Raw genomic sequence first — 64,470 nt, 5'->3', positions numbered from 1 at the left:
CCGAGAAATGCATTTTTGGAGTCGGCTCGGGGCAAGTTTTTGGGCTTTATAGTGTCGAACAGGGGGATCGAGATCAACCCCGATAAAATCAAATCCATCGAGGAGATCACCGTGGTAAACAATATAAAGTCGTGCAACGGCTGACCGGACTGATAACTGCCTTAGTCCGATTTATCTCGAGGTCATCAGATCGGAGCCATCATTTCTTTTCCCTACTCAAGAAGAAGAACAACTTCGCATGGACTCCGGAGCATCAACAAGCCTTGGAAGAATTAAAGCGGTACCTCTCGAGCCCACTCTTGCTTCATACTCCGAAGGAGGATAAAACACTCTACTTGTATTTAGCCTTGTTCGAGATAGTGGTAAGTGGCGTTCGAGAAAAGCAAGGTACGCAATTCCCTGTCTATTATGTAAGTCGGACCCTAGGAGATACTGAAACTAGGTATCCGCATTTAGAAAAGTTAACTCTTGCATTAATAAGCGTATCTAGGAAATTAAAACCATATTTTCAATGCCATCCTATATGTGTATTGATTACGTACCCACTTCGAAATGTCTTGCATAAGCCCGAATTATCGGGCAGATTGGCCAAATGGGGCATCGAACTTGGAGGGTATGATATATAATATCAGCCTCGAACGGCTATCAAGTCTCAAATTTTGGTATATTTCGGGGCCGATTTCGCACCTTCCCTCGCACCTGAAGTAGAAAAGGAACTCTTGCTAAAAACGGGTACATCATCAGGGGTATGGACCCTCTTCACAGACAGTGCCTCGAATGTGAAAGGATCCGAGCTCAGCATCATTTTAAAACTACCTACGGGCAGTGTCATTAGGCAGTCTATCAAAACTTCTAAATTGACCAACAGTGAGGCCGAGTATGAGTCCATGATTACAAGTCTCGAACTAGCCAAGGGCCTTGGAGCAGAGGTCATCGAGGCAAAGTGTAACTCCCTTTTGGTAGTAAATCAAGTAAACGAGAGCTTCGAGGTTCGAGACGATCGAATGCAGAGGTACTTAGACAAACTTCAAGTGACATTGCACCGCTTCAAGAAATGGACACTAGACCACATACCTCGAGAATAGAATAGTGAGGCCAACGCGCTTGCAAACTTGGGGTCATCGGTTGAAGAAGATGATATCGTCTCGGGGACTGTCGTCCAAATATCGAGGTCGGTGGTCGAAGAAGGCCATGTAGAAATTAATTCAACAAGTTTAACATGGCATTAGAGGAATAAGTACATTGACTACTTTAAACATGAGAAGCTCCCCACGGACCCAAAAGAGTCGAGAAGACTTCGAGCCAAAGTAGCTCGATTTTCACTCAATGAAAATGGAACGTTGTATAGAAGAACCTTCGATGGAACACTAGCAGTGTGCTTGGGACCTGGGATACCGATTATGTATTATGAGAGATCCACGGGGGCACTTGTGGGAACCATTTTAGTGCTGACTCTTTGGTTCACAAGGTGGTCAGAGCGGGGTATTATTGGGATAGCATGGAGAAGGATACCAAGGAGTTCGTTCGAAAGTGTGATAAATGCCAAAGATTTGCACCAATAATCCATCAACCCGGTGAATAACTCCATTCGGTCATATCTCCATGGCCATTCATAAAATGGGGAATGGACATCGTCGGCCCCATTCCAACAGCGCCAAGTAAAGCTAAATTTATCTTGTTTATGACTAACTACTTCTCAAAATGGGTAGAAGCGCAGGCCTTCGAGAAGATAAGAGAAAAAGAAGTCATCGACTTCAAATGGGACCACATCATATGTCGGTTTGGGATACCTGCCAAAATAGTATGTGACAATGGGAAACAATTCATCAGCAGTAAAGTGACAAAATTCCTCGAGGACTATAAAATCAAAAGGATTCTATCAGCGCCTTACCACCCAAGTGCATGGTTAGGCTGAGTCCACAAACAAAACTATCATTCGCTAGTATACGGTTCTGAGGCCCTCATACCCGTTGAGGTTGGAGAACCCAGCGCTAGGTTTCGACATGTATTAGAAGAGTCAAATCACGAGGCCATGAATGTTAGCCTCGAGTTATTAGATGAAAAGCGAGAGGCAACGCTCATTCGGATGGTCGCGCAGAAGCAAAGGATCGAAAGATACTACAATAAAAGGACCAACCTTCAGCATTTTGAAATCGGAGACTTAGTTCTGTGAAAAGTTACCCTCAATACTCGAGACTTTAATGAAGGGAAATTGGGCCCGAACTGGGAAGGACCGTACCGAGTCCTCGGAGTTGTTGGTAAAGGTTTTTACAAATTTAGCACAATGAAAGGCCAACAACTGTCGAACAATTAGAACATATCATTCCTCAAACGATACTACTACTAAGGTTTGAGTTTATCCCTTTTGTCCATTTAAATTTAAAACTAACTCACTACAGATTTTCGATCGAAGCAATCAAAGGCATCATTTTCTACACGAAGGCCTTAGGTTTTAAGCATGCATTGCACTCTTTTTTTCCTTAGATCAGATTTTGTCCCAAATGGGTTTTACCGGCAAAGAGGCAACAATTATGTGCTACCTAAGGAAAACTCAACAGTATCCAAGACTTCTTTTCAATCAACCTCGAATACTAGGGGCATCACCCTCGGAGGTTATATTTTTGAGAAAAATACTTCACGTCTAAGAAGGCCTCTATAGGAGAATTTTGTAATGGGTCAAATGGTCAAATAAACCGTGTCCATATAGAATAGTCGAGCCCCAACGGCAAAATATGTACGTATGCATCAACTATTTGAAGCATTCTGGTTATATCAAAAATATTTTGTATCTCAAAAAAGTTTACTATCATACGAGCTCTACACTTATAATCCTACGCGAAGCAGCTCAAGGGCCAAAGCACCCCGAAATACTCGGGGACTGTCACTGATAGTCAATACATCCGTATCATCGAAAACTCGGACTCATATGACCTCAAAGAGGCACCCCCTCGAAACAAAGGCCAAGGCCAATATACTCGGGGACTAACTTTTCGAACAAGTTCAGAAATTTAACGGGAAACAAGTCCAAGTGACAAACCCGAAAGCTATGGCCATACTAAAGACTACGGTCACATAAAGTCTGCGACGAAAATAATGTGATTCGGAGATATCCGACTTCCGCTATAAATTAAAGGCCCTCAAACATTGAAAAACCAGTTAAGTCAGGCTACCCCCGGCAAAAGCAAAATATAGAGGGCTTCGATAAATTCAGCCCCCCAAAAAATCTAAGGGCTTCGATAAATTCAACCCTCGAATAATCCAAAGGCTTCGATAACACCAACTTTCGGAAAAAACTCGAGAGGTATTCAATTATGTCTACACAAACAAATAACTAATAATGTTCTGATACGTTGAATCTTCGAAAAACTAACGAGTACAAAAACACATGCTAAGGCATAACTAAAATTTCACTAAGTCTTTTAGCCAAAATGGGGGAAAAATTATAGCCGTTTTAGAGGCCGAAGCGGCCCAACTTAAGAGCCTAAAAGCCAATTTGAAGAGCCTAAGGGCCGATGTATAAGAGCCTAAGGGCCAACTTAAAAAACTTAAAGGTCAAAACATATAAAGATCGATCCCTCGATTCAGACTCAAGAATTCTGACATCCCGAGCGCACATCAAATCAATTTAAACTTTGCTCGAGGAGTAATAAAACCTTAAGGGGTATGATGATGATCAATAAAAATCCTAAGGGTTAACTCGTTTTGAGTCTGAACCAATACTCAAGCTAATTATTTGAATTAGCGAAATTTTCTACAAACGGGGACAAAATAAAATTCAACACGAGTCGAGGATAGAGCAAAAAGATACTTTATATTCATAAGGGAGATTTACAAAACATATTTACAACGCCCACAAGGGGCCCTTGCACAAAAGAAAAAATAAAGAAAGAAAGCCTAATCTATTTTCGGGGTCACACCCCTAGGAGCATCATCTTCAGAAACTGCATCTTCAGCGGCTCTATCTTCGGGATTCTCCTCTCCTTCGGGAACATCTTCTTCACTTTCCTCGTCCCCAAAGCCACTCACATAATCCTCGTCATCGGAGGAGACAAGAAACCTAGCATCGGTTTCCTACGCATTTGCCTTGGCTATCTCCCCGGCGAGGTTAAACCCTCGGGCATAAATTTCTTCGAGAGTCTCCCTCCGGGTTTGGCACTTAGCTAATTCATTGCTCTGTTTTCCCCTATCGGAGGCCTCCCTCAACTCAGCTTGAATGGTCGTGGCTTCCCTCAAGTATATGGCAATGGATTTATCAGCCGCAACTTTCGTCTTCTCAGCTTAGGCCTTAGCCTGTACAGCTTCAATCTTAGCCTGTGCAGCTTCGGCCCGGGCTTTAGCTAGCTCGTCCTCCAACTCCTCAATTTTCCTGGCTTGAGCCAGACCCTTCACTTTAATGCCTCGGAGCTGAGTTTTAGCCGAGGCCAGTTGGGCCGTAACAGTTTCCTTATCGGCAGCAAGTTGATCCATGTTCTTCTTCCACTGATGACAATCAGCTCGAACTTGATCTACCTCGCCCCGGAGCTACTCAATCATATCTAGCTTTTGCTACAACTTATATATCGAAGTGTTAGCCTTCGAAGTAGGGCCAAGAATGCCGTACTCTATTAAAATCATAGTTACCTGCTCATCTAGCTCGGACTTGCTTTTTTGAGCTTTGGCCAACGCGGTTCAGAGGTCCTTAAGTTCCTATTCCTTCTGGATACAGAGGAGCCTCATGGCCTTCTCTTCTCCCAAAACTTTCTTGAGCTCGACCTCATATTGGCTCAGCTCAACTCTAAACTTTATGATAGCCTGTAAGTGAAATGGAGACATATCAGTCAAAAGAAAAAGAAGGAAGAAAAAATTACAATAAAAAGGGCAAGTCCTTACCTGGGAAAGGAGATGTTGAGCCTCTTTGAAAATGGTGGATGCATAATTAAGGTCATTGGCATCCTCAATCCCATCATAGCAACCCTCAAAGGGAACGTCCTCGACGACCTTGTTCGGATCGGGCATACGCAGAGCGTTGGCTTCTTCGATTGCCCCTCGGAATAAATTGGCAATGAAAGGGAGTGACCTATTGTCGCGGCCCCGAGCTCTTCACTCGGGACATTCTTATTAGCATTGGGGGTCTCAGCATTTATCCTCTCCGATATAGTTGTTGAAGACGGAGGGACAATCTCAACCTCCGGGGACATAGGGGCCTTGCCCGCTTCTTCCTTCGGGGTCTTCTCACCACGGGATGAGGTTTCCAGTTCGGAAGGCTTGGTGGCCTCGATTGGCTTCCTGGTTCGATCACCAGCGCCGACTCTTCATCATCATTTTCTTCATCATCTGGGGAATCACGAGCAGAATCTGCGTCCGTTTGAGAAAATCTTTTCTGCAACCTTCGAGCGGGGTTTTCTTGTCTTGAGGGTCTTCGGGCTTCGAAACCCTTTTCCTTTTGTTATCCTTCCCGGACTTCGGATTTGAAGGCTTGGTCTTTTCCCCAAGCGGAGCCGACCTCTTATCGGATGCATCGCCATGGCCTACATTGGTAAGCGTGAGTAAATTAAACGCTGCCAATATATGAAAAGTGTTTGAAACTGTTGAAAAGCATTTATCGTGGTTCTTGGCCTCCCACTGGCACTTCGATATTCACGCCACTTGCGCTCATCGTAAGAAGAAGTGGCAGCTAACTTTCGAACCCAATCTTTGAGGTCGGGCACCGCTGTGGGTGCCCAAGCATTGGCTGCCAAAAGAAGGATAAAAGCGTTATGAAAAATGGAAGCAGAATATGAATAGATACTGGGAATACGAACTCCACTTAAGGTTAAAGTTCCACCTCTCTAGGAAAGATATTTTATCCCCAGGGATGATGTCTGAAGTTCTTACTCTAACAAATCGACTCATCCAACCCTGATATTTGGGTCTGTCAGTACTAGAAAAGAAGGATTTCATTGTTTGGAGCTGCAGCTTGATGAGCCCTCGAAATAACTAGGGCCGATACAATCGAACCAAGTGGTTGAGGGTGAATTCCAAACCCTCGGCCTTTTCGGTAAAGTACCGCAACATGATTGCGATACGCCAAAAAGAGGGGTGAATCTGACCGAGGGTAACTTCGTATGTTTTGCAAAAGTTGATCACCACCGGATCGAGGAGGCCCAGTGCGAAGGGGTAAGTGTAAACACTCAAAAAATCCTCCACATAGTTAGTAATGCTTTCATCAGGGCTCGAGATCTAAACGTCGACCTCATATCCCTAGCCACAGTCCTTCTTTACATCCTTGATAAGATTCTTCGTTATCAAGTTGATATATCGAGATGCGTGCTCGCATAGGCCAGGGACATCGGGAGGATTCTCAATGCTAAAATCCTTCTTAATAATGCAAGGATCGGGGGTGATTTCTTCAAGTGTTGGCGGCACCACCGGTTTGGCCGGTCGGGAGGTAGAAGAAGATGATGCTTTGTCCTTTTTAGGGACCGTTTTGGAAATTTTGGCCATGGTTATAAGCTAAAGAATACGGGTTGCGCAGGGATGTGGTGTTTCTGGCAAGAACTTGGCCTTTTCCGGTGCTTGAAGAGGTGAAGGAAATGGGTGATTAGAGAAAGAGATGAAGATGGGAAAGGGGTGAAAAAAGAATAAAGTTCTTTACTTAGAGGAATCGCCTCATATTTATAGAAGGGCAACGATGGTTCGACAATATTAGTAGCCGATCAATACTGGCCTGCATTCAATGTTTTTGGGGAAGTGGACCGACGGAACATTTCGGTCATTTCGAATGCTTGTATCACGGGGATAACATCATCACTAAGGACTTCGAAAATTCAAATCGTTTCATATTATTTCATTCTAAGAAATGCGGGGACTATCTGTGTACGGTCGAAATCGGAGAGCTCGATTTCGAAGGCTTGATCATACCTCGAGCTCGAGTTCGGGAAGCTCGAAGTAAGAGTCGAGTCTGGACTGGATGTGCGCACCTCGAGAAGCAAATCAGAGATCCGTCATGATCTGCCTCGAGGGCAGTACAATTTCGATGACACTCAAGAAAGGCAGAAATTTCTCAAGGACACGTGGATCAGAGCATAAATTATGGGATAAGATTTGTACGAAATAGTACAAGTCCGTACTAGGTTGTTATACATCTGTACCAATAGAATTCTTTACCATAATTGGAAATGTACCATATTAGGGTTTTCCCTTCCTATATAAAGAGGACCCCAATCATTTGTAAATATCATCTCATTCACTGTAATAGAACATTCTACTCTATTTTTCTCGTTTACTATGCTCCACAATTGTTCTTCAGCTTTATTATTTTTACTTTATTGTTCATACTTTATTGTTCTTAACTCATCTCGAGACCCCTGAGATAATCGAGCTCGAGGTTCTTATTGCTCCAACAACACTGGTTTGGTTCATCAGTTCTTCTTACTTAAACCTAGTATTACTTGTATATTCACTAGTATTGGAATAAATCACATATCTTTAAATCACAAAATCATATTTAATTGTTACTCATATTTTTCAAGGTAAAATTATTTGAAATGGAATAATTTTATTCTAAAAATTGCACCAATTGGAATAAAATATAGTTAAAACAAAAAAAAAGCTCAAATCATAAACTATTTGAAGCGGGATTTTGTTTCCTATATTGCCTAACAAAAAGGGAAGTTCGGTGCTCAAAGTATTATGCGTTCACGCACGATCGGGGAAAGGGTCGGGCAACTTACCTGATGCAAGCATTAATGACCAATTTTACGAAAAAGAGTAAAAATAACTTAACTATTTGAGATGAGATGCCAATAGTTTTTTGGTCCAATTATGCCTTTGCATTAGTGACTTTTTGAGTCACATGACTGGTGACGATAGCACTCCTAAAAAAATAGATGGAGGACAAAATTTTCAATTTTGTTATAAATAGAGTTTTATTTAAGGTGAATGTTTATATTTTAGAGAGATTTTGGGGATTCTACTTGGTGACTGAGTTACTCTTTTCCTATAAATAGACGGGTCCTATTCCATTGTAATTCATCTCAAATCAATAAGAATTTTCTTTCTCTACTTTTCTCTGCAATACTCTTTTTTTCTTTTATTATTTTATAACACGTTATTAGCACGAGACTCTAACCAATTGAGTAGAAGCTTTGGGATTGAGCATGATGATTGTCAATTGTTCCATGAACTTCCTTCATGATTAAATACAAGCAAAGGCGATAAATTTTGATTGTAACTCTAACGGAGTTTGAAAGAAATTATACCACCCAAAGTGATAAAATATTTATGCCTTGCCATGATCAAATTCATGTATGATTGTGGACAAAGAATTGAAAATTCGTCCCCTTGAATTTGCTTCATTCTCATTCCCTTAAGAGAATGTGATAGCAATATGTGATAAGTCTGAAAGAAGACAAAATTATTACTATGAATGTATTAATGAATGTGGACGTGGCAATAGACGAAATTATAATCGTCATCATTGTGGTAATAAGAACAATAAGGATTCTCAAAATAATCCTTCACTTTGTGAAAGTAATGTTTGCCATCGATTTAACATGAAATTTTATAAAGCAAATATAAGTGATTATGGTCCATTCATGGTGTGAATGTGACAACATCTGATTTATGAATACATATTCATTTTTTGGAAGAATATGAACGTGCTAGCGATATATACCACATTCATCTCTAGAAGGAGGTTTGAGAGGAACTAAGAATATAATGTCATTAGTATGGCATAAATGGGCATTGGTCACGTACTTATTGTACGCCAAAATATTTTGGCAATGTGGTTATTAAAAGATAATGGTTATGCAAGAAACAAATCTTGCATATAATTTTGACCATAACCATAATGGTATAGCTTTCTCTTTAAAAGAGATATTCACCATATGGATGTTGATGAATATGTGGTAGTACCAAATTAATTGAGAGCTCTGGAAGAGCCAATTATTATTGTTTTGGAGGAATAAAATTTGATTATCAATAAGACGTTATGTTGTAGTAAGTCTTAAAGAAACTTAATTGAGTTTCTAAAGTATTCGTGAAAGCGATTGGTTATATTGAGATGATAAATAAAGGAAAGATTTAATATCTTCTATTACCGCAACTTGTAGCGAATAATATATATGTAAAAAGTTACCCGCTTTATTCTCCAGTTTGTACTACACAAACAAAAGAAAGCCACAATAAATTAGAAGTTTACTGATATAAAAACTCATATCATAATAAACTTAGAGTTTATTCATAATTGCACACGTCATGGTGTAAACTTGAAGTTTATCAATATTGATAATTTATTCGGTTGGCATAATTGGTTTAGCCATGCTAATTTAAGTATGATGTGCAAAAATAAAAAAGAATTCACATGGGTAAATATTAAAGAACTAGAAAGTTCTTTATGAATTCTCTTATGTTGGTTATTCTTATTAAGTAATAGACCAACTAAAATTGGGATTGGATCCCATGAATGCTGGAAATATCAAAAGTGAATATGAGCCTATTCACCTGCCATGTATACTACATAAAATGCATCTATAAAATGGTTACATGTGCGATTATTATTAACCCGCAACCTGCAGTGTTTTTGAGGTATCTTGCTCAGTAATTTAATTTCGAGCATAATTTCCATATTTTCTATTCAAGATAGTTTATCTTGATAAGTTGGTTTACATCACAGTTAGTTTAGCAAAATAATTATTAAGTGGCTCCACTTAATAGCTAAACTATTGCTTATGAGAACAAAGTTATGTGTATCAGTTTGATATACGTTATAACGAAAGTATATTACATTCTCCCATCACAAGTGGTTTGGGGTCAGAAACCAAATAATTTCATCTTATTATTATTTATGTGCGGTGTATATTTTGATTAATACCATAACGCACAAATGTGGGTTTTCAAAGTTGAGGAAGCAAGTTAGTTTTTCTAACATGAGGGGGAGGCATGATACAACATTTGAGAAAAAGTTATGTGGAATGAATTATTATTTGTACATCTAGGTCCTTGAATAAGATAATATGAACTTGAAGTTCATAAAAAGATAATTCATCTGCAATATATTGCAAAACATGATAGAAACATTTGCTGACCTAAAGAAAGTAACTATATTCTCATTGCAAATGCTCCTATTAAGTCTTAGAAGGACAAAGTATATGGTACGCTTAAAGCGTATAGACAAATCGGTTTCAAATAAAATTCTTGATAAAGAAGATGAGCAAATGATCAAAATGATCATAATAAGGAGGCAAGTGATCTAGAAGATCAATGACATAACACTTCATAAAATTTCAGGAGAGATTCAGGTACCTGAATATATGAATGAAGAGATTTCTATGTTATGTCTTTATGAAAAATAAGGAGATTGGAATTGATATATAATGTTTGTCGACGACATCTATGATAGCACTAAGTATAGATGAGGATCTTAAGTCTGTCGAATAAAGACACAAAATATTGGCCAAATGGAAGAGACACAATTCGAACAGAGTTGGTTTCATATGAAGGATATATAGTTTTGGACACGTAGTTCAAACACTTGAAAGTATAAAGTCAATAGAGTGTGCAATCACTTTTATCTATCTCGTATATCTAGCATGACAGTAAAACTTGATATGCATCTAAAGTCTACTTATATGGCTTATATGACTTAACTTATATGACAATCCTTGAAAGATTTAAACCGCTTAAAGCATATACAATTCTTGGCCCTGAAATACTACATCCTAAGTATAATTTATGCACATATATATCTTGCTATAATTACAAGCATGATAATGTGATAGCGATGGTTTTCAAGGTGCAACATATTCATTGGAGTTAATATGACCATTTTTATTCATCAAATCTCTGCCGAGCCAACCTTCAAGAAGCTAGTGCATAAGATTGGGATGCGAATGATCAAAGATATGAATTGATGCTCTCATGAGGGGGATTTAATACGCGTTGTACTCTTTTTCTCTTACAAGGTTTTGTCCCACTGTGTTTTCTTTGCAAGGTTTTTAACGAGGCAACCAAAAAACGTATTTCTAAACAAGTGTACTCTTTTTCCTTCTCTAGAATTTTTTTCCCACTGGATTTTATTTTATTTAAGGTTTTAACGAGGCACATTATCTGTTGAATAGACATTCAAAGTGAAGTGTTATAAATATTGTTTTATTTAAGGTGAATATATATATTTTGGAGAGATTTTAGAGATTTTACTTGGTGGCTAAGCCACTCTTTCCCTATAAAGGGGTCCTATTCCATTGTAATTCATCTCAAATAACTAAAATTTTTCTTTCTCTACTCTTCTCTACAATACTCTATTCTTCTTTTATTGTTTTATAATAAATTTTCCATAATTAAGGCAAATTTGACCTTTTTTCCCTTGTAATAATGTTTAGAGTATGAGTAATTGACTATTTAAACTTGTGAAGAATTTAGGCATACAGAGTTATGTGATCAAGCGTCTCCCCACGTCTACGGATAAACCACGTCAGTTCCCCTGCTAGTCCACAAACTGCATTACCATTTTCATTTCCCACCATTTCTTTCTCTTTTCCTCCCAAACACTCAAACTTGAATTTTCTCACTAATTTTTTCTCTTGTTCTTCGTTCGACGCTAATGTCGTTGAAGCTCCAGCATCAGTATCCTCCTTGCTCTAGGTAATTTTTACTGTTTGTATTTACCTCAGTTTTCTATAGCTGTTTATTATCATCATATGCTAATAATTGAAATACTCGCTGAATCATAGTATAATTCATGACCGATTTGCTTGATAAAAGAATAATGAGGATTTAATTGATTTTGCAGCTGAAAAATGGTTTTGATAGCTATTGTAGTGCTTAAACAAATAAAGCTGGATTTGTAAATCACTCTGTAGGAATTTTTATGCTAAACCTAAATTGTTATGAAGATTGTGGCTACGAAGTGCTCCGTTCAGCCAGAAATTTCTGGCAGGAATTATGAACCAAAATTCATCAATTTTACTTCCTGCCTTGCTGTACAGTTGGATGCAGGGGCGGATGCAACTTTGTAGTTCACGTGAACCTAATACTTTCGAAGCGGAGTATAAATTTGTGTATAAATTCAATAAAATTGCAATAAATAGTATATATGAATCCATAAGTTTAAAAATAAATTGGATTCAATGCCAAGAACCTTAAAGCTCGAACCCATAGGGTTTAAATCCTAAATCCGCTTCTGGTTGGGATGATGAAAACTTACTATTTGTGATGGTGATGCTGTGCTGGAGGATTGTTTTGAGTCACTTGATATGATAGGGGCTAATTTTTAAGGGCCTTTGTGTGTGAATATTAGGGAAGTATATCATTGTAAAGCAGACATTTGAGATTGAAAACATTTCCTCTTTCATTTGGTTATAGGAATACTTGGATCTGTTACTCACTCCAATTATGAGCTAATAACGAGCTTAGGAATAAGCAAAGGTGATTCATAACAGTCTACTAATAAGCACCACATTTCAGATTTTAAGGCTTTGTTTCAATGGCAAAGGTAGTACAACGGTGAATTTGTGCTAGGCACATATCACGGGCTTGAATCCTGATCGGTGAACCAAGTTTGTTATTTAAGTGGAGTAGAATAGAGGGCATGATGCATTATCTACCGAGTTTCGAAGTTGGAAACTATGGATTTCTCGGTTATCAAGAAAAAAGAAAGAAAAGAAAGTCAACTAGTAAGCACCACACCATGACGTGGATTGTTCTTCACTTCATCCCCAAAACCTTCACATCTGCCATTCCTAATTTGGATTGTGGCTAGTATTTACTAGCTACTTGTGGCACTTCCCTGCATTAATATTTCTGGAAATAGTAATGTTGAAATTGTGACATCTTGAATGACGGAATTAATGTTGGAGTTTCAGCCGTTTATCCAGAATGGCATCTTGACTGGTAATGTCCTGACACTGACAAAGACATCTGATGATTAATACATTGATCTGGAAATTGAAGATTCATACACTGATCTGAAAGACTGTGTCGTAAATAGATACAAAGGATTACTGATCACTGATTTAGTACATGTCTAGCAGAGAAAGTCCTTGTCTAGTTAATCATTATTATACTACTTAAATTTGAGTTTCCACAATATCTTAGATCCATTGGATCTTTCAATATTAATTTCTTCTTAAAGTTACATTAACTTTTGGCTGATTGTGCTCTTTTATTTCAGTTCTTCTAGTCCACGGCCTTCAGTTAAAGCAGTGAGAAACTATTATTTCAACAGGAAAGTAGTAGGCTTGAATCACCTGATATATAATCAATGCAATACAAGGAGAAGATGCAAAACAAAACTTTATTTGTTACAGGGTGAAAATCGTGATCTTAACCACACATCACCCGATTCTAGGAAACATAGGATTACTCCTCGAACATCAAGAATACTACACCTATTGCCTTTTGCTTCTGCTGAGGATGGGGTGTCAGTTAATGGCAGTTCCGGACCATCTACTAGCAGTGATATGGAGGAAATGAGACTAAAACTAGATCAATCTATGCAAGGTGAAGAGATCGGTTCTGGACTTGTCCAGTCACTGCATGATGCTGCTAGAGTAATTGAGCTGGGAATTAGACAACAAGGCTCATTATCCAGGGTATCGTGGTTTTCAACTGCCTGGTTGGGCGGTGATAGAACTGCGTGGATCAAGGTGTTATCTTATCAGGTTGGTAACTTTATACTCTTCATTTTTCTACTGCTTGCTCATTTTGTTAGTGTTTAGATGCATAGGGCACTGTGCTACCAGTACTTGAGTCATTAATATAAATGCACAAGAAGTAAATACTCTCATGTCATTCTTTAGGTTTCGTATGTGTGAAAAATTAAGTAATGATAGTTGTAGATCTATGCAAGTTTGGGTATGCATTGCTAGCTTGCTAAGAGTGTTAGAAAAAAGAATTAGTGGTGAATATTATGCTTATCGTTTTTACTGTTCTCTTTTTTCTTTTCTTTTTTTGAAAGTAAAGAAAGACTCCATTCTACTAAAATCTCAATTTGTTCTTTCCCCCTAACAATCCTTTAATAGTGAAGATTCTAATAGACACTTTAAAAATACTTTCCATGGAATTTTGGTTTCTGCGCTGTCGAAAGTTTATAATTCTGTTCATTATCAGTAGTTTTATGTTGAGATTTCATTTTTGCACTTTATGATGTTATTTTCCAATGTGGTTTCATTGTATCCTTTTTTCAGGCATCTGTATATTCTTTACTGCAAGCAGCAAATGAGATTTCATCTCGAGGAGATGAAAGAGATAATGATATCAACATTTTCACGCAGAGAAGGTAATTCATTGTACTTTCTTTAATGGAATAGGTAAAAACTCTGTACCAAGAATGAGAAGCATAACCTTCTGCTTGTCGCATCTTACTAGTGATATATGGTTGATGATTTTGACTACATATAGGTTATAGGATGTATTTGGTGCATTGAAAAATAGTTTTCCGATTTTTCTGCATTTGGTCACTTTAAATTGTGAAAAATGTCTTTTCAAGTTAGGTATTTTCCAACAAAAGAAGGAAAATTACTTCGGTCACGTAAGGACGGAAGTCTTTTTCCTTTACAAATATCTCAACTCTCACTTCATATCAGTTGTTCCGATCACCATTTTTGCATTGTTGTCAGCCTTTAATTCTCAAATATATCAATAGAACACTGTCATCTTACCCTATTCTTCTACTATTATCATATGCCATTTTTTTTATGTCCAACTAAATACTAGAAATGGTCCAGAATAAATTCCTAAGGTATAGCATTTTCTATGGATAACATTTTGATGAAAAACATTTTCCTTCATAAAAGGCACCCCCATTTTTCTTATTTGCTTGCAAGGTAGAACTATTAACACGGAAGTATTAACATGCGTTGTTGGAACTCTAGACATCGCTAAAGATTTGATTTACAAGAAAGTTAATATTTATCCTAAAAACATTGTCATACTTTCCCCTTTTAGTTTTCTGAAACTGTTGTTCATTTTCAGTAATTGGAACCCTTTTCATGTCAGTATTTTGTACATGCTTATACTCTCTCCATTTTTTGGGAGCATGGGGTTTAAGAAAGAAAGAAATACTTTTTGCATATAAGCTAAATATGTGTAACATATCTAGAGTACCATTAAAATATTGTCGTTTTCAACATGCCCTGTCATTCCTATAAGAGCATGTCATTAAGGATAAAATAGGAATGTTAAAGTTAAAAAGTTTCCAAATATAAAAAGGAGCCAAGTTTTGGAACAGAGCAAAAAGATTAGAGTATCATGTAAAATAGAACTGAGTAATATAGTACTTCAATAGCTGTTCTTTTCAGAATTTTTATTTTTTAATAAAGCAACCTGTAGCTCCATCTTCAGACTGGTCTTTGAAGTACTATACAATTTAAATCTGCTCATAAATTCCATGTGTGATCAGACTATTAGAACGAGGATACTTGAAGCAGCCTTGAATTTGTAACGGGACAGAAGATGTAGTGAAGAATGATTTGGAGAGTAGAATAAAACAGAATTTGGGTGGATCAATCTGATATTTTTTTTAATAAGCCCTAAGAAAGGAAGATTTTTTTGAAAGAATAAGTGGAGAAGGATAGAGGGGCTAGCCATTATCCACCGAGTTTCGGACTAGTACAACCTTGTTGGAAACTGAATTGAGAATGGCGTTCTAAATAGTCCTGAAAGAGTAGGCTAAGGCTAAAGAAGCATCATGGAGGGAAAAAATGTTGATGCCTTTAGCTTATTGAGAAGACATGATCGTGTATTCATTTCCAGGAAATGGCAAACACAGAGCAAAGATATAGGCATATAGCATCGCTGATAGATCAATAGTGAATCGGAATGATTTGAGGACTTTGGGGAGATAAATTGTGAGAATGACGAGAGAAAAATCTATTTTTAACAATGATACAATGAGCCCTATATATAATACGTATTCTACTCCTAGTACATATGGGACTAGGACATATTTTACCCGTACTATCTAACACTCCCCCTCAAGCCGGTGCATACAAATCATATGTACCAAACTTATTACATATGTAACTAATATGAGGACTAGTTAGGGACTTGGTGAAAATATATGCAAGCTGATCATTCGACTTCACTACGAGTCATGCCAAACTCCTGGATAACTGTGCTTAACTTACCAAACTAGACTCGAAAAGACTGCTCTAGACCATAAAGTGGCCGGCAAGCGACATACAAACCTTGCTTTTCTATTCCTTTCATACAAGACCACTAGACTCCCCTGAGCAGCAAAACCAGGTGGTTGCTAATAAACAGAAGTTGGCCAAAAAGTCGTCGGAGAAATTTGAAAATAGTGAGACTAAGCAAATTCTGCACTACAAAATAGGTTCTAAAACACCACCACAAAATAGATGCTTTTCTGGAAATCACTGTTCATGCCGGAAAATCACTGTTCATGCCGGAAAAAGTGCATGTTGCTCGCCGGAAAATTTCAAAATTCTCGGAATCTGTAGGAAATTGTACTGGTGGACTCGGAATCACCCCACAAAACAACTATCCTAAAGAAAATTTTGAAAATTTTGGCTGGAAAGTGCTCCACGTGCCGGTGCATGTGTCAGAAGCGCTCGCCGGAACCCTAGTTCTGGCGGCGCGTAAGGGACTTTCTGCCGGAGCAATTGACTGAGGTTTTGTAGCCTGGCTTTTCCGAACAAGATGGTAGTGTTGGTTTTTGCACAACACTTACCGATGAGGAGATAACGCAAATCAATCTTGAGTCGTCAATCGGAAAGACACACGATGATTGACTTTTCTGTTTCGATGGGACTGAGATTTTTGGAGTTGGGTCGCACAAGTGTTTCAGATCTGATGGTGGTACTGGTATATGCACAGTACCACTGTAGCAGTGATGAACCTAAGACGAAGTTGCCGGAAAATTGCACGGCGACGAGATCTTTCTTCCCGGATATCGTTAGAATGACGCACAACGATAATTTCTCACTAACGCTTCGATATCATGTGAAAATGTTGGGGAGAAAAATGTATTCTATAACAGTGATATAATGAGCCCTATATATAATACATTTTCTACTCCTATTACATATGGGACTAGGACATATTCTACTCCTACTATCTAACATAAACTATGGACTTCTCAATTTAGTAATTTCTGGGTTTTCGTAGCAGAACAGTGGCTGGTCAGAAATCCTTTTCTCAGAACTAAAGGTTGAAAGTATTATGAAAAACTGCTCCCAATAAAGCTTCCACGACTAGGTTAATTTATAGTGACTTTCTTCCAGAATGTTGAGCCACTGTAAGAACACCTTCTGAGAGCTGTCAATCATTTTTATCAGACGGGCACTTAACAAGGTGTAGTGCTTCTTTTATTGCTTTAATTATAAAGGAAGATGCAGTGAATTTAAAGGATTTCAGACCTATAAAACCTTTGTGTGTAGGTTGAAAGTTGTATTGGCAAGCTAATTTTTGATTGCCAAAACGCGTTTTAGCTTGACTACCTACCTCGCAGTGTCCCGCCTCCCCCTGAATGATTGGTGCGACAGTTAGCATCCTTAGACAAAAGAGTGGTCTTTTAGGACACTGATGTTGCTTCCTGTCATGACCCAAACTCAGAAGGCCGTGATTGGCACCTAGTGAGCACCTACCCACCAAGTGGACCTGCATTCGTGATAAGTAAGCATGTTCCATGCACAATCATAATTTACCAAGTAAATGTAGTTCATGTCATAGTAGTGGAACAGTACGAATAAACGATCAGCTTCATCGCGAGTCTTGCCAAACTCTTGAATAACTATGCTATATTTACTAAACCATGTTGGGTTGACTGCTTCAAACAATAATCTGATCGACGTAACCAGCATAGAAGGCCAACAGAATAGTTTGGCCAACATAGTATTTTTTTTTTGATTGATATTTTGGCCAACGTAGTATTTTGATGACAATATCTTCTCTTTTCGTATGTCGCTGGTGAATGTGAAGCGAGTAATTGCTCATTAGATGTCTTAGACCAGGTGATAAATAAGATATACGAGGGAAATAATTGAGAATTTGGGACGTGTTTAAATATCTGACACCTATATCCTTTATACCTCGTGATATACTACTATCGTTACGTTTCTCAATGTGGTACACTTCTAGCAATTTCACTTCCTAGCAACATGGAAGTCTAGTCTATTTTCGATCTATTAATAGTAGGATCTTGATTGCTATTTTGTCGACTTCCACTGATAACGTTGATGGTAGTCATTCCTGCTACTTAAGAACTCAGCTTTTCTCATATCAGTTGACTGGCATCGGCATCTATATCTACGTTATGCCACACCTGATTCCAATCTTGACAAATAAATTGTCCTACCGTAGGAGCGGGAATTCCAAATAACCTAATCTGGACATGTTTTAAGTTCCTTCTCCTCAGGATGACAACTGTCTGCTGGTAGCCCAGCAGTTCAGTAACAGTCTCTGATTTCCGGTGCCACTTCGTTCAGTCTCCGAGAATGAGGGGATTCTAAGAGAAATTGCTTGTCATTTAGCTCGTACACCTGAATCCTATTTTTGTTTTTTTATCTTTCCCGAGTTTGTCCGCATCTCCTTATATTATCCCTTGATCAAGTATTCAAGTTTCATCCTTTGCTCTATAGCAGAAGAGGATATTCAGTGCTATGAGTTCTTGTGTTACTTGTGCATTGTTTATTATCTAGCATTGGCCCTAGGATAAGATGATTGTTGACACTTACCTCCCACAGCTATATAAATGAATGCTATGTATTGCTGAATTGGGGTTCTGGTATATGTCAGTGAGTGCATTTAGCTGAATTTAGCTACAGCATAATGCATAGTGCTTATATTAAGCTAGATAGAAATGAAGGATGTTCTCCCATTGCTTTTTGGTGTGGAACTGCACGCTCTTTTAAATATACCACATGTAACTGTGCATACCATGTGCCTTATAAAAGTTGAACATAATTGCCAATTTCTTTGTCTCTGAAGTATAAACGATCATTTGATTGTGAACTTTTGGCCCCAAGGACAAGTAGACTCCGTTCTTTATTTTTTTTTTATTGTGTTGGTTCCTCCTCTTCAATTTTTTGGTTTGGTTGATGTGAACAACTTCATTTCCCTCTCTAGTGCCATTTGATTTGAAACATATTATTCTGATGTGATTTTTGCATCAATGAAGTTTATCGAGGCAATCTGCTCCTTTGGAGAGCGTGATTAGAGATAGTTTATTAGCCAAGCAACCTGAAGCTTATGATTGGTTTTGGTCTGAGCAAATTCCAGCAGTGGTTACCACCTTTGTGAATTACTTTGAGAAGGATCAGCGATTTGCTGCTGCTACTACAGTGTATGTACTGACTGAAAGAACCATGAATACATTGATATTCTGCATATATATATATATATACACATATATACATATATATATGTGTGTGTGTGTGTGTGTATTAATTGATGCTTAATTAGGTTCCTCTCTGTTCAGGACCAGAAAGCAAACATCTTTGTCCCCTGGAAATGCAAGTGCTGTATCACTCCTTATGCTTGCACTCAGTTGCATTGCAGCGGTTATGAAACTTGGTGCTGCAAAACTGTCGTGTACACAATTTTCGTCTCTTATTCCAGACACACTTGGAAGATTGATGAACATGCTTGTCGAATTTATTCCTCTCCGACAGGCTTATCAGTCCGTGAAGCCTATTGGTCTGCGTAGAGAATTTCTTGTTCATTTTGGTCCCAGAGCTGCAGTATGTAGAGTACAAAACGATTCAGGAACTGACGAGGTTATATTCTGGGTGAGTCTTGTCCAAAAGCAGCTTCAGCGAGCTATAGATCGAGAGAGAATATGGTCCAGACTCACCACAAGTGAGAGTATCGAGGTTAGAACAAAGCTCTTCTTCTTATGTGACACCTCGCTCGAATTTCTTTCAAAGAGGTGACTCATGGATATTTACCTGAGTTCATTTATAAGTTAGAACAAGCGAAATAGTAAGTTTCCATGCGCTACAAGTTGCTTTTTCTATAGATATACATTCCATCGATTTTAGACTTGGTAGAGAACTTCTGTTGTTGTTGTTGTTATTATTATTATTATTGTTGTTGTTGTTGTTGTTACTACTACTATATATATATATTTGCTTGCACTTTTATTTTATTTCGATAATGATGAAGATATGAGTTGAGCTAAATGAAAGGAATGAGGATTCATATTGCCGACCCCAACTTGTTTGGGACTGAGGCGTAGTTGTTGTTGTTGTTTTTGTATACATTCCATTGATTTAGAAGTCTAATGTTACTCACTATAAGTTTTCTTTTGTAGTTAGTACTGTTAAAGAAGGATGTAAATTGATGCTAAAAAATGGGTTGGCACATTTTCAGTATGCCAATGTAATTCAATATATTAGTGTGTCGTCTTTAAACACCACATGCACTGTCATTTCACTTGGTGCTTTCTGAAATGTCCTGAGAAAAGCTTACGGAGGAGTAATCAATATATTGTAGAAGGTATTGAGGCTAATATAAGTCTCCGTTCAAGGATAAATTACCGTGGCATAATAATGCAGTAAAGCTGTATGAGATGTAATAATTTTGCTACACATTTATGTGAGGTCGTTGCCTTACACATTTCCGACTTGAATATGTATTTTGAACATTGGAGTCGGGTTTTTATATTTATTGCTGATACATCATAGGTTCTGGAAAAGGATCTGGCTATATTTGGTTTCTTTATTGCTTTGGGAAGAAGCACACAGGCTTTTCTTTCTGAAAATGGATTTGGTACTCTTGACGAGCCCGTTGAAGAATTAATTAGGTAATTTATTTTTGTCCTCCTCGTTCATTGATCTTAGACTATACTGATATACTCTCCATTATATCCAACTTTTCCTTTTAAATTCTACATAGGTATCTAATTGGAGGCAGCGTACTATATTATCCTCAACTTGCATCGATAAGCTCTTATCAACTGTACGTGGAGGTTAGCATTCTTATGAAGAAATTGTCATTAGGACACTTATGTGGCACATAAACTGAAATATCCTTACATGATAGGTTGTGTGTGAAGAGCTAGACTGGCTTCCTTTTTATCCAGGCATTACTGCTAATTCCATCCGCACTATTGGGCACAAAAGTAAACAAGAAGGTGCTCCAAATTTGGAAGCTATCCCACTAGTATTAGATGTGTGTTCTTACTGGACCCAGAGTTTCATCAAATACAGTAAATGGCTGGAGGACCCTTCTCATGTCAAGGCAGCAAGATTTCTTTCAACTGGGTAAGGAAGCTGGAAATATTCAATCAATTAAGTGAATATAAAGGAAATTAGTAACAATGTGTTAACATGAATGGTACAGGCATAACAAGCTTAAGAAATGCAGGGAAGATCTTGGAATTGAGAAGTAAGTTAAAAATGAGCTAATGCTGACTTTCTTCCTCTTCCTCTCTCTCTCTCCCTTTTTGTGTTCTGACTGTTATTGTTTCCATTTACCTGTAAAGGCATGTGGTTTTTTAATTTACAGAAATAGACTGATGACTGATCTATACTTGATCCTAGTCATTATTGAACTAATTATATCTCTCAGGAAACATGCACAAACTTTGAATCATTGGCATGTGTTATACTTGGTCCACCTCGTTGAAGATGTAAAATAATGAATAGGAGTGTTCCTCTCTAACAACTTAGGGGTTGTTTGGTTTGAAGATAAGTTATGTTGGGATTAGTTATACTGGGATTAGTTATGCTGAGATTAGTTATTCTGGTTTTATTTCTTATTGACTTTTTGTATATTGTATTAATCCTGGGATTGTCAATTTTACTGTTTTATCCTGGGATAACTTATTCTGGAATTACTATTCCACCCTCTGGCAGGTACAAGTTATCCCGGTACTATTTTTTATCCTGGAATAACTTACCCTAGGATTAGTAACCAAACAAGGGATTAGGTGGTACTAAATTTTTGTCCCATGATTATTTTTACTTACCATCGTACCAAACGACTCCTTAATCTTTTAGATGAATCGGTATACACCTTTTAACATGGTATCACCTTTTAACATGGTATCTTTTAGTACCCAATTCATTGATCACTAAGCCACACTGTTGGGTACAAGGTACCATATGAGTGAATTAAATAATTGTATTTATTTGAATCTATGTTTTATCCTAGTAAATTTCAAAATGTGCTGAGTAAGCCTGGCTTATTTAACGTCCTTAGTTTTTCTTTGTTCATAGTTATTGTTTATTTTTTTTGAAAAGGTAGTTATTGTTTATTTTCTTGTTGTGATAGTCATTTTATTCTGATAATTTATGGAATTTTGGTCAAATGCATTGGCAATACAAACTCAATCACATGTGATATGGAAATCATGTTGATAACAATGCTAAAAAACATGGACAGGACTCGCACTGGAGCTTATTCACAGATCAAGAAAGAAACAGATTCCTTTGATAAGGTATTACCTCTTATAAATGAAGCATTTTCTGTTGCATTTATCCTCATGCGATGTGATAATATCTAAGAGTGCCTCTCTAATACCTTGGACGTGGCGGTGGATAAACAGTCTTCAAGTCTATTACTTCAAAAGCTCTTATTTCTCTCCTCCGCAGAATCAACATGATGGCTAAAGGGCAACATCCCATACCCTGCATATTCTCTTCCTTCGTCTGAAGGCCCAGCTATGTAGCGTATCCTTCATTGGACATGACATTGTCTGTTGCACACCGAATCAGTTGAAGACTTCCCATAACAATCGTGTAGCCATCTGACAACGCAATAAGAGGTGATTAAAGTCTCTGCCTGAATGTTTGCACCTAAAGCACCAGCAATGGAATCCTACTCTTCATTAAACTCTCAGCTTTCTAAGTTCCCCCCCTCGCTGCCAACCAAGCGAAGAAGCATACCTTTTTTGGTGCCCTAGAAATCCAAACTGAAATATACAGGAAGCCCGACTCCTCCCTCACCAGAAGCTTGTGGTATTATGAGTTTATTCAGAACACTCCAATCCTCGTCCATGGGGGATGGTGGTGACATTTAGTTTGTAGAGCATACCTCTGGTCCCAGGGATCTCCATTTTCTTGCATCCCTCTGACTTGTTGCGCCATCATCTCTTTCTGTTTTAGAAATGTATGGGGGAAAGCAATCCTTAACATGCTCTCAACACACCCCTTTAACTTTCATTTCTAGACCTTGTACAAGCCTAGGTACCATTTGTTAGCTAAATATCATTTGGCCTGAATTGGAACTCTCGTGGAACTTGGATCAACAACTGAATTTACAATTTCGGAAAGTGACATGAAATGAAATTGCCGTGCCAATCTAGGGTTGAGATCTATCAAAATGCTAATGATGGAGTGTATCTGAATTTTGTGCAGTCAGTATGTGGCAGAACGATAACCTTCATTTCACTACTTTCCAGGACCTCAGTAGTCAGTGGAGAAGTAATATGTGTGCTAGTGGCTAATCAATTCCTGCCCTAATATGGTTATCTCTTCCTTATATTTCCAAGTCGCAGCGAGATGGTATCTCAATCTTTAATTGTATGGTTGTGTTGTCAGACCACTTCCTTAAAATTTAAACCTTTCTCTATTTATTTAATACACCCCTTTAAAGTGCGGGTCGAGATTTTTTTCCATAGACCAACATGTGGAACTATTTGATGTCAAATGGCAGTGACTCGAATTTAGGATCTCTGTCTTCTTTGATACCTTTAATGTGCTCCCTCTTAATCGAAAAAGTTCAAGTCCTTAGAAAGGGAACATTATTATTTATTTACATTTGTCCACAACATTTACCCAAGATTATTCAAGATTAGTATTACTCTTGATTAGGAGGATAAAGTAGTTGAGGATTTCATTGGTACCTTTTACTTGTTGGATTTGGATAATTTTCTTTGGGTAGAAGCCACATACCTTTATATGTGAAAGAGAAGGAAGGGAGCGAGACCTTGCTCTTCAATTGGTTTCCCCAGGCTTTATTATTCAAATGAATTTTTTTTTTGCTCTAACTTTCTTTAGTTGGTTCGTTCTCTGTGTTATCTTGCAACCAAACCAAAGTAATCGTGCAGCTTTTTTCATTTCCTTTTTCTTTTTATTTTTTAAACAAAGTGTAGATGGGCTTCCTCTTTTTATTTTTTAAACAAAGTGTAAAAGGCAATCAGCTTCTTTCATTGATTATGTTTTTGTATCAATTTCTATTTCTGGCGTAAAACCTGACTTATAAAAGTGCTTCACCTTGATTCCAATGGCACATTGTAAGGTGCCTCTTTCCTCTGTCTTAAGGATTAAATTATGGATCTGAAGATACATTTTTTGGGCATTTCATTTTAGGCACTGGAGAGTGTCGAAGAGGCTTTGGTAAGGCTAGAGGTATTGCTTCAGGAGCTGCATATGTCAAGCACTAGTTCACAGAAGGAGCACTTGAAAGCTGCCTGTTCTGACCTTGAACGGATACGAAGACTTAAAAAAGAGGCTGAATTTCTTGAAGTTTCGTTTAGGACGAAGGCAGCTTTCTTACAGCAGGTATCTTCTGCTGTTCATTTCAAAAAGAAGAAAGTCTTATCAAGTTTTTGCCATCTCAAAATTGTCCTGCTCAGTCCTGACATTTTTATAAAATTGCATCGATTCTCTTAGATTCAACCTTTGGATATCTTATATTGGTGTTGCACTGGAGGATTTAAGGGGGCGGGGGTGGGTTACGTTTATTTCCATCTTTTTTTACTTTCCCTTTTTATGGACGTGGGGCAGGGATTACAGCTGGGTATTTTTAGTTCCTATTTCCCATACAATTCTTCCTTTTCCTCCTTTTTTTTGTTTTTTAAATTTTTTTGTTCTTCCTTTAATGAATAGTTGTTGCTGAGGAAATATGAGATGAAGACTTAAACTGAAAAGAAAAGAAAATTCTTTTCTGTTGATTTTTATGTTGGTTGTCTTTGGCAGAACACAAAGACAGCTCTGTGAAGTATGAACTTGTAAAAACTCTCATTTAGGAGTCATTTGTTTTTTTCAAGTTTAAAACATTTGAATCTGAATGCACATCTGAATATTAAGATGTGAATTGCGATTAAGAGTCCGTGAATCTGAATGCACATCTTCATATTAAGATGTTGTATGAAGATATGAATACTATATAATTAATAAATATAAAATTCAGATACAATACTAGGTAATTTAATACTATATCAACAAAATATTTTTAAAAAGTTATACCGTGGTTGGTGGTGGTGATGGCTAATTGTAGTTGTGGTTGTTGTGGGTGCCGACTGGGGCTGGTGGTTGGTGGTAGTGCTGGCTGATGGTTGTTGTTGTGGGTAGTAGCTAGTGGTGATGGTGGGTGGCAATAGTGGTTAACAATGGTGGTTGATGGTGCTAGCTGATAATTATGGTGGATGAATAGTGATAGTTAATGGCGGTAGTGACTGATAGCGGTGGTTGACAATATATAATGGTGCTGATGGTATTGATTGTCGATAGTGATTGGCGAGTATTATACTAATGATGATTGGTGTGATTATTTCAAAGGTGGCTAGTGGAGGCGATGGCTCACTATGGTGATTGGCGGCGGTAATGGTTGTGACTGAGGATGGTGGTGGTGGGTGGTAGGTGGTGAAAGTTGATAATGGTGGACGGGAGAGTTGGTTAGCGGTGAAAGTGGATGGAGTAGTGGTGAAATGTCAATCTTTGCATAATTCTTTGAATGAGTAGCATCTTTTTTTTGAGAAGGGCTTTGAATGAGTAGCATCTCAATGATATTAAGATTTTATCATAGGTCATAATCATTCAGATCTATTCAGACCATTAAGTAGTTGTAAAATAAGAAAAACAAACGCATTTAATGACTGAAATATTAAGATTCAAACCTTCATTAAGTGCAAACAAATGAGGCCTTAGACACCTTAACTAAAGTTCCGACCTATTGAACACCTTATGCTGTCGAAATTGTGTCAATTGAACACGGCTTGGTGACATGGCAGATCGCACGTCTACCGCCCGAACTTGAGCATGTTTTGCTGGAAATATTAACTTCTGACCAACTCTTTCTCCAGATTCCAGCCATCATTTTTTCCAACATGATACTGCCAATGTAGTGCTGATTCTACTAGTTGTCATCTTTGGTTTGCTCAGCAGAAATAAGAGTGAAGATAGAAATCCTTATGATAATCAAATGACTTCCTCCATAAACAGAAATCATGAAGTTCAGAAAGTGGATCCATCAACACCAGATAGTCGATGGTTTAACTCCGAATGAAATACCAAATATAAATCCATCAACTCCCTAGACTTGGTACGACAATGTAGACTGGAATGCCTATAGCAATCAGAGCAATACTGGTGGGGTGGTTTGAGGAGGACTTTAGTTCATATCCTGATCTGTCTGAACTGCTGGTCGGAATTTTTACCATTTTTGTGAAAATGTATTCTGCCGTGGGAAAAGCAAAAGGGAAAAATGGGGGAACTGGGGAGACTTTTGAGGATTGAAAGAGACTAAGAGTCTGGAAAGATTCTTTCAACATAATCGGATCAATGAACTTTCGCCGGGATTCTTCTTTTCCAGTTACTGGTACCCTTTTTTTTCCTTTTACTTTTTTTTTCTTCTTGCTGACGTGTCTTTTCTTCATTGGTCTTATTTGCCATGTCAGCAGTGAGTAACATTTATGCCTTTGAGTTTATTTGGAACTGCCAAATATGAGTCCGATAGGCACATTTCGGCAACATAAGGTGTTCAATAGGCCAGTCCCTTAGTTAAGGTGTCCAAATGAAAATTTACCGTCTATGTATTCTGTCATTTTTTTCCCCTTGTATCAGTTTTTGCATACACTTTTCTTTGGAGATACATAACGGGTAGATGAGAAATATATTTGGTGTTATATTTCTGATGGAAAGGTCCAGCTTTTACAGTAAAAGAAGCATGACTTGCCTTCTTGCCCACTCTAATATACCTAGCTCATTCGACGGGGGTTGGTACCTCAAGAAGGCCAACATCATTACTTACAAGTTAGCTTTGAGAGCCCTTGGCTTGGCATGGCAAGTCAATCTTTTTCGTTAGCAAACCTTGACATTATTGCAAAGACACCAGAAGATAAGAGAGCATACAACTGAGTAGGTGCCTACAAAAGGTGAACATGTAGTCACCAGATTGTCTTTCCGACTAAATACTTTAAGTAATATATGAAGTTTCAGATCCTTGGAAAGTTTTTTTTAACTGCTGGTATTTGAACTTTGAAGTACTCATTGAATTTAACATAATTGTTGTTAAGTTCCAACCTTGTTATCTTGACCAATAAAGACATTCTTGACTGCATAATAGGGATAAGAAAACCAAATTTATGCCCTGTGGAGCACAAAATGGCGAATTCTTTCCATGGAAATCCATATAATCATCTTCAAGTTGCTCGTCTTGCATGTATAATGCAGTTAAACCAACCTTTGCATCATTTAGAGTTTTTTGGCCAAATAATGTGCCGTAGTGATCAAAACTCTGCATTCTCTTTATTTAAAAAAACAAAAAAATGTTTTCTGAAATGGGATTAGTTCTTCTTTCTTGTTTGGGTATATGTATGAATTAGGAGGATGATGCTACTATGTCTCCACCATCAAGCAGTGATGAGCAGAAGTTCTCTAGACGTAAGGACAGCAATGATGGTCATAATAGGAGTGGGAACAACAGGTAACCAGCAACTCTTTGCTTATTTTGGGCTGTGAAGAGTAAAGGCTAAGCATGCCTCTTAGTACCAATGTTATGTATCATTGTACTGTTCTGCTAATTTCCACACGCATACACCCACACATATAATTTTGTTATTGTGGATTCTTGTTGCTAGGATACAGGGATTATGGAGCTTCATAGGACGCCGGCCTAGCAAATCATTAGACCAGACACCATCAACTGCTAATGATACTGTATACCTTTGAACTGACTCTATGCTTACCATTTATTGCAAAGGGGATTGGTTAGATTTTTTTAAATGATTTATTCTTCTTTTGTAAAAGTAAAAGACGTACCTGCTTTGAAAACAAAATAAAAAAGGGACGTACCTGCTTCCTTTTTTCTCTTCTCGAATTTCTCTGCCACTGCACGTTCTATGCATAAAATGTTTCTTATATGCATAAGTTCTTCCTGCAATTTTTTTTGTGGGTGAGAGAGAGAGAGAGGGAGGGGGGAGGGGGAGAGAGAGAGAGAGGGAGCGCGCTTGAGTCCTTTTCTTGCTCTGTCTATAAAAGAACCGAATTTGTGCTTTTTCTTAAATATACCTTTTTCAATAACTTTACACCTTGAATTCATACTCTGGAGAGCGGAATATTTAGTCCCTATGTTTGCTCTATTTATTGAACAACCAAGCTTGAGCTTATTCTAAAGTGATACCATTCATTGGTCATTTGCGTTACTTTTACACTTTGATTTCATACTCTAAGTGGTATCTCCTTCCCCCTTTGCACACCACTTCGAATCTTTGAGATTGGTCAAAAACTATTATTACTTCTGCTATTACTCTAGCTTTCACTCTAGATTGCTAAAGGGTGGAAAAAGTTATCGAAGGCGGATGGAGGATCAGAAACATCACAACATCTTTTGGATGTGGCTTATGGAGGAGTATTATGAAGGGATGGGTTCAATGGAAATATTTCTTTTAGGTTTGGGGATCGAAGCAAGATTAGTTTTTGGGCGCATAAGTGGTGTGGGGAGAACGAGTTGAGGGAAGCCTTCCCTAACATATATAGAGTATCTTGACAAAAAGGGATGGCAGTCCAACAAATTTGTAGATCTCATGAGGGGCTAGTTCATTGGGATTTGAGATTCAGGAGGAACCTATAAGATTAGGAGTTGGGAGAATATCACAACTTGGTTGAGATATTGTATGGGTTGGATACATCGACCAATAGTACGAATGTATCGAGATGGCAAAAGGGTAGAAATGGATTATTCATCGCCAAATCTTATTATAAGAGGTTGTTAGGGAGAGAGGAATGTATCTTCCCTCATTGCTCTATTTGGATTTTTAGAGCATCGAGGAAGTGTTTCTTTGTGTAGTTGGCGGCGAAAGGAGTGATTTTGACAACGGAAAATTTGAAGAGGATGATGGCCTATGTTAGTTGGTGTTTCATGAAAACGCTCGGGCAAAGATGTAGAACATCTCCTATTGCATTGTCAAGTGGCAAATCGTTTGTGGAGGGTGGTCCTTAATTTGTTTGGATACAATGGGTGATGCCGGGCAACGAGGCGTTGCATAGTTGGGCCCCTAAACGATAATGTGGGTTATTTGGAAAGAAAGATATAGAAGGGCTTTTGAAGGGGTAGAACAAGATTTTGTAAAGATGCAAAGTAGTCTTTTGCTCCTAGTTTCTTTTTGGTGTACTCATGATGTCCCTATTTGTATAGAGGATTAGGTCTGTTTTGTTGAGAACCATATTTTGGTGTAGGTTCTCTTCCTTTTGTTAGTACGGCTTGTATACAGATTTCCCCAATTGTTAATAAAATTATTTACCTTATCCCCCAAAAAAATAATCTTACTTTGAACTCTCAAATAATGCAAAGTTAAGGTATGCACCCAAAGGCGTGGCCTAGCAATCAATTAAGTGGGTGCAAACTTTGGAGACATGGGGGTTAAATTCTAGCAGAGACAAAAAATACTAGGGGATTTCTTTCCATTTATGTAAGCCTTGATGGACAGAGTGACCTTGTGGGAGGTAGTGGTTGTAATTATTGAGGTGCGTGCAAGTTGACTAGGACACCGCTTTATAAAAACAAATAATGCAAAGTTAAGATATGTGCTCAAATGCTTGTTAACCATTAGCGATAGATTGGCTCATTAGTCATGGCCAGTTCTGCCTTTTGGTTATATATTACATGTCTTGTTTCAGTAGTTTGAGAAGCTGTAATTGCTTGTTTTTGATTTCTGTTTGGTGAACAAAATATGCAGGGAGGCAAACTTGGTTTAGTGCATGAATGGGTGGGTTAGAACCTCACCCTGTGTAAAAGATATAGCGTATTGCTCAAACTATTGACTAGGCAAATGTTTTCGCAATCGGAAACTTTCACTTAACTCATCCTTACGAGTTCTCATTAGAGAAATTGAAGCACGGATCACCAAGAACCGTTGTAATTTTATAGAAAGCAAGTAATAACATGGTTTAGTCAAGAGTTGTCAAACAAGTAGCAAACACTGCTTTTTTTTTATGATTCTGTTCTCCTCCTGAGACTAGTTGCACATTTATGCAATTGCTTCCGTGCCACTGTTACAATGCTTTCTCCTCCTTAGACTGGTTACACATTTATGGAATTCTTCTATAATTCAAATTTCTGCAAAGAAATATGCTTTCTTCTTCCAAGTCACTGAGAATCATTCTTTAAGTGCAGGGTGATGATGTCTCTGAAAAGCCATTAGAGAGTACAGGCGTTGTGGATTCAAAGTCAAATGAAGTTCGAAGGTTTGAACTACTAAGGAGTGAGCTAATGGAACTCGAGATGCGGGTTCAAAGAAGTGCTGATCAATATGAATATGATGAGGTATTTTCTAACTGCTGTAGACGGCCTTTTTATTTCTGCTTTCTTTTTGTCTCTTTCATACATAAGTATTCCTGTTAATTGACGTATACCTGTCCACTTCATTCTTCTAGTCGAACATGGCTTATCTTGCTTGTGAAAGCAGTACAATATTTTCATTGTAAAATGGTTTTTTGGTCTTTATTCTTTATTTTCTGTCTGTTTGTAACTACTGTTGTGACAATACGTGAATGGTGGAAAAATTCTGGTCATCTTATTTTGCGCTAAATAATATGATGGCCTATTTCGCCAGGCATGGACCTTTTGTCAATATCAATTCCCATAAAAGAGATATATTACCCTTATGTAAGAGGTTCAACTTCCAATTCTTTTATAATTTGGAGAATAAGTCCATGCTAAATGTGTATAAGATGTAGGTGGAGTTTGGCACTATCTATTTTATGCTTTATGTAAGATCTTATAGTTTTGTGCTCATCTTTTGTTAGAGTTCCACACTCGTCAAGTGTATTGGTTGCACTTTCCTTATGTAGTCTTGAACATTTCTCACCTCATGAGTTAGGTTCCGGGTTGAGCTAGTCTCTGTGTTCATTTTTTATTTGGTTTCAAAGCCGAGCCCATCACTGATTTTCTGCTACTCAATGTTGGACTATCCATTTTATTTTACTCCACGCAACAGTTATCCAGCCTTGGACGTGGAAGGGGAAGGGGGTATTCCTGTTTATCGACTTCTAGCCATGTGGGAAAGAAAGAAACATCTATACTCAGCTACAAAATTTATTTTGTACACGGAGGAAGGTTCTGGTTTTCTCTTAATGGGAGTTTTTGGTGTTGCTTTATATGGTTCTAACGAACCAACATTAAATTTTTAAACATCAGTTAATCAGTCATATCCTGTGATTTTAGAAATAATATTCTTTATTGAATTTTTTTATTGCTTTTGCTGTCAAATCGCTGATTATTTCCCTACACACATGGTTACCAGATACCCATGGAGAAGCACATTACAGCACTTGTATGCTTTTGTTAGAGTCCCACACTACTCAAGTATATGAACTGTAGTTTCCTACTTTATATGGTTTTGGCTAGCTTTTGGGTTGAGTTAAGCCCAGGGTCATTTGCAAAGTTTTCTATTTGCTATCGAGGACATTTACTGTTGGAGTCAATTCTTAGTCATGTTTCTGTAAGTTTCTCAACATACAAGAACATCAACAGTATCACCATAACAAAACTTTTAACAGTAAAAGAGGAAGATATTAGGATTTCTTGTATTTTGCTACTTTTCTGGCTAAAACCAGACTTTCACCCCTCTCTCGGTCCCTCCAAGACCATCAAACAATGTCGTCATTGCCAAGATCCCTTCATCTTTTCCGTGTTACCTATTAAAACAAAAGTACAGTCTCTTCCAACAATAGTAAGTGCTGCAACTGTAAGTGCAGCAACAGTAAGTGCCGGCTTACACTCGGATCCTCCTTCTCCGTCAAAACGTCCACTGGTTCTTGTCGGTTTCTCCATCTCCAGCCTTCTCTGCCAATCAGATTTTTCAGAATCCCTCCTAAATTCAGCCCCTGCTGCTGGTCTTCTTTTCTCTGTATCAGCCAAAAAAAAAAAAAGAACTAAAGAAGAATTGATGTCATCCACCATTACCACCATCACCGCAGCTTTACACCACCACCACAAAATTGTCATCATCCACCACCTTCAGAAATCCACAAAATCGTAAAATGTGTTCGATAGACACATTTTTAACATACGTCAGTGTTCAATAGGTACAACTTTTAGTTCAAGTGCCTAAATAAAAAATCCGGACAAGTTTATGGGGCCGCATACATGTTCAGCCAAGGATATTTGTGGTTTTTGAAGGACCTCATGAAGATGTAAGTTGTATATGTATAATCACTTCTCTAAAGTTTGAAACTTAGTGCCAAAACAAAGCAAAAATAAACTCTTTTTTTTTTTTTTGGTTGGAGAATGTCAACAATATTATATATCATCAGCACAAATAAGGTGCTGGAAACCATATGTACATTACGTAATTCAAAAGTAGGTCCTTGTTCTTCTTACAAGGCTTCTATGATATCTAGCAGCGTATCAACATCTTCTACCAATTCTTCTTTACACCAAAAATGAAACAAAAGTAGACATTTCATTTTGATTTTTGCACGTTGCTGGATCTTTCTTCAAAGTATCTTATGTTTCTTTCCCTCCAAATAGTCCACCATATGCAGCAGGAATGCTGTTCCACCATTTTCTCTTCCTAACTGGACCTCCAACATTGTTCCAACAAGATAACATATCTCCGGTAGACTTGGGCATAACTTCAAAAAAAAGTTGTCTCAGCAAATCAGTGACTGTACAGTGTAAGAAGAGATGATTAATTCTCTCTGCTTCCTTATCAAAAATAACATCTTGAGCAGTTCATTCCCCTTCTCAACATGCATCAAGTAATCTTGAGTTAGGCATGCTTCCTTTGCAACTAACCAAGAGTCTGGACAAGTTATCTGTCCATATTGCATTATAGACAGATTTATTGAAGTTTTTCTTTGCTCGAAGTCTGGAGACAGTTGTGCAAGACGTCAGGTGTTTGACCGACAGCCATCCATCTGTCCCCTTCATTCCCTTTCTTGATCTCTTCTTGAACTTGTGGACAAGAAAAATCAGATGCAGGGGTCCTCTTATGTAACTTAGTTATGGATACTGCTTCTAGCACCTCCAACTCGCAGTCTAGGCCATTCATGACCCAGCTTCATTTGTTTTAAGTTCATTTTCAATATATTGCTATTTTTCCAGACAGTGATGTTTCTGAGCTGCATGGCCTGTTTTTATATCCCTGAAAATTTATCAGATTGTTGTCGATGCATTCTACTCTAGGAGGAAATTCAGAAGGCAGACCGCACTTCCACATATGCTGCAGGAGCTGAAAGTACTCAATTGGTTCCTCAGAAGAAAAAGGAGAGTGTTATCGAGAAGTCATTAGACAAGCTGAAAGAAACAAGCACGGTATTATGCTCTGGATCTATTTTCTGCTGTTTCACTTGATGCTTCATATTTCATCTGAATAGAAACCTAGTGTGGTTTTCCTTTGCTTTGTGACCTCATTTTCGTTGAACTACCTTTGAGAAATTCCATGGGAATGGGATAGATCTATGGCACATTTTATTAGCCTTTAACTCCACCAATTGTCTGAAGAAAGAAAACATCCATGAATTGAACCTTAGTGGTCGCATACGGTTTGGGATACTCCACTGGTCTTAGTACTATTATATAATTGTTTACTTTTTTATTAACTATTCTTCTTCTTTCTTCTAGTGCTGTTTATTAATGTCTATACTCGTTTTCTTCTTTCTTTTTCATAATACTTTTGTGTGTTTCAATTGTCTGCCTCCATATGGTCCACCTTCCTGTGTCTTTTTTGTTTACTTGGAGGTAAAAGAGTTCTCATAAGCATTCAAAGTAGAGTTTAGAACTTAGAGCTTATGCATACACAGGTTTTCCATGTTTAACTATTCTGTTAGGAAACCATGACTTCAGCACATTATCTTCTGTAACAGTTAAATAGTAAGAATTCGTAGTTGTCTATTAAGTGACTGTCAGAGAGTAATAAGGATTTTCCATGTCCAGGATGTTTGGCAAGGAACTCAGCTTCTTGCTATCGATGTTGCTGCAGCTTTAGGACTACTTCGGAGGTCCTTAGTAGGGGATGAGTTGACAGAAAAAGAGAAGCAAGCATTGCGGAGAACTTTAACTGACTTGGCATCAGTGGTACCAATTGGATTTCTTATGCTTCTCCCTGTAAGTAGTTCTATTCCGTTGCTCCTTATCAGGCAAATTTTTTAAAGCACTGGCTAATTAGGTAACAACAGTTCATGTTCCAATAAAGATTGAAATTCTGCTTATTTTTCTTTTTCTATTTCTCAAGCTATTTCACTGTCATGCATGTCCAAGGTCTGTATGTGAACTAAGGAGGATATTAGTATTAACTGTAACTGAAGACAGGACCTTTAACTGGCACTAAGTACCCGTTGATTATTCCTCTTAGTGTCATGGTTTTCGAGCTTGGGTAATGCATTATTAAGTGTAGTGATGCTACTAATAACGATAATTGCATAGTTGTTGATGCTCTACTGATCTAGCTCTGAGGGCATTTTCTGTGTTAAGTCTGTCAGCTGAGCTGCAATTAGAAAAATAGTCCACTTGAACAAGCTCTCTCTCTCTCTCTCTCTCTCTTGCTACATGATTGCAGCACTTCACGTCTTTACTACTCGTGGAGCTTGATCTAGTGCAAGCTGACATGGGGTAATTTTTCTTGCAGGTTACAGCAGTTGGGCACGCTGCTATGCTGGCTGCAATTCAGAGATATGTGCCATCTCTGGTGTGTATTTGATCATGAATTTCCTGTCAATTTGATTGAGCCTATCTGCCGTGTTAACTGGTTGATTTCTCTTCTTGGCAGATACCTTCTACATACGGACCAGAGAGATTGGACCTCCTAAGGCAGCTTGAGAAAGTCAAGGAAATGGAAACTGAGGTGAATCCAACTGAAAAGGCTGATGAATAGCCCAGGTCAAAGCATATGAAAACAGAGTCATTTTGTGCTACCATCAAATTCATTTCAACTTGGTTCTAAATCCATTCAACAGTAGATGGGCGTAAAGAAGTTCGTTCCATGTGTCTGGCACTCCCGGTAGGCACCAGTGGCTGCAGTCTTGTGGTGCACCCGCCGGGGTACCGGGTTCACGATGTTCTGAGGGGTGACCATCTTTCCTGAACTCACTTAGATATGTAATGTTTAGGAAAGTTATATTTCTCCTTGTACTTTCCATTTGCTTGACTACCTCAGAAATGAATATATTGTTGATTGGCTCTCTCTCCAGCTTGGTATGGTCCGTTTCTGGTGCTATATTTGTGTGACAATGGCCACCTTCATTCCACGCTCCATCCCTGCAAATCAGTTTCAACAAATTTCCTTCAACCACAACACCACATAGTATCAATCAGTGGAGCCAAAATGGTGGTTATTGCCATGTACTTGTGTTGCAACAGATTAGTTCCTACAAAGTACTTGCCTGTAGTGTACTGGTGAAAAACTGCGAAAGAAGATGTGGCTCTTTTTAGCCTTGGTATTTTGAATCACCCAGGAGGCCCAAGTATTCAAGGATCTTTGAAAGGCTTCCGCAACGTTCATGGTCATGTTCACCGTTGGTCCTTCTTGGAAATGGATGCCCCTGTAATACGAACCATCTTATTTTAAAGTTATCGTGCTCTGATATGAAAATGAGAAGCTTGGCAACTGCATAACAGTATAAGGGAAAGATAAGTGCAACAAAGCTAAGTTTGACGATCAATGGAACCACAAGGAAGGCTAGTGGAACCCCCCCCCCTCCCTCCCTCCATCCCTCTCATACACACATGCATATCAGGTCAACTCCACCCCAAAATCATCTCTACTCGAACCATGGCTAAGCCATCATAGTAGCAAATAGATGTATTACTAAGCTTACTCTAAGCTCGTGGTAGTTCCAATCCTTTATACGTAATGCCGACTCATGGACTTCATGCTATGGTAGCCTAACCATCAAGCTGAAGTCGCGGCCTACAAGAGCTTATTAACAGTAAGAGTTGATGACAGTAAGAAAGTTAAATCTCACCTAATTCGATTGCGCAAAAAGAGAGTTCTATGTCGCTTTTGGCCTTACTGTCATAGAGCTTTATTCTTCTACTTAAGTTAGAACAACCACTCGCCTGAACTATCCTCTAATTACTCTCCTCTAGTCATCTTGTTTTTTCACCTTTTCCCCAATTGTTAGACTCGAATTCACAACCTTAAGTCGGAACTGAAGAACTCTCTTGTCCAGAGGGAGGGTGATATAATTGTAATTGTAAATGACAAAAATGAAAATGCTTAGGACTTTCGCGGATGTTTTGAATTCGTACATCTTAACAGTCTTGTCTTCATTCCACCAATGTCCAGCATTGAATATAATGATATCTGCTTCAACCCACTTCGTGAAATACCAGTGTAACTTATCTAGCCGGATCACTCCTCGCACTTCTTTCGATGCATTCGCCGGAGGTCGATCGACAACTACTAGGAAAGGCACCCTGTAATATTCGACAGTGAGGTTGTACTCATGAAAATGCATAGAGAGAAAACCTTTGTGTTTGGTAATCGGATTTCCAGATTTTTCATATATGGTGGAGAGGTTAGATACTCCTTGTGCTAGCATGCAGATCATAGACTCCCACTGGTTTCTTCCAATGGAATCTCCAGCAAAAACAATACGACCATTCCGACTCCGTTCTAGGAAATCCTTTGCATTGAACCTGCAACATTCAGTGTTACTTACAAACTTAAAAACCAAAAATGGAAGAAAATATTCTAAGTGAAAGTTTGAAAACATGTACGAGCGCAAGATTTTATTTATAACGGTGTTATATCTTCATTGGGGAAAAACTTCCGACTACACATGTAGTATAGTTACAGCTAGAGGTGGCAAAATGATTAAAAGAAAACAGTTTTCCACCCATATTATCCGCCGGATAACTAATTTTTTATTTGTCTCAAATACGGACAGTGTTGGATAATTTATTCGTTTTTTGAATTAGCTTTTTTCGACCCGCTCATATCCGACCCAACCCACCTGTTTGCCACCCCTAGTTACAGCTGAAAAGTCCAGAAAATCTTCAAAAATATCATGTAAAATATTCTTAAAGATTATGTCATTGTTGAAGGTCAAGAAAATGTTGAGAATTATAGAGTAGAGTATTCTTAATAAATTTGTCGTATTAATTAGGAATTTATTAGGAAACTATCCTTAATCCATGTAATCAAAATCTCCCATACAAGGGGTCTTCTTGTATTATACCACTAATTTGAAAGCTTCTTTCTTTGTTCTCCTTTCGGACATACTAATTCCAAATTTAGGAATCAAATCCTTCTTTTCCAACTTTCCAGCATTGTGAGAAAAAGAGAAGAAAGATTTTTTTTTTTTTATAAAAGGCAAGAAAGATAATGAGTCCATCTGGACCTGCCTAATAAAGCGCCAGCTATTTTGTATAGTTCAAAAGAGAGAAAAAAAAAGAAAAAAAATAAAAGCACGGTCGGTTTTCTATGTCGTATTGTCTACACATTGATACAAGCATTTAATCCAAATTTATTGGTAATGGAGGCAGACCAAATGTTTTTGTTATATATAAGAAGTTTTTTTTTTTAAGGTTCCCATTTAAATATCGTAAGTGTAAAAGTTTTTTACACTATCAGCGTATTTGATATTTATAGAAGATTACTTTCCTTTTTAAGATTATCAATTTAAAAATTAAAAATAAAAAGATTTTCTACATTATCAGTATACTTTAATCTATTATAGTAGGTCAGCCATTTTCATCAAGTTATAAATTAATTCTTATCATAAAGATTTACTAATAATTGTCTCATGCATAACATATTGTATAAATATATTTTGTACACTAGCAAGCTCATATATATATATATATATATATATATATATATATATATATATATATATATATATATATCTTAATATACTAAAATTGCATCACTGCTTGATTAAATTATTTTAAGAAAACTAAATCATCACGAAAAGACATAGCAAGGTGTAAAGTTGATGAGTTGATCGTAATCATGAAGCTACAACTTTTTCACACCTTATGATTTCAACAACATGAAAGCACTATCTTGAAAGAAAGAATGCCACACTTTGTGAATTAGCCATTTGTTGCATGATCGCACATTGACATAATTTCTAAGGAAATTAAGGGCTTCTTTTTACAATTTGTTACCCTTTCAATTTTCCGGAATAAAAGAAGAAATATTTGGGTTTTTTTTCTAACATTAATTAAAACCATTTCTCGAAATTCAAGAAGTTTAGGATGCAAGAGAGAAGACAAAAAAAGGTGGCAAAAAACACAAATTATGGGAAACAATTTAATGAGGCAAAACAAATATAAAAAAATATGGAGACATGCAATAGTAATTAACGTACATACCATATATGTAAAATGATTTTTTTTTTAATAAAAAAACATACCTATCATAGAATAAAACAATCACTTACTTTGGAAGATCACAACCTTGAGGTTGCCATCGCCATTTCCGGTAATCTAAATCCCGGCGACCACTTTCTCGGCATCGAAAACCGGGATCCAAGAACGGACAATTCTCAGTATATTGATCAACAACATAACTTTCATCCCAAACCCACTTTCCATAAGAGAAATCACAAGCTTTTGAAGAATTTTCAGAAGTTTTTGGTAATATTTTGGATAAAAAACCAATGCCAAGAAGATATTGAGGCTGAAGTGGGCTTAGTATATTGTAGAAAAGAATAGAAGAGAAGAGTAAAAAGAGAAAAAATAATAATACATGAGAGAAATCTTTGTTTGCAAATTTTAAGGGGAAACAGAAGAAGACGAATTTATTGTTTGTTGTGGTTGGTTGTTTTTGGTTTTGTTGTTGTTGTTGTTGTTGTTCGTGAGAAACTGGCTGGAGATCCATAAGAAGAGAGAATTAAAAGGTATGTTTTGTTTGAAGAATTCTTGGAGTACTCGAAGCAATAAAAGGAGAATAAGTGGTGAGGGGCAATATAAGAATAAATTTCATATGTCCACAGAAAATAGCATAGTGACCAATACTCATCACTTACGCATCAATTTCATGATCATTTTATGGTGTTTCAGGGTCACGCAATACAAGTATATGATTATATCTATTTTTCGTGTAGTACATGCTGATTTTGTATATAAAAAAATTTAACGGACTACAATTGGCCTGTAATTTCGTAGGTCCGCAAAAAACGGCCTAATGACAAATACTCATCGCTTTTCCCTGACTTCCGAGTTCATGTTTTGGTGTTTCTGAGTCATGCAGTATGAATTTCTGATTATATCCATTTTTCGTGTAAACATGCTGATTTTGCAGATTCTTTTTTTGGACTCTTTGGACCGAACTTTCATAAAACCATAATAAACAACGTAGTGACCAATACTCATATAATGACCCAGCCGGTGTTCTTGCGTATTAGAGCTCCATTTTCCCATTTATTGCTTCTTGTATGTTTGTTATTTTGTGACTTGCGGGAATGGTTGATTTGGTTTCGGGAAGGTCTGAGAGTGAATTGGAACACTAAGTTCCATTTTGGAAAGCTTAAGTTGCTAGAGTTGACCAAGGTTTGACTTTTGAATAGACGACCTCGGATTGGTGATTTGATGGTTTCAATAGATTCTACGATGATTTTGGACTTAGGTGTATGTTTGGATTTGGATCTGGAATTTCCTAAAAGGTTTTGGCTCTATTTGCCGAAAGTTGGACTTAGGCATGATTTGGACATGTTTAGCGAAGCTGAATAGTTTGGAAGTTAAGAGATGGATTCTGACCTTTGAATCATAGTTTGGATGTTACTCATGGTGTTTCGAGCATTTGAATAAGTTTGGATAGGGTATTAAGACTTGTCGGTATAGTTGGATGGAGGCCCGGGGGCTCAAGTGTGTTTCGGAATGATTCGGTACCATTTTGGAGATTGTTAGTATTGCAGGTGACACTACTTGATATTACTTCTACATCTCTTATTTGTTTTACTTTGCGAAATCTAGAGTCTGGTTATGTGGAGAGTTATGTTAACTGGCTGTGGGGCTTGATCAAGAATTCATGCCAGTTGTGAAGATATTGCTCAAGCATTCTCCTAGTCCATGAGTTCTTAAATTGTGGTTTCACTAATTCTTCTGAACAATCCTATTTATTTTACACGGTAGTTGGTCGAAGGACTGGTAAGTTGACTGATAAATGAGTCAAACAAACAAGTCAGCATTTAGAACATCTCTGTTAGCCCGAATCCTCCAACCCGTTTGGAAGATAAAATTCTTAAAAGTTAAATAGAAAAAAGAAAATAACAGATCGTTCCATTAGAAAGAGGATCTGAATCTGCTATACTTCTTACAACGGTAAGGGGAAAAAATCCCACCTGTAAACTCAGGCAAGAGAGAGATAACTAGTACAAGCCACATCCTAATACACTAACAATTCTATTTTTGGAACAAATAATAATTTCACTAGCCCTTCCAACATTCTTTTCCGAAAAAGAATTATGCCTGCACACTCTGCAACAGAGATAATTGCAGCCATTAACCAAGCCAGTCGTTCAATTTAGCGCATAAGTGCCTCATAAATTATATGATACAAGAGGCTTGGTCTGATTTCACACACGCTATCGCAAGACTTGTTCTTGAATCTTGGCTTCTATTACCAATCATTCCCCACTTCTTCTAAACAGACAGACTCATCGAACCAACAACTCTCAACTCAGCTACCAGGATTACTATTTTGATCTAACTGCACCTTTTCTTCACCAGTGGAGGAGTTATTATATACCAAAGGTGGCATCGTAGTGAACCCATTCTCTTTAATTGACCCGTCTTTTGAAGCAGAAATCATGGTTTTTTCCACTGAATTCACAGCTGACTCTTCGGGAACCACCGGTTCTGTTTGTGTCTGCTGCTGCTGCTGTAATAATTCAATGCGCCTCAAAGATGGAACATCTCCATCACAGTACCTACGCCACATACTCCTGTATATTGACTCAAGATTTTGGGTGAACTGTGTCCCGTCACAAAGTGGTGAATTTGACATGAGTTCTCGAAGACTCATTCTCAAGTTCGACAGAGATGTAACATCCGAAGCTAACTGTATAGCCGACTCAACGTACTCGTCTTCATTCCTAGCCACAAGGTTCTGTAACCCTAAAATGCAAAATTGCCAACCAATTGTACAATGTGTTAGAACGAACTTGTGAATTTTCCCCTTGAACTTCTGTTCAGGGTCAACCCTTTCATCAATTGAGTTCATAAGCAGGGGTAGAATAAAATTAAGGTTAATAAACATACTTACCAACTGTCTTAAGAAGACTCACACCAACATTATGAGCGTGTATGGAACCTCCCATAGTGACACAAGGAACTCCCATGTAAAGCGATTCACATGTGGTGGTTGTTCCAGCATAAGGAAAAGTATCCAAGCTACAAAAAGTGGATCATAATTACAAGCTGAGAATTTTTCCCTTTAAGAGCAAGCAATAGAGGATGTAGGCATGTCACCAAATCTTTATCATAATCGATAATTGTCTAACAGAATTTTTTGAGATGCCAGATTTTACACGGATAGGACACTTCTGAAAACCCCTACTGCTGAAAACAAGATATACCCCAGTCCAGCAACATGAAATTACACATTTTATGCACTTTAATTAAGACATCCAAAGTTGACAAAGTTATCGTTTACCAAGTATCAAATGGCCATTAAATATCTGACAAAATGATAATAGAACTGAGATAACCTAAGCATAACTTATCTAAAAATGCAGGAGTGACAAAACACACAATATTATCATATCATATGTTTCAGGGAATATCCTTTTATCAGGAAACGGCCAAAACTACCCCTATTGTTTGGTAAATGGTTTATGAATACCCTCCGTCCATATATCAATCCAAAAATGCACGTTACGTCCATCTATCAATCCCAAAAATACAAACGACGTTAATTCTATTAATAAGATTGCCCCACGTCCAACGGCAGAATAGGTGGACCTTCAACTAAATGACGTGTCATTTTTTTACGGGGCCACATGACAATCTCGGGCTGAAACCAAATTTGGGTTTAATTTCAACCCATTAAACGGATCCGACCCTAGTTTTTGTTACCACACCCACTCCCACTCACCTGACCAGCCCCCTTTCGTCTTCTCCAGCCATAAACCTCGATTCTAGGAAACAAACATGCCAAGGATCAAAGAGTATATGGGAAATAGATGGACCTACCATCTTCGGCTGATTGGCCATGTTTTCTCTCACTATTATCCGTCAATACTTCGCCGTCCACTTGGGTAACCGTGACCTCGCCGCCATTTCCCTTGCCACCACCCTCTTCATGCATATTATCTTCGGCTTTTGGCATGTCATTCTTTTACAAAATGGGTGGACTTATGGTAGCAATGAAATCTTAACACCTATTTACAATAAAATGACATAGCATGGAGGTAGCAAAAGCATCAAGAACAAGCCACGAAAACATCAACGGCGTTTGCCGACCATATCTGAAAGACTCCGGTCATGTTCACGACTACTTGTCATGCCGGTTTACCATTTTCTGCGAGGAAATCCGGTGGTTGCAATCGCCAGTCGTGGAAGAATGGCGTCGATAGTAGCACCCTGGAGAGGGGGGGTTAGGTTGTGAAGAACGTGAGAGAAAGAGAGAGGCGGAAAGGTGGGGGTATGCCGGAAGCGATTGGCCGGGGGTAACTCTGACAGTGGTGGTGTTGGAGTAAGATAGGCCGGGAAGAGGATTTTGGGGTTTAGGTGAGTGGAAGTGGGTGTGTTGGGTGACAAGGAAGAAAGAGAAAGAAGAAGAAGAAAAAAATGCAAAGAAAAAGAAAGAAAATAATTAGGCGGGTCAAATAAATTGCGAGGGTGTTATACCCAGGTTTGGTTTTAGCCCGAGATTGCCGCGTGGCCCAGTAAAAAAATGCCACATCACTAAATTGAAGGCCCACGGGTTCTGCCGTTAGACGTGGGGGCAATTTTATTAATAGAATTAACGTCGCGCATATCTTTGAGACTGATAGATGGACGTAATGTGTATTTTTGGAATGACAGATAGACAGAGGATGATTGTAAACCATTAACCAAAGAATAGGGATAGCTTTGACCCTTTTTCGTTCTTTTATTGACACAATAATAGGGCGACTTATTGCTGACAGTCTTGCAGCAAATTTGAAAATTTGTACCCCCTCCGTTCCACTTTGTTTGGGACTATTTTCTTGTTAGTCCATTCCAAAAAGATTGGCACATTCCTATATTTCCTTTATGGGAAGCTTTTATAGCCACACAAATGCTATGACTTGTTTAAGACCATAAGTTTCAAAAGTTTTATAGCCGCATAAAATGTTATGGCATACTTAAGACCACAAGTTTCAAAAATCTTCCTCTCTTTATTAAACTTTGTGCCGAGCCAAACTACGACAACCAAATTGAGACGGGGGGAGTAATTAATAGCGCAAAAAGATAGTTGACTTCAGTGAAGAAAACACAAGGGAGCCCAACATTTAATTTAGAATTCCCTCCCAATGATCACTTGAAATAGTACGATAGTGAAAAATACAGGAAGTTACACAATTCACAGAAGCAAATTGATAAATCACACCCTATGAGCAAGAAAAGAAGAGCATATGCATATAAGGGTGCCAAACCCCTTTAAAATATATTCCAGGGAGAAGAGATGGAGGTAGTAACAGCATACGTATTCTTTGAGTGTCTTCAAAGTGAAGCCTGATACCCATATAAATTTGGAAGTGGAACTAAGAAAACAGCCTTATGAACAATTTACAAAGGAAATCAAAAGCCTATTTAGATTCTGAGTATAAGAAGGCCACATGACCAAGGGCATTACCTAATATCCATGAGGGAATATGCTTGCATATGATCATGATTTAGAAGGATTAATGGCAAAAGATCAACTCTCTGAGGCTCCAATCCCAACTGCTCTAGAATAGAAAGAAATCTCTGCCTCACACTATCGCAACAGAAAGGCTTGCACTTAACAATTAGCCGAGAATGCGGAACTGCACAAAGAATTTTTGCCCAGACTTGCAGCACTTTAGGTGTTATCTGTATTGAAAGCAAACCATCAGAATAAAAGATGAAAGAGCCACAAAATCCTATTAAACAACACAGTTACCAATTCAAAAGCACAAAACAACCCCACTACGTGCTTCTAAATGGCACTTGCTTCCTGATTAATACCTTGGCAAGATTATTGAAGCTGCCAAATGTAACAAAGCCATTGGATAAAGCAGGTGCTGGAGACACTGGCCCAGCTTCAGGAGAAGGTGTATAACAAAGAAAGCTATCCGGCAATCGAACTAACTCTTCCACGTGTCTGCCAATCAAATTGAAAGGATTAGCCACAAGGCTGTCGTGCGGGTAAGATCAACATGAAAAACACATTTCTCCCACTTACTTCTGTTTTGTGTTAGGAGGGTCAGCCATAGCATCAGTGATTCTATAGTCAATTGTGGGCAAACCAGTTGTGTTAGGGTATCCAATCCAAGTCACCTAGCAGGAGAAATATATAGAATCATGAACACTGAGTAACAGCTCAAAAGTTCAGCCATAGCAAATAAATTAGTTAAGACTTCCTCATAGCAGGAAGTTTGATACATAGAAGCAAGCTTCTAATTTTATGGGGGAGTGTGAAATTTTCAGTTGAAGTTCAAAGATAGGAGTGGTTGAATTAGCATGAAACCACGATGACACACTAGAATGAAGTACAACATCAAGTGTTTTTCTTTTGATAAGAATGACATCAAGTGTTTTTCTTTTGGTAAGTATGACATCAAGTATGTTTTTCTTTCGATAAGTATGACATCACGTGTGCTTTCAAATTGTTCCCAAATTTCAGAGAAGCTTCACCTTGATTTCAAATATGTCTTACTGGACTACTTCCCAATTTCAAATGAAAATTTTGAGTAGACAAGCAAGAGTAGGACAGCTGTTTTATAGAGATATTCTTCCAACCACACGAGTGATTCTCCTAGACTCCTAGTAGCACTGTTAACCATGTATCTTAGAACAAAATCCTCAATAGGACCAAAGAATGTAAAGCATGTATTTTTTCTTCACACTCAATAAGATTGACAATTTGGTAGTCATATGAAACTGCTAGGCTATCATGGTCGAAACTTGAAAGTTACTCCAACATAATTCGCAATGAGATCCAATGCATACACACTCATACCTCTTTATTTCATGATGCACACCAAACCTCAAACATTTTTTTAGAAGAAGGGTGGTAATAGACAAAAACATCATGCTACACATCTATCTCTAATTGGTCAAGCTCTTGGAAGCACAACATCCAAGAAAAGATGGGAGAGATATTTCCTTGGGACTACCAATAAGCCTAATAAAAGAAAAAGAACCACTGAATTTCAGTTTCTCAATTTACGCGAGACAACTTAACCATTCCCCATAAAAAGTATTATCAAAAAAAAATGAATGGCCAGCTCTTTCCCTTAAAAGCCAAAACATATCTAATGTGGTGCAGTTAGGCCTCACAGCTGCAAGATTGAAACCAGAAACAACCAAGTTAGGGCATAAGATAAAGATCACCTGTACAGGCGCAGGTCGGCAAGCCATCGTTCCCAGTTTATTATTTGCAGTGTGACCTGTAAGTTCAACCATAATATCAACTTTATCTTCTCTAATCATGCTGGAGACCTTTTTCTCATCAATCCCGTAGATATCCCTCCAGACACCACCCTTTTTCAAGACTTTGTCCCTAAACCTGTTTGTTTTTGCATCTGCCTGCAATCCCAAACAAAGAACCATATAAAAATATGTCTTAGTGATTTGTCCAAAGAATGCCTTAGTGATTTAATCCGAAGCGTGATTTAATCCGAAGCGTGATTTAATCTGAAGCGTGAACTAAGCTGTCGCAATACAAAGACAAATGAGTATCAGCGATGGAAAAGAATACCTTTACAACAGCTGAATAAACCACCACCTTGTAGTTTGCATAGTCGTGATAGGCAAGTGGTGCTTCAATGAAGTATGAGACAGAGTGAGTAAAATAATCAGGAGACACATATCCAATCACAAGTGGCCTTTCCGGGACTTTTGAGTTGTCCCATGAAGTGTACTGAGGATATAATTTCATGAAACGCCGACCCCAGTCTCTGCATTCACGTACCTTACAGTTAGGATAGGTATCAAAAGATCCAGAAACAGAATCACACTAAACCAAATAGACAGTCAACTATAGCTATGTGTATACCAATTGTAATGGCAAACACCACCTGACACTATTTTCCATTAAACGAGGTCATAGTAATTGGGATTTTGGAGGAGTCCTATTCATCCAAGCAGCAGGTGACGGCATATAGGAACATTACATTTTATGGTTAGGTACTAGGTACAGGACATACTTAGCAGAAAGCGCAAAGAAAAACTCCTTACTCATAATTTTTTAAGTTCAGTAAAAGTTGATACTCTATGGGCCAGTTCGGGCCAAGATCCTCATTTCCTAACTAATCCAGAAACATGCAAGCCCATACCTCTCTTGCTGGGAGAAACTTGTTATCTCATTTCCCTTGAAAATTATAGTTAGTCATGGGGTAATGCACGTCAGCAGACTTAAAAGGCAGGTGAGCTTTATTGTGAGACTTGGCAAAATTCATCCCCAAAATGTCAAGATCACTGTGCCTGCTCCAACTACTGCTATTTCCTTGATTGCAATCACCTCTGTCGGGTGGACAGAAGATATCTACTAGGTCATTCGTAAGGTCATTTTGCATCATTAGGCACCACGGATTCTTAATCTTATAAGTTGATCAAGAATCAGTGTCAATCAACTGTTGGCACATCCTTTTTAGAAGGGAGATGCGGGGCTGGGAACTTCCACAACTTCTAATTCTACTCGCCAAATTGGAAAGCTTCTCAGTCAAGGAAAATACTACTGATAGAATGAGATGAGGAAACTCCAAGGATGGCCTTTACACAGTGGAAGCAGGCTACACACATTCTTGCTCCACCAATGATATCATTGATAGATGGCCTCGGGAATATACATATGGAAGACTAAACTACCTAAAAACGTCTCCTGTTTCAGCTGGATAGCCCTAAATGAAGCATGCCTAACCCAGGATAACCTCAGCAGAAGAAGCTTTCAGTTGGCCAACAGGTGTTACATATGCTTGTGGCAGCCAGAGTCCAACAGATATCTTTTTCTTTTTGTCCACTGCCCAATTGCAGCAGATATCTGGTGTATGTTCTTTTCCATCTTTGGTCTATGCTGGGTCATGCCACAGAACATCAAGGATGCCTATGAAAGCTGATCTTCATGGAAAGTAGATAAATCCATCAACAAAGTTTGGCAGATGATCCCTACCAGTATTTTGTGGTGTATTTGGACAGAAAGGAATTGCAGATGTTTTGATGGGATATCCACTCCTACTTACTCACTTAAGGATAGATGTTTTGTATGGTTATATAGTTGGCAGAACTTAGCTCTTGTAAACTCCCCTCGTAATATATTTTGGACTTTGTCAGTTCCTTAGCTTTAGCCTAGTTCCTCTTTTGTCGGTAGAGCTGACTTTGTCTTTAAGTTCTCTCTCTTATGTACTACTTGCATCTTCTTGATGCCTTACACAACATTCTCTTACTTCATTAAAAAAAAGACTCTTCAAATTCTTCCTCACTCTTTCATCCTACACATCTAACTTTCTTTATCCTTTTTCCCCAATTGTTAGTTTCCCTTTTTCCCATACTTAGGTAGCGTTGCTGCATAATATATTATACAATAGCCCACAGGTAGGAAGTAAATAAAACCTGTGAGCCTCATATAACTTGTCATCAGTTCCTTCATTTATGTAGTTCATGGCAAGTAACCGATTCTGCAAACACAAAATTATAGATATATGAGACAAAAAGGTGTAGTAAATCCAAGAACATTTTTCTAAGACAAGACTTAAAAAATTGCCATCTAATATGCAGAATAATATGTCAGAAATTATCAAGATGTTGTAAAAATTAGAATCCTAATGTCCTAAAATTAAAAGAATGTTATGAAGGATTTGAATTGGTCCCACTTTCAAACATATTGCACTTTGAACTTCTCATTTTTATCTTAAAGGACTTGAAATTTAACGGTTTATCCTGTCTGACAATTATTCTGAAGACAAGTATTGAACTTGGATAGGTTAAACCTCCATTAAAAGTAGCATCTAACAATCGCATTCATCTATTGTTACACGAAAGGTAGTAGATAAAGGCCGGAGCTATTTTCCAAAAGCTACTAGCATCTAGAACCTTGATGTTATGTGGATTGACATTACACCTAAAGCAATAACAAAGAGCTATCCATGTCACCATAGTGCAAAATGCATTTTTAGATAAAGATGTTGTAGCCTATTTAAAGGTTTTGAGGACCACATGTAGGTCATGTTGATATCAAAAGAAGGATCATGCAGAAAAAGCCAAAGAGATTGGATACCTCAAAATCATAAGAGAACAGGCAATACCTGGCCTGCATTTCGGGAATCAGGATCTATCTTGAGGCACTGCTCATATGCTTCAATGGCCAGAGATATATTTCCTGCATCCCTGTATAGAACTCCTGCAGAGTTCCCAACAAATAGTTGATTATTCCATTAACCAAAGGAGTAATACCTAGACAGCTTCTACTTAATAGGATGAATAAATCTTCGAGAATTTAAAATATGCTTCTTCAAGGTTAATCACTTGCCATAACTAAATGGACGACTTCGACAACCGTCAGAAGGCATGAAGGACCTAAAAGATGGTGCTAACACTTTGGAAGAACTAATTGATAAAATTGATGGCTTATTGAGAAAGTTATCTCGCCTTTGTGGATAATAACATCAGAAAAGTGGAATCTGAAAAATCGCTAACAATACAAAATGGACAAAGAAGCAGTTACATCATAGATCTCTTAAGTCTGAATTAATGTTCTAGAGAAAGTAGCACCATGACAGCCTAAAGCACACAGTGAGAAAGTCGATTTTCTTCTTTTTTTATTTTTATCTCTTTTTTTAAGAGGGGCTGGGCGGAGCAAACAATATACAGAAACTGGAATAAGAAAGAGATAAACAACAGATGCATAGAGAAACAAGAACAGACCCTAAGTTTATACACATAAAAGCGAGGTGGAAATAAGGACCTAAATTATTATATGCCTCTGCATATGTTGGGTTTGCAATGATAGCTTTCTCAATCATGCTAGCAGCAGCATCCATTTTACCCTGCGAGCAATCAAGAAAAAATTCTACTCACAACAGCACATATAAATGCTTGCACAAACACTAGTTGATAGCAATCAATGTTCACCTGAACCGTGTAAACTACTCCGAGATTGTTTAATGACTGAGAGAAGTTTGGTTTGATTGACAAAGCCATCTGTGGAACATGAAATCACAAGTTGAATAAAGTATAAATCTCCTATGCCAACCAAAAAAAAAAATCCATGCACAAGATGATTGCCTGATAACACTCCACTGCTTTATCAAGGTTGTCCCTGTCCTTGTATATCACTCCCAAATTGTTGCATGCTTCAGCACAATGTGGATTGAAGTGGAAAGCAAGTTCATAAAACACAATGGCCTGCATGTGAGAATAAATCATCAACTCCTTCACAATGTGATACGAACCAAGATATCCAACAAGAACGTTGGACTTCAATTGAGGTGGCTTTTGCAATTGGGCGGTTACGTGTATAATTTGGCCATCAATTGAAGACTACACATGTAATTGGCGGCTATATTTGTAATTAGTGACTACTTAGATTCCTAGGTTTTTAGCTTAGGGGTATTTAGGTGTCTTGTTAACTAAATACTCACCCTAGTATAAGTTTCCATTTTAGGGTTAGACTATTTTGATGATCAATGTATCCTCTTTGAGAGATTTGAAGGTGGATGCCATGGTTGAACACAACTTTCAAAGGTGTTCTTCAAGTGGAATTTCTTTACTTGAAGGTTTCCTATAGATTAGGTACTATAGGTCTTGTATTTGTTGGGTGATTGATTATATCAATATTTTAATATTTACACCTTATTTGAGCCTAGACTCAATTTTTATCCTTTTATTCTTGTTTCTTTAATTTCTGCATTTTAAATATATCACAATGGAAGCAACAACAATAAGTTTCTCATCAAGGAGCAGAAATGAATAACACAAGTGGAACAAGGGGAAAGAGTGTTAATATTGGAAGGGTACTGAAAATTAAACACTTGAGACACTACATACGTATATATTCACTCCGTCCTATTTAATGTGGCCTTGTTTGACTGGCCATGGAGTTTAAGAAAGAAAGACGGACTTTTGAAACTTGTGGACTACAACAAGCGATAAAACATTTTTGTGGCTATAAATAGCCTCATTATGGGTGAAATGGTTTCTAAATTATAAAAAGGTGTCATTCTTTTTAGGACAGACTAAAAAGAAAAGTGTGACACATAAATTACGATAAAAGGGTAGTAGAGTATGAACTTCAGCCGTTGCAAGCAGCAGAAATAAGTGCAATCTTCTAAAAAATATGGCTCTACAAGGTTGACCTAGATACACCACAAAACTAAACCAACAACCTTACAGTTGATCACCCGACAATTCTTTTACGCACTATGCTACAGCCCTTATGTCAACTGCAAGAGCACTACTATTGTATGAGTTGTGATTTAGAGATAACCGGAGGGCCTTGCACAAAATTACCATGTCAAATTTCAGCATTTCACCATAGGCAACACCAAGATTATACATTGCATCAGCATAGTGCCAGTTGTAGTAAAGAGCTTTCTTGTAATATGCCACACCTTGGTTGATGTCTCCCTCCAATTTAACCTGAATAGAAGTACCAACAACTAATAAGCATGCAGAGATTTTGGCAGTTCTAGAAGAAGTGAACTAAGAAACCAGAAAAGGCTTTAATTTGCTTCTTTATAATAAAGAAAGAAAAAGCTCTAATAAGTTAGAACTGATAATAAATGTAAGAACAGGTATATGTCTTCATGTTTGTTCACGATGGGTTGGGAGCAGTAAGGTGTCAACTGGAAACTTCTTATGCTGCTTGATTAAATTTTCAGTCTTCGTAGCAAGCAGTATCTTATCATGTTCAACATGAAACAAAAGATAGTTGTGTGAACTATAAGGCAGAAAGTGAATGCGAAATGCTATTAAGCAAACCTGTGGTTACCATGTTCTTCACTATGAGATTGCAATCTGGAATTTCTAATTAACAGTTAGGAAGACAATATGGTAATAGTAATAACTGCTAAATTTGTATGCAGTCTGACTTCGAAGGAGTTGAATGCCATTTAATGAAGTTAGGACTGTTCACAGACACTTACCTTTGTGCCTAAATCAGTCAGAGCAATTGCCATGTTATTCTTTGCAATCTCAAAATTCGGCGACACAGCTAAACACCTGAATAAGCATAACGAGAAATAACAGAAATCAGATGGAAACTGCCAAATCATATATAGCCACCTCACACTAAAGATAAACTTCAATCAAATAAAATGAATTTAACATTGTTGCAACCTCTCATAACAAGCAATTGCAGACTCCAAATCCCCACGATTTTTGTATATAACGCCCATATTGCAATAAGCTTCAGCATACATAGGCCGCTCTAGTGCAGCCTTCTCATAGCAATTAAGGGCCATGTCGTATTGCATCATTTCAGAATATACAACACCGAGGTTATAATAAGCAGGCTGCAAGTACAGCAGCACATGTTAAAATTGGGGCTTCCTTGATAAAGTCATGGTAACCAAAAAGTCAAATAGGCACCGGAAAATAATCACCGCATAGTGTGAGTCGATTTTGATAGCTTCATAGTATTTCTGAATTCCCTCCTGAGTGTTACCAGCAAGCTTCAGGCTGGTCCCAATATCAGTCAATACAATTGCAAGGCATTCTGCTGCTGGTTTATATGAGGGGTCAGCTTTAAGTGCTTTCTGATAGGACTGCATTGATTTAAATTCAATATAAAGATTTAACTGAAAGTTATAAATGCAGCAAAAGAAGCTCTGATTAGCGATAAGCTTCTGATTCAAATTCAACATAAAAATTAAGTGGATTATAGATGAAACAAGAGATAGCTTCGATTAGTGATAAGCGTCATCATAAAGATTAAAAGGTAAAGATTCACCAGATTAATTTAAAGCAGCTCGTGTGCAAAAAGAGCACACTCCATTACTTTTGCAATAAATTAATGAAGCTTAATCGTTCGCTTAATTAGACGTCCATCAAGTTCTGATCTTGATCACTTCCGAAATCTTTTAGTCTGCAGAGGTGAAATTACCATCTCCAGCCAAAATTTTGTCTCTTCAGTCAAGGCAGACTTCAAAATCCAGCCACATAAACTCCTGAAAAATGTAATGCTCCTTTATGCGTTTATCTTCTAGGCCATTAAGTCTCCACTCTACCAAAAACAGAAGTCCATTTCTGCGTCGACTAAAGGGAAGAGTCTAGGGATTTTATGCAAGTTGGATATCAAAAAGACTTATGATCATGTAAATTGAAACTTTCTTATCAAGATGCTCAAGGATATGGATTTTGGCAGGAAATGGCTCAACTAGGTTTTTGTGCATAGTACTGTTAGATTCTCAATCTTGATTAATGGGGAACCTAAAGGGTAAAGGGGATTGAGACAAGGGGGTTTCCTGTCTCCTCTCCTCTTCATTATTGCTATGGAAGAGCTCAACTCAATGTTAAAGCTTGCCAATCAGAACAGAGAATTTAAAGTGACAAACGCTGGTGGGAGCAATATGGAGGTTTCTCTTCTCTTATATGCTAGTGATTCTTTTGTTTTCATTGACATTAAGGTGGAGCAGCTTAGGCATTTAAGACACATATTTCTTTTTGATAGTTGTGGTGTCTAGGCCACCTTGCGCACGCCTCGACTAATTTCACGGGGTACCTGCTACCTCCCGCCAGCATAGGTAGGGGGGTAACTCTGTACACGAAGGCTTGAATAAATGGGAAAGAATCACCTAGTATTTTTGCCCCCGCTGAAATTTCAACCTGAGACCTCATGATTCTCAATCCACTTTATTGACCACTAGCCAACACCCTTGGTACGGCATTAAAGAGACATATTAATAGCATTTAAAGCTCATGTTGGCTACATATTATTTATAGGAAGAGAATGTCTAATAGAATCACAACGAACTGTATTCCATATTCCATTCTTAGTCTGTGTAACTCGACTAATTCTTTTAGCTTTTTTGTTTTTTTGAAGAAACTAATTTTTTAAGTTAGCTTGGGTAGAAATAGCTTTTTTCCTACATATGGCATAGATTATCTTCACAGTTGACTCCCTTTAGCCCCATGCACATTATACTCAAATGAACGAGTAACAAAAAAGTGTGTAATCACTCCCAAACATGCAACAACAATAACAAAAAAATCAGTTCAATCCCATAAGTAGGGTCTGGGGAGGGTAGTGTGTAGGCAGACTTTACCCCTATCCTATAAAGGTAGAGAGGTTGTTTCCGATAGATCTTCCGCTCAAGAAACAGTAAAAATAAAGCAACAAGCAATAGCAGTAGTAATGTAATAAGGTAACGGAAGCAAATGACACAACAAGTAACAAAGAATCAGGAATAAGAGAATATAAGAATAGTACTAGTACTACTGGTAAGCGTAGGAGAAACTCACAACTACCTGTCAATCTACCACCTTAATCCTCGACCTCCACACCTTCCTATCGTGGGTCATGCCCTCGATAAGGTAAAGCAATGACATGTCCTGCCTAATCACCTCTCCCCAATACTTCTTTGACCTAGCCCTACCCTTCCTCAGGCCCGCCATGGTCAACCTCTCTCACCTCCTGACCGAGGCATCTATGTCTTTCCTCTTCGCATGTCTGAACCATCGCAGCCTCGAGTCCCACAACTTGTCCTCCACAGAGGCCCCTGCCACCTTGTCCCTAATAACTTTATTCCTAATCTTGTCTTTCCTGGTATGTCCGCACATCCATCTCAACATCCTCATTTCAGCTGAGATGAGGATGTTGAGGTGGATGTGTGGGCATACCCGATCGGATAAGATTAGGAATGAAGTTATTCGGAAAAAGGTGGGAGTGGCCCCTGTGGAGGATAAGATGCGGGAGGCGAGGTTGAGATGGTTCGGGCATATTAAGAGAAGTATAGAAGCCCCAGTCAGAAGGTGCGAGCGGTTAGCCTCGTTAGATAGCAGGAGGGGTAGCGGTAGACCTAAAAAGTCTTGGGGAGAGTTTTTTTTTTTTTTGATAAGGAAATCTTGGGGAGAGGTTATTAGGCGGGACATGGCGCAACTGGTGCTGACTGAGGATATGGCCCTAGACAAAAGGGTATGGAGGTCGAAGATTAGGGTAGAAGCTTCGTAGGTAGTCGAGCGTTTCTTTTTGTCTTACTCAATTCGCTAGCATTAGTGTTAGTATGATATCTTTTATACATAGATGGCTATTACTACCTAGAGTTTGACTGCATTCTTGGATTCGATCTTATTTCATCTTGTTGTTATTCCCACTCGTTGCAATTACCTTTTTTTCCGTCGTTCTCTAGCCGAGGGTCTATTGGAAACAGCCTCTCTGCCCTTCCAGGGTAAGGCTGCGTACATCTTACCCTCCCCAGAACCCACTTGTGCAAAACTACTGGGTTTGTTGTTGTTGTATCCTATACCTTCCTGAACCTCATATCATGAGTATTACTCCTTGTACAATTCTTTGAACCTATAATGTGAGTATGTGCCCTCTTTCGCGACAGTAAATCCACCAATTTCAGAACTTCATATTAATATATTATACTACTACTTCATACAATTTTGAATCTGTATGAAGAACATTTATACGCTTTTCACATCTCCCACCAATATTGAAGTTCTTTTTTACTGATAAAGTAATGTAATAACTTTATTAATAAACTACAGCACCAAGGGGCACCAACAATGTAAGAGATCATGTCTGGGCTCAACTCCCTCGAGCAAGCAAGGAGTCTTACGAAGTTCAGTACAGTGTCACATTATTTCATGTACCAGAAACAAATGTAGTTAGCTCATTCAAATCATTCTTTCTTGTATGAAAGTCAAGTAAGTTGATAAAAATGTGACTCAATAAGTATATAATACGAGGCTAACAACTAAACTTAAGTTTAGGTCCTTTTCTGGGATTGTGGGACAATATTGGGTATGTTGTTGTTGTTATACTTTCCTGGGATGTGCTTAGATTTCAATCCTCAGGTGTGCTAAAATTATAAGCATTAAAAAGAGGACAATAACACCTGAGTTAGAGGTATTTAGGGGTTTCACACAAAGAAAGAGAAGGAATAGGAGAAGGGGCAATGCCCAGATTCACGTATGATGTCGTCTATAAAGAGCGGATAAGAGCCTCATGTATTACATCATTCACAAAAGCTGTAAGCACTTCAAGCCTTCTTTGAAACAACCTTAAACTCAGCACAGCATTTCTTGACTCCAACTTAAATTACTCACCTTAAATTACAAGCTGAGATTATCGGACTTGCAGTTCGTGTTAGTCACAACTATCAAAACAAGGGATCATGAGTTTTTAACACCAGAAGCTCCACTATATCCATACAGGAATTATGCCAAATGTGATCATCATATTTTTTGACTACCACTAAATGTACAGTAAAAGATCAGATGAGTTTTGTGAAATACCAGTAAAAATAACTTCATGCACATACCTCAGCAGCCTCGACCAGACGACCCTCATCTTTGTACAAAATTCCACAATGAGTGAGGGCACACGCATTTTGTGGGTCCAACTTGACAGCTTCAGCAAAACTTTCAAAAGCAAGCCGCCCCATGTTCTGCATCTGCAGGCAAATACCTTTGCCAATCAGAGATTCAATACTCCCACTATCCTTCTGCAACACACTCTCATAGATAGCAAGCGCATCAACAAATTTGTTCCTAGAGCGAAGAATATTTGCATACGTGATGGCATCCTTCCCTTCAAAACTCTTCTTTATAGGACTTATTCTACCAGGAGAACCTTTGGAACCAGAAGAAGATTGCGCTCCCTTCAGAAAACCATTGTTACCAAGTGGGTCACTTTCTTTACCATTCTCAACATCTTTTTCCGTCCACGCCATCTAAAGTCACTTCTTCAACCTGCTAAAGAAAAAATAGCTTCTTTTAGAAACAAGAAAGTCGTGTTAAGCTGTAAGAATCCCCAAAGTGAGGTTTAACATCTAGTTCGCACAGACTCCTAGACGCCATCTATTCGCCTTGAACTATTTCTCCCTCACTGCTGCTAATTTTAACTTCTGACCTAAATAAAAATTACTAAAATTTGAGCACAATGCGGTTTTCCTGTTGACTATGAACTAAGTATTGCTCTCATTTCATTCTTGATGAACATGTATCAATTACAAACACAGCAAACTGAATAAAGCTTGAACTTTTAGAAGCACAAAACAAAGGCTTTAAAACTTCAAACACCCTAACTTGGCAATAAATGAAATAGTAGTACATTACTATTAACAAGTACAATTAAAGAAAAACCTCAACTGTTACAAAATCCATATCAGTTAAACCCCTAAAAATTAGTTTTTTTTTCAAGAATCAACTTACAACTAAAACTGAACATAACCCCTCTATACAAAACATGAACTGATCATGATTAAACCAAAAGAAAACACTCAACAAAATTAGGGCAAAACACTTTAAACCACCACACACACAAAAAAAAAAAAACAGAATATACAAACCTTAGTTGTTCAATCACTTTCAAAGCAGTGATGCTTTCACCATACTGTTTTTGCTAGTGTGGTGGTAGAAGGAGTGGAGTATATGTGAGTGTGCGCGCGCGCCCGCGCGTGTATATTTATATATATATATATATATAGATACAAAATTGGGGAGGGTCAAGTGAGAGGAGTCGTGGAGGGGCGGGGGGGGTGGGGGTGGGGGGTAAGTAGGAGGGCCTATTTCCGACACTGAGGTTTGATGTCTGCCAAAGCACCGGAGCCCCTGGGGGTTCGTCCATTAGCTACAATGGCTCCATATACAAAACGGACTCTTATTAACTACCCTTACCTGGTGACGTATTTGCGAAATTGCCACTGTTTTCTTTTTTGCGCCGCATGAGAGCGTAAACATTGACAATTTAAGATTTTTTTATTTCATTTGACCTCCCCTAATAATTTCGTTATTTAAATATGTTCCCCGAAGTTATGATCTTAACTCATTTTTTCCATACCGTTCGGTTAACCCATTTTAGACACTAAACTATGTGATATTTGTGCTAATTATATTTTCTAGTTTGAGCTAATAACATTCTCCTACATCCAACTATGGAGCTAATGATTTCTTTATATGTTGCTTTTCTTTACATATGATTATTGTGTTTACTTTGAGCCGCAAGTTTTTCAAAAATAACTTCTCTACCTATATAAGTTATGATAAGGTTTGTGTATACACTATATTCCCCAAATCATACTTGTGGAATTATATTGCGTGTGTTATTGTTATTAGTGATATAATACAAAACACATCGGATAAAGTGATCTAGTGACTCCTAGCAAGAGAAAGTTCAACTAGAGTGGTTAGAAGGCGCCTACACCTTATGCAACATTTTTGGAAGTTGGCTTATTATTTGTAAAATTCTAATTAGGACAACGGGAGGCGTGATTGAATAAAATAAAGAAGAGAGAAATTAGTTAAGTAGAAATGTGTAGGAATATTGTGGATGTTAGTATATGTCGAGTTTATTCCTTTTCTCATTCCATCCTCTTTTACTTTTCTTTTCTTTATATCTTCTTTTTTATTGCTTTAATTTGTATTCTTAATTTTTGCTTAGTGGTTCTCTAGTTTATGTTATTTGGTCAATTGAATTCTTTGATTTGCCAAAATAATTCTAAATTGGCTCTTTTAGTACTCGAGTTTTGTTGAATCTTCTCATCCTGACTTGTCATTTGAACTGACCTTTTTATTTTCATCACCTATTTTACACTTTATATTTTATCATAAACTGACTCCGCTGGATCTAGCTTGTTTTAGACGTAAGAATCAAGATTTTTTGATGTTTTAAGAAAAATTGACTTCCGTATTATTTGGAGAGATCATAGACTTTTGTTAGCTTCAGCTTATTGTCAACAGATATTTTAAAATAGGGGCGCAATATGTATCATAACAATAAACTAGCTGATCGGGAGCAATTTAATGAGAAATTATTTAGCCTATTTCAAAATGAAGTTCGATACACCAGGTCATTTACATGAGCAACAATTCTTCTAGAAAATGGCCATAATCAACATACCTTTAATTTGATAAGTGTTACCACTATCTCCCTAACCCTAATTCATCTCCTAAGGTATAATAATGTCGTGAAAAAGTCTTTGTTATTATCACGACAAATAATGCTCGATGGAATTTCCTGTCATGCACTAGTATGATGAAATTTGCTATAATGTTTTAGTTCAAGAGTCATATATGTGTCGACGAATCGAGTACTCATACTTTTGTGCATTCTTTTGTGAGGGATTATCCAGATGTATTTCCAGCTGATCTTTCGGGCATGCCGCCCAATAGAGATATCGACTTTGGTATTGATTTATTGTTAGGCACTCAGCTCATCTCTATTCTTCCATATCATATGGCTCATCCTAAGTTGAAGGAGTTGAAGGAACAATTACAGGAATTGTTTGATAAGGGCTTCATTCGACCTAGTGTGTCACTTTGGGGTGCCTCAGTCTTGTTTACGAAGAAGAATGATGGTTCTATGCGCATGTTTGATTATCCCTAGTTGAACAAAGTTATAGTGAAGAGCAGGTATTCATTGCCTCGTATTGATGACCTATTTGATCAGTTACAGGGTGGCAGAGTGTTTTCCAAGATTGACTTGCATTCAGGCTATCATCAGTTGAAGATTCGGGAGCCAGATATCTCGAAGATTACTTTTAGGACTCAGTATAGTCACTACGAGTTCCTTGTGATGTCATTTGGGCTGACCAATACCCCCATCAACATTTATGCATTTGATGCATACTGTATTCCGACCCTATCTTGACTCATTTGTCATTGTGTTTATTGACAATATTTCAGTATACTCCCGGAGTCGGGAGGATCATGAACAACACCTGAGTATCAAGCAAGGGAATCAAGGTGGAACCGAAGAAGGTGGAAGCAGTGCAGAATTGGCCCAGACCGTCCTCAGCTACGGAGATCTGGAATTTTCTTGGTTTGACGGGATATTACCGTCAATTTGTTAAGGGTTTCTCATCTATTGCATAATCTAGGACCAAGCTGACACAGAAGGGTGCTCCGTTCAGATGGACAGAGGAGTGTGAGGAGAGCTTTCAAAAACTCAAGATAGCTTTGACTACAACTCCAATATTGGTATTGCCTACAAGTTTAGGGTTTTATACTATATATTGTGATGCGTCGCGTATTGGTCTCGGCGTGGTGTTGTTGCAGGACGGTACGGTGATTGCCTAGGCATCCAGACAACCGAAGGTGAATGAAAAGAACTATCCGGTCCACGACCTTGAGTTAGTAGCTATTGTTCATGCCTTGAAGATTTGGCAACACTATTTGTACTATGTCCCTTGTAAGATCTACAATGATCACCGGAGTTTGCAATATCTGTTCAAACAGAAAGATCTTAACTTGCGTCAGCGGAGGTGGTTAGAGCTATTTAAGGATTATGATATCATTATTCTATACCATCCCGGGAAGGCCAATGTGGTGGTCGATGCCTTGAGTCGCAGGGCAGAGAGTTTAGGGAGCTTAGCATATCTACTAGTAGCAGAGAGGCCATTAGCATTGGGTGTTCATGCCTTAGACAACCAATTTATTAGATTAGATATTTCTAAGCCGATACGAGTCTTGACTTATGTGGTCTCCCAGTATTTTCTTTATGATCGTATCAGGGAGCATTAGTATGATGACCCTCATTTGCTTGTCCTTAAGGACACGGTTCATCACGATGATGCTAAGGAGGTTACTATTAGAGATAATGGTGCATTGAGGATGCAAGGCAGGCTATGTGTGCCCAATGTAGATGGTTTGCATGAGTTGATTCTCCACGAGGCTCACAGTTTGCGGTACTCCATTCATCCGGATGCCGTGAAGATGTATCAGGACTGAGGCAATATTATTGGTGGAGGATAATGAAGAATGGCATAGTGGAATATATAGCTCGATGTCTAAATTGCCAATAGGTGAAGTATGAGCATCAACCGCCAAGTGGGTTGCTTCAGAAGTTAGAGATTCCGGAGTGGAAATGGGAGCGAATCACTATGGATTTTTGTTGTTGGGATTCCACGGACTCAGGGGAAATTTGATGCAATTTGGGCGATTGTGGAGAGGCTGACCAAGTCAGCTTATTTCATTCCTGTAATGACTACATATTCTTCCGAGCAGCTGGCTCGAGTTTATATCCGCGAGATTGTCAGGCTTCACAGCGTGCCGATATCTATCATCTCTGACCAGAGTACGTAGTTCACATCGTGGGTCTGTAGGGCTGTACAACATGAGTTAGGTACTCGGGTCGAGTTGAGTACAACATTTCACCCTCTGATGGACGGACAGTCTGAGCGCACTGTTCAGATATTGGAGGATATGCTCCGTGCTTGTGTGATGGAGTTTAGGGGTTCTTGGGATCAGTTCTTGCCACTTGCGGAGTTTGCCTACAATAACAGTTAGCAGTCGAGCATTTATATGGTACCGTATGAGGCTTTGTATAGTAGATAATGTCGGTCTCCAGTAGGTTGGTTTGAGCCGGACGAGGCTAGGCTATTGGGTACAGACTTGGTTTAGGATGCCTTGGAGAAGGTAAAGGTGATTCGAGATCGACTTCGCACAACCCAGTCCAGATAGAAGAGTTATATGGACCAGAAGGTTCGCGATATTGCATTCATGGTTGGGGAACGGGTCTTGCTCCAGGTTTCGCCCATGAAGGGTGTTATGAGGTTCGGGAAGAAGGGGCAAGCTGAGCCCAAGGTTTATTAGCCCATTCGAGGTGTTGCGGCATATTCGAGAGGTTGCTTATGAGCTTGCCTTACCTCCTAGTCTAGTAAAAGTTCATCCAGTATTCCACGTTTCTATGCTCTGAAAGTACCACGATAATCCGTCTCATATGTTGTATTTCAGCTCAGTCCAGTTGGACAAGGATTTATCTTATATTGAGGAGTCAGTGGCTATTTTGGACAAGCAGGTTCGAAAGCTGAGGTAAAAAAACATTGATTTAGTGAAGGTTCGGTGAAGGGGTCAGTCGGTCGAGGAGGCAACTTGGGAGATCGAGCATGATATGCACAGCTGTTATCCTTATCTTTTCACCACTTCAGGCGTGTCTCTATACTCGTTCGAGGACGAAAGATTGTTTTAAGAGGGGGAGGATGTAACGACCTAACCGGTCATTTTGAAAGTATTAGCCTCGATCCCCTTTTTACTGCTCCCCCATGTATTTTTCTGCTTATGTGACTTGCCGGGTGGTTTTGCTTGTGGTTTAGGAATAATTTGGGATACTTAGTCCCTAAAACGGAAGCTTAAGTTCTAGGATTTTGACCATAGTTGGAATTGTGTGAAGACATATCCGAAATGGAGTTTCATCAGTTATGTTAGCTCCGTTTGGTGATTTTGGACTTAGGAGCGTGTCCGGATTGTAAATTTGAGGTTTGTAGCTGAATTAGGCTTGAAATGGCAAAAGTTGAATTTTTGGAAAGTTTTGACCGGGAGTGGACTTTTTGATATCGGGGTCTAATTTTGATTTCGGAAGTTGGAGAAAGTCCGTAATGTCAATTATGAATTATGTGCAAAATTTGGAGTCAATCGGACGTGATTTGATAGGTTTTGGCATCGGTTGTAGAAGTTTGAAGTTTCAAAGTTTATTAAGTTTGAATTTGAGGGTGATTCATATTTTCAGCGTTGTTTGATGTGATTTGAGGGCTCGAATAAGTTTATATGATGTTTTAGGACTTGTTGGTATATTTGGTTGAGGTCCCGAGGGACTTAGGACGATTTCGGATGGTCAACTGATCAAATTGGAAGTTGGAGGAATTGCTGAAGCATTACAACTTCTAGTGTAATCGCACCTGCGGTGGGGTAGACCGCAGGTGCGGACATACACGTGTAGAAGGGATCTCGCAGAAGCGGCCCTGGCCTGGGTAGCTAGTGGTCGCAGGTGCGACAAAAGGACTGTAGAAGCGGAGCCGCTCCTGCGAAGAAGAGATCGCATAAGCGAGAGTCGAGCTGGGTGAGGACTTCGCAGAAGTGGGCAATTGTCCGCAGATGGGCATATGCAGGTGCGGCCACCTGATTGCAGAAGTAGACCTAGTTGTCTTAAGTTAATTCCGCACCTGGGATGGAAATTCCGCATGTGCGAGATCATTGGGAAGAAAAAGGGAAATTACGAGGGTTGATCTCATTTTCATTTTGGGACTTTGAGAGCTCAGATTTAGGCGATAATTTGAAGGATTTTCAAAGGAAACTATTGAGTAACGATTCTTAACTCGTTTTTGGTTATATTTCACTAATCTATATTTAATTTTATCATTTAATTAAGAGTTTGGGCTGAAAAATTCGGGGAAAGAGTTGGAAAGTTCTTCAACCAAGTTCTTGGGTTTTGATTGAGATTTTGGTATCGGGTTTGAGTGATATTGGTACGAGTGAACTCATGGTTGAATGGGTGACCCGATTCCGAGACGTGGGCCTAGGTAAACCTTTTGGGGCGAATTTCTAATTTCTTGCTAAAGTCTTAATTTCATTAATTAGATTAGTTTTTTTATATTTATATTTATGGTATGTAATTACTTTTGGCTAGATTTGGGCTATTCTGAGTCGGAAAATCGTAGAAAATACATTCTTACTGATTGATTGAGCTTGGTTCGAGGTAAGTGGCTTGCCTAACCTTGTATGGGAGAAATTCTCTTAGGATTTGATACTGTTGTTATACTTCTGTGATATGTGAGCGCCATATACGCGAGGTGAAGAGTGCGTACACGGGCTCATTGTTATAAAATCCAGTTTTTACTGAGTAGTAACCTGTTACATCTTAATTAAGTTATACCAGCATGTGTAGTTATCCTGTTTAGCCTAATATCACATGTTTATGTGTCTTAAATACTTATTTGAAATATGTGCAGCATGAATAGTTGATTTCACAATTTTCCTTGACTTGTATCAGTCTTAATTGTAGAATTCTTACTATTAATTGTTGTATTCATCGAGTTTGAACTGTGTGTTTACTCTTGGGACTACGAGGCGGTACCTCGGGAGATCCCCCTACATATTTACTTTTGGGACTACGAGGCGGTACCTCGGGAGATTCTCCTGCACATTTATTTTTGAGACTACGAGGTGGTATCTTGGGAGATCTCCTTGCATATTTACTTTTGGGACTATGAGACGGTATATCGGGAGATCCCCTGTTAAGTATTTACTTTTGAGACTACGAGACGATATCTCGGGGGCGCCCTTGCTGTTTACCCCTATGTGCTGTGCTGCCATTTTTTGTGGTTTTCTCTTATTAAATTTCCAGTCTCTTATTACATTGCTATATTCTTCTGCCTTATTTATTATATACCAGTAGAGCCCTGACTTGACTTCGTCACTACTCGACCGATGTTAGGCTTGACACTTATTGGGTACCGTTGTGGTGTACTGATGCTACTCTTCTGCACATGTTTCGTGTGCAGATCCAGGTACTTCTTATCAACCTCGATATTAGTGAGTAGTGAGATTGTGGAGACTTCAAGGTATACCTGCTTGTATCTGTCGGAGTCCCCCTCTATTCCCTCCTATGTCGTTTACCTTCCCGTACTTTCTTAGACTCTGGTGCATAGAGATACTTAGTTTTTTTCTTCTATAGCTTGTGACTTATGACTACCGGGTTTTGAGGATATTGTTCATACTCGAGTATTGGTTATTGTACATGTCGAGCGACATTTTTATCAGTTATTTAATTATCTATTGCGGTTTAATTATTAAAATTTACTTTTATTTTCGTTATTCCGCAAATGTTAGATTTACCTAATCGTAGAAACTAAATGTCGTCACGACATCGTATGAGGGGAGAATTGGGTCGTGACAAATTCAGACTTGTGAACTGCTTGTCGATATTTATGTCTCGCAATTACATATCTCTAACATGCTATTTGAGGTGTCATGGTTCAATTTACTTATGTCATACAATTACATACCTTAAATTTTTATAGACAGGAGAGCCTCATTTAAAAGTTCAACTCCAAATTTTTTGTCGGCTTTATGACACATAGGTAACTTCCTCACATTCTTTGCTTTAGAGTTGGTTAGTGGTGACCCAACTATAATGCTCACTTATTATTCTTATTTATCTTATTTTTTAAAAAACTATTTTGAAGATATGTTTTCATACATAATGATTTTTTTCCTCTCACATCCTCGATACTAATCCCTTTCATTTGGCTCCAAGCATATGACCAATTAATGTTAAATCTTATTGATATCTCCAATTTTAAAAGCATGTGATGGAGTAATTAATAATGAAGATAATTAACA

At 38.2% G+C, this 64,470-nt stretch overlaps 3 protein-coding genes across 8 annotated transcripts; 1 reads left to right on the top strand and 2 right to left on the bottom strand.

Moving 5' to 3' along the window:
- Positions 1-11,395: 11,395 nt before the first annotated feature.
- LOC104247378 (uncharacterized) lies at positions 11,396-35,272 on the top strand. Of its 5 annotated transcripts, XM_009803375.2 has the most exons (18): positions 11,400-11,604; positions 13,133-13,622; positions 14,148-14,239; positions 19,100-19,264; positions 19,400-19,793; positions 20,607-20,725; positions 20,818-20,890; positions 20,965-21,185; positions 21,265-21,309; positions 22,309-22,363; positions 24,237-24,428; positions 27,473-27,573; positions 27,728-27,806; positions 30,262-30,411; positions 33,277-33,405; positions 34,027-34,197; positions 34,718-34,777; positions 34,859-35,272. In XM_009803375.2, exons 1-18 carry the CDS (start codon positions 11,564-11,566, stop codon positions 34,961-34,963), a joined length of 2,682 nt encoding a protein of 893 aa, XP_009801677.1. In that variant the 5' UTR covers positions 11,400-11,563; the 3' UTR covers positions 34,964-35,272. The 5 variants fall into 5 exon arrangements, 4 of the variants coding, with proteins under 4 accessions (XP_009801681.1, XP_070006516.1, XP_009801679.1 ...); XM_070150415.1 differs by lacking the exons at positions 34,718-34,777; positions 34,859-35,272 and having other exon boundaries at positions 11,398-11,604; positions 33,251-33,405; positions 34,027-34,164; XM_009803377.2 differs by lacking the exons at positions 27,473-27,573; positions 27,728-27,806 and having other exon boundaries at positions 11,399-11,604.
- LOC104247377 (protein trichome birefringence-like 8) lies at positions 34,904-38,975 on the bottom strand. Its single transcript, XM_009803374.2, has 4 exons — positions 38,481-38,975; positions 36,340-36,729; positions 35,472-35,630; positions 34,904-35,346 (listed from the first exon to the last, which is right to left on the bottom strand). The coding sequence occupies exons 1-4, from the start codon at positions 38,918-38,920 to the stop codon at positions 35,013-35,015; spliced, it is 1,323 nt and encodes a 440-aa protein (XP_009801676.1). The 5' UTR covers positions 38,921-38,975; the 3' UTR covers positions 34,904-35,012.
- Positions 38,976-40,303: 1,328 nt separating this feature from the next.
- LOC104247379 (probable UDP-N-acetylglucosamine--peptide N-acetylglucosaminyltransferase SPINDLY) lies at positions 40,304-56,888 on the bottom strand. 2 transcript variants are annotated; one of them, XM_009803382.2, is made up of 18 exons: positions 56,703-56,888; positions 55,674-56,106; positions 51,789-51,950; positions 51,523-51,698; positions 51,330-51,405; positions 50,695-50,823; positions 49,471-49,590; positions 49,318-49,386; positions 49,151-49,232; positions 48,492-48,586; positions 47,800-47,864; positions 45,950-46,148; positions 45,583-45,777; positions 44,432-44,526; positions 44,215-44,350; positions 43,862-44,079; positions 41,306-41,433; positions 40,304-41,157 (listed from the first exon to the last, which is right to left on the bottom strand). In XM_009803382.2, exons 2-18 carry the CDS (start codon positions 56,082-56,084, stop codon positions 40,721-40,723), a joined length of 2,793 nt encoding a protein of 930 aa, XP_009801684.1. In that variant the 5' UTR covers positions 56,085-56,106; positions 56,703-56,888; the 3' UTR covers positions 40,304-40,720. The 2 variants fall into 2 exon arrangements, with proteins under 2 accessions (XP_009801684.1, XP_009801682.1); XM_009803380.2 differs by having other exon boundaries at positions 55,674-56,103.
- Between the last annotated feature and the right edge of the window lie 7,582 nt (positions 56,889-64,470).

The sequence above is a fragment of the Nicotiana sylvestris genome, chromosome 7 (assembly GCF_000393655.2).
Source record: "Nicotiana sylvestris chromosome 7, ASM39365v2, whole genome shotgun sequence".
Taxonomy (NCBI): Eukaryota; Viridiplantae; Streptophyta; class Magnoliopsida; order Solanales; family Solanaceae; genus Nicotiana; species Nicotiana sylvestris.
This window is presented reverse-complemented; position numbering and strand designations above follow the sequence as displayed.

Excerpts from the sequence above, each read along its gene's own strand:
- LOC104247378 (XM_009803375.2), top strand. The coding sequence starts at position 11,564 with ATGTCGTTGAAGCTCCAGCATCAGTATCCTCCTTGCTCTAG. Across the intron at positions 14,240-19,099 it reads AACATTTTCACGCAGAGAAG|TTTATCGAGGCAATCTGCTC; the intron begins GTAATTCATTGT and ends GCATCAATGAAG. Across the intron at positions 34,198-34,717 it reads GATTTCTTATGCTTCTCCCT|GTTACAGCAGTTGGGCACGC; the intron begins GTAAGTAGTTCT and ends TTTTTCTTGCAG.
- LOC104247377 (XM_009803374.2), bottom strand. The coding sequence starts at position 38,920 with ATGGATCTCCAGCCAGTTTCTCACGAACAACAACAACAACAACAACAA. Across the intron at positions 36,730-38,480 it reads CAAGGTTGTGATCTTCCAAA|GTTCAATGCAAAGGATTTCC; the intron begins GTAAGTGATTGT and ends TGAATGTTGCAG. Across the intron at positions 35,631-36,339 it reads GAAGACAAGACTGTTAAGAT|GGGCATCCATTTCCAAGAAG; the intron begins GTACGAATTCAA and ends TTCGTATTACAG.
- LOC104247379 (XM_009803382.2), bottom strand. The coding sequence starts at position 56,084 with ATGGCGTGGACGGAAAAAGATGTTGAGAATGGTAAAGAAAGTGACCCA. Across the intron at positions 51,951-55,673 it reads GTCTGGTCGAGGCTGCTGAG|TCCTATCAGAAAGCACTTAA; the intron begins GTATGTGCATGA and ends AAATCAATGCAG. Across the intron at positions 45,778-45,949 it reads TTTATTCAGCTGTTGTAAAG|GCAGATGCAAAAACAAACAG; the intron begins GTATTCTTTTCC and ends TTGGGATTGCAG.